A 58,158-nucleotide genomic window follows, 5' to 3' on the forward strand; every position below is an offset into this window, starting at 1 on the left:
GGCTACATGGTCGGCGGGACATGGCATCAGCATTGCCGTGGACACTTTCCTTGCGGTGCTCTATAGCGAAGTCATAACTTTGCAGTCTCTCAATCCACCGAGCTAGCTGTCCTTCTGGATTCTTAAACTGTAGTAGCCACTTCAGCGCTGCATGGTCCGTTCGAACTCGGAAACGTTGCCCATAGAGGTACTTGTGGAAATGTTTGACGCACTCCACCAACGCTAGTAGTTCTCTCCGAGTTACGCAGTAGTTCCTTTCTGGTTTTCCAATCGACCGGCTATAGTAGGCAACCACCTTCTCCTGACCATCAATTACCTGCGACAGTACGCCTCCTATGGCATAACCACTAGCATCCGTATCCAAAATAAACGTTGCACCTGGAACAGGATACGCTAGCATAGGTGCAGTACATAGTCGTTCCTTCAGAGTCTGGAAAGCCTCCTCCTGCTCCTTGTTCCACTCGAAGGTTCTACTTTTCCTAGTGAGCTCGTGGAGGCTATTAGCAACGCTGGCGAAATTCGGAACAAATCGGCGGTAGTTGGTGCATAGCCCAAGAAAACTCCGTAGTTCGTGCAGGTTCCTAGGTCTTGGCCAATCCTCTACTGCTTCTATCTTTTCCTTCGCAGTACAGACGCCCTCCGTTGTCACCTTGTGCCCTAAGTAGTTCACCTGCAGTCCTTTGAGCACATGGTCCATAAGTCGTTCAAAAGTGGCAGGAGCGTTGCATAATCCAAAGGGCATCACCGTGAATTGCCACAGACCGTCTCCAACGCTCAAAGCTGTCTTCTCCTTATCCTCGTCACTTACCTCCACTTGCCAATAGCCGCTCTTAAGGTCGAGTGTTGAGAGCCACTTTGTTCCAGTCAACGAGTCCAGAGTGTCATCGATCCTGGGAAGAGGATAGCTGTCCTTTTTCGTCACATCGTTTAGTTTCCGGTAGTCTACGCAGAACCGCATTTGACCATCCTTCTTCTTCACAAGTACTACCGGCGAACTCCATGGACTCGCTGATGGTTCAATCACACCACTCTCGCTCATTTCTTTTATTATTTGGCTAACAGTTTCACGTTTGGCAAGTGGAACACTCCGAGCAGCTTGACGGATTGGCCTTGCATCGCCAGAATCAATGCGATGTTTCACGACGTTAGTCCTGCCTGGTTTTTCGCCATCCTTGTCGAATATGTTGGAGTATCTTCGAAGAAGTTCCTTAGCCTTGTGCTGGTATTTTTCTTCCAACCCTTCCGTCCATGCATTAATGTCTTCCGCAATTTCATTCTCGCCAATGGACTCGCTTTCAGGTAATTTTTCGCAGTTGAAGATTGCCTCTACCTCTCGACATTGCCCCAGTACAGTTCCTCTTCGGAGTTTGACTGGTGATTTGAACTCATTGAGCACTCGAACTGGGATGCGTCCATCCTTTTGCGTCTTAGCCAGGGTTTTACCAATAAGTACGTCCGGTGTAGAATTTTGTGTTGCTTCAACAACCCACAATTTGTTTGTCCCACAATCTCCATCAATCTTTGCCAACACAACTGCTTCTGACTTCGGTGGAATCTGCTCGTTTTCCTCTAGGATCACTCGCTTGCTGCTGTAGGGACCATCATACCCAAACCTAAGGGGCACTTCCATGTTGTCGTACTTCATGATCCTGTTCTTCATGTCGATCTTCATACCTTGTCCAAATAAAAAGTCTAATCCAATGATGACTTCATCCATAATCGCCGCGACTATGAACTTGTGTAACACCGTCACATTCCCTATTGCGACTTTGCATGTTACCTCTCCTACAACTTGGGTGTCCTCACCAGTTGCTGTCCTCAACCTTGCTCCAGGTAATGGCCCTACCTCTTTAGTGACCAAATCAGATCGAATGATGGAATGTGATGCGCCCGTATCCACAGTTAGTACTCGCTCATGTCCGTCCACATATCCACCAACAGTAACGTTGCTCGCTTTTCTGCCAATTCTCGAGACGGAGATTATGGGGCATTCAATTGCGGGAGCCAGCGTGCGCCCCTTGCTGCTGGCTCGTTTTAGTTTAACGACTGATCGGAGTCGGGCTCGTCATCCTCAGTCCTGCTTTTACGTACTGCCGAACTGTTTGACCTGGTGGAACCCGTCTTACATTCGCGTGCGAAGTGGCCTGGTTTTCCGCATCTAAAGCATTTCCTAGCACCATCCTTTCTCTCGGTTGCACCAGGAGTATTCTTCTCTGCCATCGACTTGAGTGTTTTCAGGATCTCGTTCATCACGTCAGGTGTCTCCACTTCTACTCGATGGTCTATGTAGGATGGTCTACTTAGGAGCGCCGCCGTTTCACGTGTCTGAGCATACTAGACCGTTTCAGCAAATGTTGGCTTTGGATTTGCATACGTCTCGCGCTTGGTATACACGTCCCGCATTCCGTTGATGAACCTCTGGATTTTTACTCTTTCGAGGTGCTCACCAGATGCATCTCCAATTGCCAAATGAGCCAACCTTTCAACCTCGGAGGCGAATTCCTGTAGAGTCTCGTTGGATTTCTGGCAGCGATTCTCTAGCTCCATCTGGTAAATCTGTCTCCTGTGCTCGCTACCATAACGTCTTTCCACTGCACCCATTAATGCATCGTAATTGTTCCTTTCACAGTCAGGAATTGTCTGCAAGATTTCCGCTGCAGGTCCTTTTAATGCCACGAACAGAGCAGCGGATTTATCCTCCATGCTCCAACGATACAGCAGTAGCTGTCTTCTCACACTGGAGCTTAAAGACTTGGAAAGGAATCGTGCCGTCAAAGGATGGAGTCTTTACCTTAGGATCACTTGTCGAAGTAGCTGGACGATTCATCTGCAAATCTCGGAGGCGACCTTCCAACTCTTCTCCCTTTGCTTCGACTTTCTCCTGAATTAGCTCTTCGATTTTATCTGGTCGTTCCTCGATTTTATCCTGTCTCTCTCTGAGTTCCGCGTTATCTTTAAATAAATTCTCTTGTAGCTGAGTAATCTTTTCATCTAGCTGCGATGACATGTACGTGCTGTGCTTCCAGCTGCGACGACATGCGTGTTTCCTGCACTTGCAGCTGGGATGAAATCTGTGATGACATCTGTGACATGGCAGCCAATAACGTGTTCATGTCCATAGCTGGTGATGACGACGGAGCCTTTTGCTGTTCTTCAACCTGCCCGGATGTCTGCTGCATATCCTTCGACGAACAAGCGGCCTCATCCTTCTGTTCACCCTTTGCGGATGCATCGTCAAGTTTACCCCGGAAGTCGTATTTGTCCACGTCGATGCCTTCTGCTTCCATAGCAGCCGTGATAGTAACTCCACTTTTCTTCCGGAGGTTGCTAAATTTCGCTTCTCCAACTCCTGTTTGAGTTCCCCAATCTTTAAGTCCTGAATTTTTGGCATTTTCAAAAGTTTATCCTTCGGGATTTATTTAACAATCCCACTTCTGACTCCAATTGTTACGATTATCCTTGAACCCTCGTCCGGATTCCCCAAATCTTCCGGTTCGTATCGCTGGATTGTTAAATAAAGGCTTACGATGACCAAATGGTAGTACAATTAACTTTATTGTACAACAAACAATTTTACAATACTTGCTAATACAGTAAAAACACTACAATACTTGTTAAAGCAATTACAACGCTTTACTGAAAAAATTTGCTCACCCGTAGCTCTTGGCATCCATTCATACTAAAATATTGATACTTAAGGCCCGTCTATATACAGCTTAGGCGTTGCTTTGGCGTTTGCGTTGCTTCAACAGCCGACTATGATAATAAAAATGCTGCAGGTAATACAAATTATGTCAAATATTTTTCCTTTTTTTTTATCAAATTCGGGCAAGAAATGTCGTTTTAATTTAGTGGCCAAAGTTTTCGCTGCCAAGCGTTCATTGAAGCGTTACTTGCGCTGATGTAAAAGCGACGCCATCGCCAACGCAATGCCAACATTGTACATAGATGGGCCCTTAGACATAAGAAGAAAAGATAATTAGGGATAATAGATAGAACCGTTTTGAAATAAGACAAGTTTTACTTTCTCCTATAAAATTTGGGCAACCTCACATACGAGATTTTGCATTTAGGGCCGGTTACTCAATGTCTGGTTAACACTAATCTCTGGTTAAACATCTTTATCGACTCCCTGTTATATGAATGGAATCGAATACGTCGATAGCAATGTTTAACCGGACATTAGTGTTAACCAGACATTGAGTAACCGGCCCTTAATGTCTTGAAGCATAGGGAGGTGTCGCTTAAGCTGATACCAGATAAAACACTTGCTTCGCTTGCACAGCTAAAATGAATTGTATGAAAATGCACAAAGCATGCCACAGATCGTTGCAGCTGCAGCGCGAAGCAAAAAGATGGCTAACTCCCATCTTTTTGCGCGCGTTGACAATCAGCCGGTTTAATATTTATTTTGTCTTGTCCAAATTAGAGTTTTCATGCAGAAACATAAAATTTAATTACATTGCTGATATTTTTAAAGCTAAATATATAAAATCCACAGCAATTGTTTTCTTGGCGGTCATTGTGGCATACCTTTTTCGTCTGGCGCTTTGCTGGCAAACTGCCGTCCCTGAATTGGAGCGCTAAGCGTTGCGTTTTCTATTGTCAAGGAGTGTCAGCGCGCTCTATCCCCAAATCAACGCTGCGTAATTTTTGACGTTTTCTCATTTCCTCCCGTTTTTATTATTATTATTATTATTATTTATTAACAAACTAATTAATTAATTGGCTAATATAGAGGAAGGAGCATTAGCTGCCATGGCTATCGGCTCTATTTACATTTACTTTCGTGGTGCATTATATATATATATATATATATATAATTTGTCAGATGTTAGAAGTTAAATAAAATTACGAAAAATAGTTAGAATATATTTGAATAGATTTGGTGATTGTTGTTATATACGGGCTCTTATATGGCTGATGTAATTGTTGATGCTTTTTATGTTTTCTGTGGTAGGTGATTTGAGGATTTCAATCCAATTGTTTTTGAGGTGTTGATGTCTGGCTGCTCCGAGGGCAGGGCAGTGTTCGAAGATATGGCTTAAGGAGAGGTTGCCTCCACATAGTGGACATGTTGGAGGTGGTTGGCCTTTCAGAAGATGTTCATGGGTGTCTATTGTATGGCCTAAGCGTAGACGAGAGAAGTTTTGTATATGCCTTTTCGGTAATCCAGATGGATATTGTGGCGCTATGAAATTTCTATTGATAAGTGTATAGTGGTGGTGATTATACAATAGCCAGTCTTGTTTCGATTTTTCGAGGAGCTGTCGTTTTAATCTCGCTTGTAAGTCTTTCTTCTCTAGAGCGTATTCCATAGTAACCGGTGCGTGTGAAGCTGATTTTGCTGATTTGTCGGCCATTTCATTGCCATAAATCCCAGCGTGACCCGGTATCCAAAGCAGTCGTGTAGATGAAACGTTGTCGATGAGCAGGTCTCGTATTTGATTGATTATGTTGAAGTTAGAAGCAGGATTTTGAACAGCTTTTAGAACGGATCTGCTATCGGTGCATATGAGTGTTTTGTTATGATTATTTTGTGCCATGATTAAGGCAGTGCGAATTGCGACCGCTTCCGCTGTAAAGACAGATGCTAGATCGGGTAACGTTTGGACTCTCAGAGTTTTGCCCAATTTATTGACTACTGCGAAACTAGCTGGGCCGTAATCGGTTTTAGATCCATCCGTGAACCAAATGGTCCAATTGTCGGCTTCGTTCTGCGCTTTGCGTTCCTGAAAGATAGAAGCGTATACATCTCTTGGTGTGTTTCTTTTAGTATATCTGGTTAGCGAGAGGTCACACGAGACTTTTTTGATTTCCCAGGGGGGGGTTTTTTGTCTGGTAAGATTCAGATGAATATGGAAGTTCCATGTTCTGTGTAGGCTCAAAGATCGTATGCATAACCGAATGATGGCGTTTGTTTCTGTTGATGTTATTTATGTTACTTATGTTTTCGTTGATGGCCGAGTTGCACGAGAAGGCAAGTTTAGATACCAGTCTTGTTTTGATTTGATATGCCCTTTCTTCGATCGTCGGTAATCCGGTAAAAGATTATGGATGGGAGTTGTGTGAAACGCAAAGGTACTCGCTCTCGCTGCTTGGTGGTACAAAGCTTTTAAGATGTTTAGAGTTGACTTTGGGGAGCTTCCGAAAAGAAAGAGCCCGTAATCTATTTTGATTAACACTAAGGTTTTAGTTAAATATATTAATGTGTTGATATGTACATGACATGCTTTGCTTGCAAGGTAAGTAATTATATTTATTCTGGCAGCTAATGATTTCTTTAGATACAAGCAGTGTTCGTTCCATTTATAATTATGAGAGAATATAATGCCTAAAATCTTTAGTTTTTTTACATTTTCAATTTCGACATTATTTATATATATTATTTATATACGGTTGAAAAAGTCGCATGAACGTTTTCTACAAATGTGAAAATTTTTTGTTTTTTTAATGATATCCTGGCTCCGGACTGGTCAGACCATTCCAGTATATCTTTTACTATATTTTTGAAAATTAAATTGGTTTCTTCATTGTCGTTACTTTTACAGAGAATATAGACGTCGTCAGCATACAGGCAGTGATCGACTCGATTGTAGGATTTTATAATGTCGCTGATTTCGTTAAAGGCAATATTAAAGAGAATGACTGAAAGCGGAGAGCCCTGTGGGATTCCATTGCTTAAGGGATATATGTTGGAAAATACATTTTGGATCCTTACCCGGAATTTTCTATTGCTTAAAAAGGATTTTATGAACTTCAAGATTTTGGGCCAACTCCCCAAGAATGAAGCCGCCGAAGAATTATGTGTGACCCGATTCGGTCAAATGCTTTTTCGAAATCCAGTGACAGAATGGAGACGTGGTTGCTAGCTGAAAGAGCTTTTGTGACATAGAAGTCTACGTGGAGTAGTGCGTCAGTGCAGCCTCTATTTGCTCTGAAAGCAACCTGGTTGGGGTTTATTAGTTGCTGTGTCTCGATAAGCCACGCAATTCGGTTCGCGATTATCCGCTCAAGTGTTTTTGATAAACAAGAAAGTAGTGATATCGGACGGTATCCATCGGTAGTGAGGGGGTTTTTATTCGGCTTACGGATAGGTATTATGGTTGCTATTTTCCAATTCTGTGGAATAATGCCCGTTTCAAATATACTGTTATATAGGTGTAAAAGTCGAGATTTCCCTATTGCCGATAGCTCGTTAATCATCTTGTAGGAAATACGGTCGAAGCCGGGTGTTTTTCCTTTTGCTTTGGCAGTGCACATAGATAATTCGATTTCACAGATTTGTTTTTCGATAAGAGCTGCTGATGGATGTACTTCATTAAGTGGGGATATCTGATTTAAGACCATGTCTTTTTCTATTGTAAAATTATTAGGAAAATTGCTGTCAGATGAATAGGTGGACCATACTGATCCAAACTGGTTGGCAATCACAGTAGGGTCTGAGGAAGTGGTGTTGTTGGTTTTTATGGCGACGATGGGGTTGTGTGGGCTTCGGTGGCAGAGCCTATTTATTTTGTCCCATATTTCAGGGACGGATGAGGAGGGGGATATGGATTCTGTGAACTTTTGGAAGCTAGCTCTTTTTTGGGTTTTCATTTCTTTTCTGAACTTTGCGTTTAGCTTTTTGAAGTTTATAAGGTTTTCGGAAGTTTGGTTGTTTTTGAACTTGTACCAGGCTTTCATCTTTTCTGTCCTGAGGATAGAAAGGTCTTTATTCCACCATGGAACATGGGTTCTAGGAGAATTAGACGCTTGTGGAATATGAAGGTTGGCGGCGGAGCGGATTGCTTTGGATATGTTTGCAGCCTCTACGTTTTGCCCTTTGTTCAAGCTCAATGTCGACATGATTGGAATATTTTGGCCAGTCGGCGAAGTCCAATAGGAATTTTGGAGGAACCTTTGTTCGTTGAGGGGTGTTAGGATTATGTGTAAACTTCAAAATTATGGGAAAGTGGTCACTATGGTGGTCATCGAGAATTTGCCATGTTATTAAAGGAAATAAGGAAGGTGAGCATAGGGAGATGTCAACGTGGGAGAAGGTGGAATGGGTGGAAAAATGAGTCGGCCTACCATCATTCAAGACGCATAGGTCAGACAGTCTTAAAGCTCTTTCAATAGTGAGTCCGCGGTGGTTGGTGGTGCTTGATCCCCATAAATGGCTCCATCCATTGAAGTCGCCAAGTACTATTAGCGGAGTGTTTATTGCGCAGAAAATATCTGTAAGATCCCTACTACTAAATTGCTGACTAGGCGGTAGATATAGGGACGCTACCGTGAATTTAATGTTTAATTCAACTTCTATTATAACAATCTGAAGAGGAGAGTTGATGTTAATCCTTTTATGTGGAATGTGGTTTTTTATCATCATACCAACACCCTGCTTGGATGTTGTGTTAGTTGTAGTGTTTGTAAAGTAGTTAGTGTAATTGTTTGGAAAAGTTAGTGTAGAGTTGAAGCTACAGTGTGTTTCTTGTATTGAGATTATACTTGGGTTGTGTTGCTTGATCAGAATTTGTAATTCTGAGAAGTTATTGTAATAACCTTTCATATTCCATTGTAGAATATTCAGGTTCATGATGAAAAAAGAGAGATTCTCCACGCTTGAAAGGTGACTTTACAAGGAGAGAATATAAATATTAATGCTGAAGGTCGTCTGCAGAGAGATTTGTAGGATTGTCGAGATTTCCGACGCTTTTTATAAAATAATCATTGTTTTTTAGGAGGTTTTGGGTAAAAAGAGATATTGGTGACATTGTTGTTTGGTTGGTTTGACTAGTTGAGCTAGGTAGCGCAACTGGATTTGGATTTTCTGATGCCAGGCTAAAGTTGGCGTTGTTTGAGGTTGTTGGTTGTTGTTGTTTAAGTGGTTGTTCTTTAGGTGGTTGTTCTTTTTGTTGGTTTTGAGGTACAACTAATGCGGTTGCTTCTGTTATGATGGATGACTCTAGCTTATTGGAATTTTGGTTTTGTGGTGATGTTGTGGCGGTATCTTTCGATACTGCATTTGAAGAAGGGTTAGTTTCATTTTCCCTGACTATGTCTGAATAAGTGCCGCGAAGTGGGGGGAGGCGTACAGTGCTTTTGTATTTTCGTCGGGCTTCGCCCACACTGCATTTTTCCAAGGTTTGGATTTTCAGAATTTCTTTGGCCTCTTTAAACTTACTGCAGTTCTTATCAGAGGAAGGATGTTCTTCCTCACAGTTAGCGCATTGGATTCTAGTGCAACCTTCTGGGTCGTGTGGAGGAAGGTTGCAGATGAAGCACATCGGGTTGCGTTCACAACGTTTGATGGTATGCCCCAATTTTTGGCATCTTTTACATCTCATTGGGCTGGGGATGTAGGGTTGCACCTTAACCTTATACCAAGCAACGTCGACTGTCTCAGGGAGACGGTATAGATCGAAAGTAAGGACCATTTGGCCAGTAATTGTTCGTTCGCCTTTTATTATCTTAGAAAATTTGTAGACGCCTGTGACGTGTTGGTCTTTCATTTCATTGATTATTTCCTCTTCGTCCACGTGCTTTAAGCAAGGGGCATAAATAACACCTTTTACGGAGTTTAAGGTATCATGAAGTTTGACGTTTACTAGACATAGGTTAGAAAAGGTTTTTATTTTCAAGAATTTCTCTGCGACTTGCGGGTTGCGCGTTAGCACAAGAAGATTGCCGTCGCGGAGTTGGGATATGGAGTCGACTTCAGTTGAAACGGCTTCAATGCATTTTTTGATAGCAAATGGACTGAGTTTAGAAAGTGACACGTTGTTGTCTGGTGAAGAAATTAATATAAATTTAGGATTAGGTGTGGCATTACGCTTTAGAGTAAGTTTTGGGAAAATGTCGGTATTTGAGTTAGGTTTTCTTTTCTTTTTGGTTGGGATGTCTAGAAAATCTGCTAAAGCAGAGAATCTATTTGGCGACCTATCCGGGGGCCCCGAGGCCATGATAACAGAACTAAAATGTAGGTAGTTTGGTATCTATCACGTGGTTTGGCACAATATTAATTAGTCGAAGAAAAACAAATATGAGCACAAAGTAGATTACGCGATTAACGGAATGTTAACACACAAGTAAGCACAACCAATCACTGCGAGAGAAAAGACGTCTGTTCGCTTTGAATGATAGTCGGTGACTGTCCCGTTTTTATTCTCGTTTCGTCTTTCACCTTTTTTTCCTTTTTCTTTCTTTCCGTCTTCTGTATCCAAATTCAACACGTTACGCCCCGTCAAAAATGAAAATTTCATTTGCTCGGCGCTAGCGCCGCGTTATTGTGGGATGGTCCATACAAATTTTATGGGCATGATGATTTTTGACAATTGTTTTTATTTAGGGACGGCAGAAAATTATAAATGTCACGCAAGGCCACAAAGTTTTATTTGGCATCGGCTTTAAACTATGTTCCCATTGGCGTAATTTAGAGGTCAATCTTAATTTACGCATAAATTAAGTACAAACTAAGGGCCGGTTACTCAATGTCTGGTTAACACTAATCTCTGGTTAAACATCTTTATCGACGTTACCGACTCCCTGTTATATGAATGGAGTCGAATACGTCGATAACAATGTTTAACCGGACATTAGTGTTAACAAGACATTGAGTAACCGGCCCTAAGTAATTTCGCGTTGTAAAGTCTCTCAGGGCCGGTTACTCAATGTCTGGTTAACACTAATCTGCGGTTAAACATAGTTATCGACGGTACCGACTCCATCTTGTATGCATTGTGGCGAAGACGTCGGTAACGATGTTTAACCGCAGATTAGTGTTAACCAGACATTGAGTAACCGGCCCTCAGTAAATTAAGATGAAAGTACGTAGTTTATGTTAAACCAAGAACCAAATCACGAACACATCAGTGTCGGCTCTAATTTTATCGATAATAATCGAAAAAAGTATTGTCCCACAACTGATAAGTCATTGTGTTTGGACATTTTTGTTTTTAATAATCGCGCGTGGTAGTTTGTAAAATATTTCCAGCTTTCCAGAAGCTTTCTCTTTTGATCACTCATCTAAAATCTAAAAAATTACCACAATCAACTCAGAATATAAAAATATACGCAATTGCATATTCGCGATCTCTTTTCGTTAAATAAACAATAACACAGGGTTGCTACAAAGCTGTCAAGGCAAATAAAGAAACGCGTGTATGAACGCACTTATTTTAGTGAGGTATTTTAAACGAGACTAAGGGCCGGTTGTTCAATGTCTGATTTGCACAAATCAGAGGTAGAAGCTCCGGTTAAATACAACGACTGCTTTATAGATCACATGTTATAAGCATGGTGTCAAAAACGTCGATAATGATGTTTAACCGGCAAGTAGTGATAACCAGACATTGAACAACCGGCCCTAAGTAATGTAATGTAATGTGAACATTGTTTTAGTTTGTCAAGGCGCTTGTGTTGTGCACAACAATACATGTATTTCGCTCTTAACTGGTCGACCGTGCATTTTCCGATATCAAATTTAAACTAAATTAATCGATAACAGTTTTTTCCATCTCTTGTTTTGCAAAGTGTCGAGTTGTCTTATCTGTTTTAGTTCTGATTTTAATTCGTATTGCTAAATTATTGTCAGATCTGTTGCCTTTGTAGCGTTTGTTAAAAAATTCAAAGTGGAGCTGGAAAAGGAAGAACTCAAAATCATGGAGGAAATGATGGAGACGGTGGTAGCGCAGGAGGATTTTGATGTATGCCATGATAAGCAAATCAATTATTAGGAAATACAACTTTTAATATTTTGCAGCACAATGAGCAAAGATATCTTCGGGAACTCGAATTGGATGGGCGTGCAAGTATAGAAGCTAAGTTCGGATATGCATTTTGCCTGGTCAGATGCGCTCACAAGCAGGACATCGCTAAGGTATTTGTACTTGTATTCACCATGTCGAAAATGCAAAACATTTTGCGTCATGGCAGTACTAATGAATCATCAATTATTTATGCGTAGAATGTTATTGCATTTTTTGCAAATGTATGTATATACTCTGATCTGGTTTAGGGTATAGAATTACTGGAGGAATTAATGGAACAACATCACGACGGAAGACGAGATTACCTTTATTATTTGGCATTAGGGGAAGCACGCATGAAAAACTATTCTCTTGCCTTGAATTATTGTAAAGTTTTCTTGGAAATAGAAGATAATCCACAAGTACGGTCTTTAGAGGTATGTATTTCATGAAAAATTCAATATAAATTAGAGACTATAACGAATATTTTACTATAAATCTATTAAGTTATGAAATTATAAAAAAAAAACATTGCAAATCTTGGGAAAGATCTTGAATCCCAATTTACAAAACAAACTTAATTTTCTATTGTTTTTGCAGGAGTATATTCAAACGCGATATGACAAAGATTTAAAGAAGGGTCTGGCAGTGGCAGGCGGAGCTGTGCTTGTGTTGGGCGGTATTTTAGGCCTCGGCATGGCGCTTGCAAAAAAGTAATTTTGTAATCAAGTAAAACTAATATAGATATTAACGCAAAACGTACACATATAAGAAACTAATTTGTTAATCAGCCACATTGAACTCTTTTTAAATTTATAATTTTTCGGAAACACATTTCATCTGACTTTATTTTGTAGTCAATCATATACTTTATTTATTATTATTATTATATTTGTAGTAAAAACAGACGTGATAAATAAATAATTAACGAGCGAGGATAACGAATGACATCTTATAATAATGAAGCCAAAAACTTGTTGAAACTAACTACATATATGTGTAACATAATGGTTACACGGATTTATTCTGGATCTGATTTTTGAAATATCGTAGAGTAAATATTAGTGAGTTCTGCCCAACACTTTCTCAAGAGTACGTATGGCCAAAGGAAGACTTTATAAGACTTTTTCACAAAATTGCGTCAACACATCCATTCAGTCTTCGAACATATCGATTGTCTTCGTTGCATCACCGAACGCTTAAAAAAGTTTCGAGAAAATAACAACGATCTTTGTTAAGTGCATATCTATTTTTATTAATTCTCACTGATGAAAAAATAATACGTTAATAAAAATGTTTAGTCGAACTTTATAAATTATATCAGAATTTGGCAAATAGGAATATATTTAAAAGGAGCACTTCGACACAAATGAATAAATTACGGTCAGAATTTTACACAATCCAGGACCATAACGGTCAAGATATTTATAATACAAATTATTTGACCCTTAAAATTCTACTTCTATTTTTTCGACCGAGAATAATCGTTAATTTTAGATATTTGTTTTTATCGAACATATTTAATTATTTTCAGATTTTTTTAGATCATACAAGATTCAACGCGCTCATATGAAAGCAAAAATATGTATAAAATTTAATATCAATACTGATGGTCAAAAATGATGGAATAAATAAAAATCCAAAATAAGGTTTATTTTTTAACGAAAAATTTAAAATAAAAAAATAACGTTTAAATATGACCGAAAAAATCTAAATAACCAAAATAAATATGTTCGACCCTTGCCATAATTTACTTAAAGCTTTCTGAAGTACATATGGTTCAATAGAATCTTCAAAGCAAAGTAACATTTATGATTTATTTACTGAGGCAACGAAAATTCGAAGTTTTGAAGTTACGACTAAACATTGTCTGATGATGGGTCACGAGTTCTAAAAAGCAAAAACTTGCGCTTTTTATGTGCTAAAAGGCAGGGAACGTTTTTAAGGCGTATTTTTTTTTTTTTGTAAAAAAATTGGTTTGTGATTGCTTAATCTTTGTATTTAGCCCATTCTTAAGCTATGTATGTATGAATAAATTGCATGCAGGTGTTCTGATTAAAGTCCAATTGTTACGGATGGCAACCGAACTTCAGTTGGGTGGTCAGTGGCTGAAATGGTATTAAAAATGGCAACTGGCAACTGAGTTGCTATATTGGTAACTACATTTTTGTGGTTGCCATGGTAATTTTGATTGAGATAACTAATTTCTTTTTTAAACTGTTTCTTCAGCTTATTTAGACTCAAGTGTTAGTTGCTAGTTCTTCAAAATATTACTACCTTCAACTATATAGTACTTAACTATAGCTGCCATTCATAATAAAAATTTCCATTTCAGTGGCGTTGCCCAACTTAGGTTGCGTTGCCATCCATAATCAACCGATGTGATAGGTATGTAGTTGCAGTTGTTAATTGCCTTGTTTTTAATCTTAAACTAATATGTATAATAATTGCACATGTTTACAATAAAAAGTAGAAAATCCCATTCGTATAAATACAAAAATATACATAAGTAAATGCATCCGTTTCCAAAATTTAAGCATCTTTAATAAATATCGTTGAATTTACGGCTTCTGAGTTTTAATAATTCACCAATTCTTTTATGGCTGCTAGACATCGATATTTGTCAGGCAAGTAAAATGGTTCAAAAACATGCGGAAACGGTGTGTCCCAACCAGTAACGCGTTTTACTGGTGCTTCCAGGCGCAGAAAACAATTCTCTTGTATAGATGCAGCCAGCTCAGCTCCAAAACCTTGAGTAAGTGGTGCTTCATGCGCAACAATAACTCTACCTGTTTTTTTGACCGACTGAAGAGCGAAGTTCAATCATTTGGTGGACACAATATTTATAATTTTTTTCCATAAATCTGCTTACCTTATACACTGCGTCACGATCCCATGGCAATATAGAGACTAAATCAATGACTTCGCAGTCAATTTGAAATTCTTTGTTGGCTATTTCTGCTACCTTAAGAAACCATACAAGAAAATTAATTTAAATTAATTTTTAGGGAGTGTCTACTTACGCGCGCCACGGTAACTTTTACCGTAGATTCACGGTAAAAATTACGCCGAAAGAAGTTCTGTCCCACTTCTCCGGCAAAACGGAAAGGAGAATTCTGAGTGGTAAGGGTTATAATCCCTAAGTGCGGCCGAGGGCCGCCTACGCAGAAAGAAGTTCTGCCCCACTTCTCCGGCAACACATAATACACGTAAAAATTATATACGGTAAAATTTGCCATCGCACGTGTGTGTCGACACTGCCTAATTTTTAAGATAAAAATTACCGTGTATCCACGGTTAAAATCACAGTGTATCCACGGTAAACAATTACCGTATAACCACGGTAAAAACTTACTGTGGATCCTCGGCAATTTCTGAAGATGTTTGCTTGCCGAAGAAGATGTTTGATTTCCGAAGTGCGCGAAGAACCACCTTTTTAATTTAGATGTACGGTAAAAGATAGGCTGACTTCCAAATCGTATCAAATGTTGTAGCGGCTACAACAACCCCGCCCAGATCGGTTGATATCTCAGTCGTTGTCGTCAAGTTCCACTAACGGCAGCCCTAGGAAGCGTGCAGCCTCTATCGGGTCGGTCCACAAGGACAAAGCCGTTAGGGTTGTCGGGTTTTCCGGGCATGCGAAGAGATTTTTCGAGTCAGGTGGGGTCTCTCCGCATGCCGGGCACTCATTTGGCACATCCTCATTCAATCTACTTAGGTAGGAGTTTAACCCGCTGCAGTAGCCAGAGCGAAGTTGGGCTAACGTTGTTCGTGTCTCCCGAGGCAGATGAAGCTCCGTCTCGTCTCTGTCCGGTGGTGGTGTGCCTAGAACGGCATTCACAGGTCTAGAGTCTACATAACCCGAGACTGACCCCCTGTGCATGCCGTTCAGGGCATAGGATACTGTCATACTGCGGTATTCAAACTGTTGTGTTGCTGTGAAAAGTTGCGAAACATTGCAACCACATATATTCCATTTTTAAAACACCAATGGCAACCAAAAACAAAGGAAGCATCAACTTTGTTTCTGATGCGCTGATTTTTCTAGCGATGCGTTACGATATCTTTTCGGATGCGTTTTGCAAAGGTATACACTGTCACTGTTTTGTAGTTCGGCGTTATGGAACATTATACTTTGTACATCAAATAATTAACGAATTGATTTTTGACTGAATGGCAGTAATTTAGGTATGTACATTAGACTGCATCGCTCCCCATACAAAAAAAATCGGTACTATTTTATTTTTGGAATTATAAAATCTATTTTATTTTAAGACGACCACCAAAATATTTCGGAAAAATATTAAGATTTAAGTGAGCTGGACCGATTTGAAAATACCTCCAAAAATGGAGTTTTTTATTAATAAAAATAGTTTCTTAAAGATATTTTTTGAAAAAATCCCCTCAAATGACAAAACGGTTTAAGCTCAAAATATTTGCATAAAAATATTTAAAAAATTTAAAAAAATGTTGAACGGAATCGTAATGATGAGATTTTTGATGCTGATTTTTAACTTTTTCAAAGATTGGTATAAGAAAAACTTGAATAACTGAACCTAAACTCTTCGGATTTAGACTTGAGAGGTGTCATTGGAAAGGTATTTTCTCACCCTTTTTATTTCTTTGCTAATAAACTCATTCAAAGGATGGAAGAGAAAGGTAGGAGGAACGAACGTCATTCAAAGTTGAATTAAGAATTGTTGGTACTCGAAGAAAACAGATGGGACACGAATGACATTTTTTTGGCCAGAAATAAAAACAGTTGGGGTGTTCACAGTTCGTTCCAAATTGTGTCTGAAAATGTAGACGTCTACATTTTGAGACATCTTTAGCATCAAACTGTGAGCACCCCTTTCTACCAGTCGTCTCAAAACTTTGCTGGTGTTGCCAGACATTTCTTCTTTGCGTGCTTTTTTATATGTCGCCTTTCGATTTGTTTCTGAAAAAATGTAATTATTTAACTTTATTACCAATTCCTAATATTTGTTATTTCTTTTCCTTGATTTGTTTCTTTTCATCAGAAATTGCGCTCAAATTAAATGCAAATACAGAAAACGTGCCCAATAAAAAAAAAATGCGATTAGTATTGCCATAATGCAACCCTGCTGCGAGGTTGCAAAATGTAGACGCGTAAAAAACATACCTTTGAGTGTGACAAAATGTAGACGGCGTCGTTTTCCAATTTTGTATGGGAAACAACACCACAGATTTTACGGTTAGAAAACGTCTTAAAATGTAGACGTCTACATTTTGAGACACTATTTGGAACGAACTGTGAACACCCCAAGTGTGAAAATACCTTTCTACTGAGATCCCATAAGTCTAAATCAGAACATTTTTGGCCCAGTTATTCAAGTTTTTCGTAAAGCAATCTTTGAAAAAGTAAAAAAAAGAGCATCAAAAATCTCATTCTTACGATTCCGTTTAAAAGATTTTTAAATATTTTTATGCAGATTTTTTAAGCTTAATCTAGTTTGTCATCTGAGGGGGACTTTTTTCAAAAAGTTCTATAAGAAACTATTTTTATTCATAAAAAACTTCGTTTTTGGAGGTATTTTCAAATCGGCCCAGCTCACTTAAATCTTAATATTTATCCGAAATATTTTGGTGGACGTCTTAAAATATAACAAATTTTGTAATCCCGGCGGAACAACCGCAACTTTTTTTGGTGATGCAGTCTAATGTACATGCTTCTATTGTGAGCAAATCAAATACTACGCATGTTGAATACACTCGTGTACCACGAGAAATTAGGATTGTTCATTCACGTTGGAAAACTAGATAACCTCGGTCGACACTAATTTTTGTCGTAGATCTACTGTTAAAAAATACAGATTTCCGCACGCTTCGAAAACCACTGTGAATCCACGGTAATTTTTTTTTCGCGGATTCGCGGTAGATATACTTTCTCAGAAGTTATCGTGGATCTTCGGTAATTTTTAGCGAGGATCTACGGTAATTTTTACCTTGGATATACGGTAATTTTACCGTGGATCTACGGTAATTTTTCCCGCTGATCTACCGTAATTTTACCGCGGAACTACTGTAATTTTACCGTGGATCTACGGTAATCCACGTAATCGACGGTAAACCGTGGCGCGCGTAAATAGACACTCCCAATTTTTAATCGTGAATTTTACCTCAAGTAGTACATGCACTTGGGTTCCCCATGCTATTAAAGTTACATCTTTACCCTTGCGCAGCACTTCTGCTTTGCCTAATTCAGAGACGTAATCGCCTGTGGGCACTTCTTCCACGGCAGCTCGGTACAATGTTTTTGGTTCAAATATAATACATGGATCAGGTTCCCGTATGCAAGCTAATAGTAATCCTTTAGCCTTGATCGGCCCACGAGGAATAACTACCTTCAAACCGGGCGTATGTGCAAAGTATGCCTCCGGACTTTGAGAATGATAAAGAGCACCGTGACCAACCGCACCACATGGAACACGAAAGGTCAAAGAGCCACAATCAAATATACCGCCACTGCGGTAACGGTATTTAGCAGCTTCATTAACAATTTGGTCGAAAGCTGGGAAAATGTAGTCAGCGAATTGTATTTCGGCAATGGCTGTGGCGCCTACATTTGCAACACCAATGGCGAAACCAGCTATTCCTTGCTCGCAAAGTGGTGTATTAAAAACGCGCTCTTTACCATATTTATCGCGGAGATTCATTGAACATCGAAATACTCCACCAAAACCAACATCTTCACCGAATAGTAACGCTTTTGAATCTTGCGCAAGTGCTAAGTCCATAGCATTATTGATCGCTTGAAACATATTCATTTTTTCGGTGACATTGCCACTGGATGCAACCTCCTTGGAAGCCTTGTCAGGATAATATGTGAAATGAGATCGGCTCAATGGCACCACAGTCCGTGATTTCAAAGCGTTCATTAATGGCCAAAAAGATTTGTTCATTTTTTAAGTATTAAATAGTAATTCACTCTCCTAAAACCACTGAATTGTTTCGGTGATAACGTTGTTATCAATTTTAGGTTATGTAATCGAACGATCGTTTATTGTGATCAAATGTTTGTAACAGTTGCCAACATATTTTAATATCAATCAATCGAAAAGTTAACAGTACAGTGTTACGTAGCAGTGCAAGAACTTGCACGATATAATTGCAAGTGGCAAAATTAAGAAGTATTACACTATATAAAATATTTCGTGGAAACTTTTCAATAAGGGCGTTGGTTAAAGGGGCGGTTGGCGGAAGAGGAGGCTGCGTGGCACCTCCCATGAACCAAAAATACAAGATCACATAAGAACGCGACGTTGTATTTGTAACTGGTTTTGAGAAAAAAGTTTGCGAAAGCGGGTTCGTCAGCTGAGCGTTTGTTTACATCACAAGCACCACTATTTTACACTTTTATTCAAGTATAGAAGAGTTAATTCACCATGACAACACATTTTAAAGCATTTTGTTGCATCATTTTACCTAAATTGTGCGACAACAATTTTGGCTAATTTTGGTTTTCGTTGTTTTCTTTACTTTGTTTACTTTTCGCTCGTTTTCCAGTGAAACAAGATGGCGTAGAACCCGCTAAAAAAAATTTACTTTTTTCACTCTCTTGTTCTTACGTGATCTTGTGTCTTTCGTTCATGGGCACTTCCTACCCCTCTTTTTGGAAAGGGTATGAAACGCTATTAACAAAAATGCAACCCCGACTACCTAGACCCCCTGTAGATCCCTAGGGACCCATTAGAAAAATGACCAAAAATCACAATTTTCACTTGAGTTTTCGCTTGTTTTAAGTAAATGAAAGCACTTGGGGCAAACTTAACGGTAGCCTTCTATTTTTTAATATATATAATATTTAAAGTTTTTTTTTTTTTACTTAAGAAATCAACGACACCGTATTTTAGACAAAAGTTGTGTTTTTGTATTCTCCAGCAAAAAATATCCAGTAACTTGCCCAGTAACAAAATTTCGGAGAGTAAGCCAATATTTACTCCCAATTAGTGAAATATGCAAGAAAGTACGAAAACGCAAAACCAGCAAGAAGTTCCTAGTTTTATGAACAGCTGATTAATTTGTTATTTTCCGATGCAATTTTCTTAGAAAACTAGTATTTTCCATCTTATTATATATTTAAATAGGTTTATTTTGTCAATTGCAACTCTAAAAGCACCACAAAGAATTATTTTGTTAATGTGATTTACAGTAAAAATCCAGTAAAACTTGCAAGTTCAGCTGTCAATTTTGCTCTCTCAATTTCCCCTCTTTTGCAAGTTTCTTGCAAGTTTTTGCGTACGAAAACGACATCCAGTAAAAAACCAGTAAAATTAGTACTGGATTTACTGGATAGTGCATACGCGAACAGGGCGAAAGCAACACAAACTTCTTCTTCTTCTTCTTTTTTGGCGCTGTAACCGCCTAAGGCCGTGGTTACGCCATCAATTTCGATTGGCAATCACCGTGAAATTGTTGTTGTGCACAGCACGGAGTGAGAGAATTTTCGAAATCGAACAGCCAGCACGATTTGCTGGGTGAACCAAACAGCCAGCACGCCAATTTTTCAGGGTGGCAATACGCTATTTTCCGAAAAAGAATTAGGACCGGTTACTCAATGTCTGGTTAACACTAATCTGCGGTTAAACATCGTTATCGACGTCTACGACTCCATGCATATAGCACGGTTTCGATAACGTCGATAACGATGTTTAACCAGAGATTAGTGTCAACCAGACTTTGAGTAACCGGCCCTTAGTATTAAATACTAGAATAGTAAGAAATATTTTTTTATTATTTTTATAAAGTAGACATTAAAAAAATATTATTATAAAAACTAAGTATTAAAGAAAGAAAAAATATTAAGTTGTTCTACCAATTTTCATTTTCTGACTTCAATTTTGATGCATTTTTGGTTGCATTTTTACTTCAGTGCTGCCATTGTGTGCGAAATTGTATGAAATGGAAAAAGGCATTTCTTAAGAAGCAACCCTGTGCTCGCCAATCAGCAAACAGAGCGTAACCACTTCTCACCAATTACCAAAATTTTTTTCTTTTGATTGCCAATTAAAATTGGTGGCATAACCACGGCCTAAGCGATTTTGGCAGAGTTCAGCAAAGCACGCCAGTCGTTTCTCTTCTGTGCCAACTGACGCCAATTGGAAACGCCAAGTGAAGCCAAGTCCTTCTTCACTTGGTCCTTCCATCGCAGTTGGGGCCTTCATCTTCCATCATCGCGACCCGCGTTAAATACTCTCAGAGCTGAAGCGATTCCGTACATTCGTAGGACATGGCCAAGCTGGCGTAGCCGTTGTATTTTGGTTCGCTGCACTATATGCATGCCGTTGCAAAGCTCACGTTCCATCGTCTGCGGTACTTGCCGTCGCCAATGAGAAACGGCCCATAAATCTTTCGCAGAATCTTTCTCTCGAAAACTCCAAGAGCCGTATCATCAGATGTTTTCATTGTCATTGACGCTTATGCTCTGATTATTCGTGAGACGATATGAAATACGTCATTTTGTACACCATCAGACCCATACGCTTTGCTTCTCTTTCTAACTCCGAGAAGGCAGAACAGACGTGGCCCTTATTTCTAGGAATAATGTCGAAATCGTCGGCATACGCCAGCAATTGTACGCTCTTGTGAAGTATTGTGCGTGCGCGGTTCAGTTCTGCGACTCTTAGGGCCGGTTGCTCAAAGCCCGATTGACACTAATCACCGATTAAAATCGTTATCGACGTTTTCGGCTCCATGCAAATAACATGGTGTCGGTAACGTCGATAACGATGTTTAACCGGGGATTAGTGTCAACCAGGCTTTGAGCAACCGGCCCTTATTATCTTCTCCAACATCAGATTAAAGATATCACCAAAACCGAAATGAGAACAAAACTGTCGAGACTGTTATCAATAGGAATTATATAAGAACAAAACCCTGTGGAATTATATAAGAACAAAACGGGAAGAAAAGTCTAAGGAACTGTCTTTCGAAGAACAATTTGGTAACTTAAGTATTAAGAACTTTTTGACAGAGAACGAGCGAGAACAAATCTTCTATGGACTCTTCGCGAAGAATGGAAGCGATGACAAAATTTTACTCTTCTTCTTCTTCTTCTTTTTTGGCGCTGTAACCGCCTAAGCGATTTTGGCCGAGTTCAGCAAAGCACGCCAGTCGTTTCTCCTCTGTGCCAACTGACGCCAATTGGAAACGCCAAGTGAAGCCAAGTCCTTCTCCACCTGATCTTTCCATCGCAGTGGGGACCTCCCTCTTCCTCTGCTACCACCAGCGGGTTCCGAGTTGAATACTTTCAGAGCTGGAGCGTCGGCGTCCATTCGAACGACATGACCAAGCCAGCGGAGCCGCTGTATTTTAATTGGCTGCACTATGTCCATATCGTTGTAAAGCTCATACAGCTCATCGTTCCATCGTCTGCGGTACTCGCCGTCGCCAACGCGTAAAGGCCCGTAAATCTTCCGCAAAATCTTTCTCTCAAACACTCCAAGAGCCACCTCATCGGATGTTGTCATTGTCCATGCTTCTGCGCCATATACCAGCACAGGCATGATGAGTGACTTATAGAGCGTGGTTTTCGTACGTCGAGAGAGGACTTTACTCCTGAATTGCCTACTCAGTCCAAAGTAGCGCTTGCTGGCAAGAGTGATTCTGCGTTGGATTTCAATGCTGACATTATTATCGGTGTTAATGCTGGTTCCCAAGTAAACGAAATTCTCTACTTTCTCGAAATTGTAACTGTCAACAGTGACGTGGGTGCCAAGGCGTGAATGTGCTGACTGTTTGTTTGATGACAGGAGATACTTAGTCTTGTCCTCGTTTACCACCAGACCCATTCGCTTTGCTTCCCTAACCAATTTGGAAAAGGCAGAACAGACTTCGCGGTTTTTGTTACCGATGATGTCGATGTCATCGGCATAAGCCAGCAATTGCACGCTCTTGTAGTAAATTGTTCCTGAGCGGTTCAGTTCTGCAGCTTTTATTATCTTCTCCAACATCAGATTAAAGTAGTCACATGAAAGGGAGTCGCCCTGTCTGAAACCCTGTTTTGTGGCGAACGGCTCGGAGAGGTCTCTCCCAATTCTGACGGAGCTGGTGGTATTGCTCAACGTCATTTTACACAGCCGTATAAGTTTTGAGGGGATGCCAAATTCAGACATAGCGGCGTATAGGCAACTCCTTTTAGTGCTGTCAAAGGCGGCTTTAAAGTCGACAAATACGTGGTGAGTGTCGATCCTTTTCTCGCGGGTCTTTTCCAAGATTTGGCGTATTGTGAATACCTGGTCTATGGTGGCTTTTCCAGGTCTAAAGCCACACTGATAACGCCCAATCAGTTCATTGACGGTGGGCTTAAGTCTTTCACACAGTACGCTCGATAAGACCTTGTAGCCTATGCCTAGAAGGCTGATCCCGCGGTAGTTGGCGCGAATGGCGGGGTCACCTTTCTTGTGGATTGGGCACAGCACACTTAAATTCCAGTCGTCGGGCATGCGTTCATCTGACCATATTCTGCACAAGAGTTGATGCATGCACCTTATCAACTCCTCGCCGCCGTACTTGAATAGCTCAGCTGGCAGGCTGTCAGCTCCAGCAGCTTTGTTGTTTTTCAGCCGCGTTATTGCTATACGTACCTCGTCATAGCCAGGCGGTTGAACGTCGACTCCGTCATCATCGACTGCGGGCTCGGGTTCTTCTTCTCCACGACTTTCCGTGCTGCTTCCATTTAGTAGGGCGGAAAAGTGTTCCCTCCATAATTTAAGTACGCTCTGGACATCAGTTACTAGGTCGCCATTATTGTTCTTACAGGAGTACTCCCCGGTCTTTAAACCTTCCGTAAGTCGCCTAACTCTCTGGTAAAATTTTCGGGCATTCTTCCTGTTGGCGAGCATTTCAAGCTCTTCGCACTCACGTATTTCGGCCTCTCTCTTCTTATTGCGGCAAATACGTCTCGCTTCCCTCTTCAGATCCCTATAGCGGTCCCACATAGCGCGCGTTGCGCCCGATCGCAGCGTGGTCCTGTAGGCGGCATCTTTTTTTATGCCGCTTCCTGACACTCCTCATCGTACCAGTTGTTCTTTCGGGCTCGCTGAAATCCGACTACTTTTTCGGCGTCGGTACTTAATGAGCGGGAAATGTGGTTCCACTGCTCGCATCTGTCGGTTTGTTGAAGAGTGCTCTCTGAGAGCAGGTGTGAAAGTCGAGTAGCGAAAGCGCTGGCTGTCTGTTGTGATTGCAGCTTTTCGACGTTAAGCTTTCCTTGCATATTTGGGCGCACATTTTTTGCTGCACAGAGGCGGGTGCGTATCTTGGCTGCAAGAAGATAGTGGTCCGAGTCGATGTTTGGGCCTCGGAGTGTGCGTACGTCTAAAACACTGGAAGCGTGCCTTCCGTCTATCACAACATGAACGATTTGGTTTCTCGTTTTTCGATCCGGAGACAGCCACGTAGCTTGATGGATCTTTTTATGCTTGAACCTAGTACTGCATACTACCATGTTTCGGGCCCCGGCGAAGTCGATCAGCCTCAATCCGTTGTCGGACGTTTCGTCGTGGAGGCTGAATTTTCCGACGGTGGTTCCAAAGATCCCTTCCTTGCCCACCCTGGCATTGAAGTCGCCAAGCACGATTTTGATATCATGACGGGGGCAGCGCTCGTATGTGCGCTCCAAGCGCTCATAGAAGAGATCCTTGGATGCCTCATCCTTCTCTTCCGTCGGGGCATGGGCGCAGATGAGCGAGATGTTGAAGAATCTCGCTTTGACGCGGATTGTGGCTAGACGCTCTTCCACCGGGGTGAACGACAGTACTCGGCGACGGAGTCTCTCTCCCACCACAAATCCAACACCGAATTTGCGCTCCTTTACATGGCAGCTGTAGTAGACGTCGCAAGGCCCCAGACATTGCTTGCCTTGCCCCGTCCAACGCATTTCTTGGATGGCGGTGATGTCAGCTTTTATCCTTACGAGGACATCAACCAGCCGGGCAGAGGCACTTTCCCCATTAAGGGTCCGGACATTCCAGGTGCATGCCCTCAAATCGTAGTCCTTTAAACGTTTGCCGTGGTCGTCATCATAACGGGGGTCTCATCCGAGGCTTTGCCTTGCTTCTTCACTGGAAGTGGTTTTTGCGTGGCGGGTCCCAAGCCCAGCGCACAACCCATTGCTGGGAAGGGGGTGGTTTCGCAACCAAATACGAGTTTATATAGCGAGCCGCTTGCTCCAAGCAGACACCCGCTTGCAGCCGCACCTACTGGTGAACAGACGCTGCAGACTTCAGAGAGCCCTTAAACCGAATAAGTCGGAGTGGCCCCACCGAAGCTTCCTCTCTTTCTGCCGTGACCCAAGGCTCCACTCGGATTGGTTTCCGCATCTCGCACATGGGTTGCTCACGTTGCCCAGAGTGCGCGAACGAGGACGCAAAAGTCGGGATTGAGTATAGCCATGCAACTGTAACTGCATACCCAGCGCAACGACTATACCCCATTGCACTCCATTTTACCATTAGCGTTTCAAAGAAGAACAAATTACTTAGGCTCGCAAATTAATTCAACGAAAGACTTAAGACACAAACTTTTCTTGCACAGGAAATGGAAATTTTTCCATAAATGGACAGTTCACCCAAATTATAAACGATCTGGAGGCTAAAATGATCCAGCTTTCTTCTGGCTTAGAATTAATAATCGTGGTTCTCGCTGAAATGACTTTTGATCCCAGCACCCAGACGCCCCTCTCACTCTTAACGTTAAGTTCTCAAAACTTTGTTCTCGTTTTGTTTTCTAGCAGAATGTTTCCTAGACTTTTATTCTTATTTAATCCTCCTTGAAAACGTCCTCGATACTTTCGTTCTTATTTTGTTGGTTCTCAAACCGATTGTTCTCATTTTGTTCCCGTTCAAACTGCCCTCAGTACTTTTGTTCCAGTGGCTCTTTTGTGGGAACGATCATGACATTACATTTAGTCTGTTCCTTTGAACTTCGGACTAAAACCTGTGGAACTATCAAACTACAATTTTAGGCTCTCAAATGAGAGTAAAAGGAGAACAGATGCAGAAGTGCATAGGAACGCAAAAAGCACTATTTCCTGTAAAAACGTCAGACGGTTTGTTTACATGTCATTGGCACTACACTGATTTGGCTGAAATATCACTAAATAATTAATAAAATCTATACATATTTAAATATTTCGTTGTTTACTTCCATTTTATAACAAATATAAGGTTCTTTGCTTTCACCGCTTTCTGTTTTTGTTTGCACATGTAAATCAGCTGATCGTTTGACACTTTTCATGAACTTACAGGAAAAAAATCTCCGGACTAAATTCTGTAACTTCTGACTAGGAACAGTTGCTCAGTTACTCTCTCAAATGTGTTCCCACTTACAGGTTTTATGTCAATAGGAACGACTTCCTGTAAGTTCTGACTAAATCCTGTAAACCGGACTGCTATTGGAACAGACTAATTTTGTTCTCGCGCAGAACTAAACAAAATTGAAAGGCGTTATCGGTCTCTAGTTTGAAATCAACTTTCATCCAGGCTCTTCGACCGCTGCATTATTTCTTAGATATAGCAAAAGATAGCAGCTGCAGCAAAAGCAAAAGAGTCGGCGACTGAATTCACCACCCCCAACGCTCGTATGAAAGTATTCATTGACAGTCGGTTAAAATTAAAGTTATGATGAACAACTCGGTCTGTATATGACAGTGAAGCACACAAATAGTTGAACTTTGTACCAATAGAAGTGTGGCTATTTGCTGTGTACCAGGCCGCAACGGAACAGATGGGAACGAGAAGGCGAATACGCAAGCGAAAATCGGCGAAAGTCTGACATCGGTCAACGGGGCAACCTTCCTCGCTTCCATCTCCTCATTGAGCAAAAAATTAACAAATTAGACTCGCAAAACAGTACATCAGGAGCAATGATCGGACTTCTACCACATTGTGGTAGATCTGTCACTTTCTGGAGCATCTACCACATCTACCACACAAGGTCTGAAATCTACCACATATTCGCGTTTTTGAGTAGTTTTATTTTTGCTCGACATATTTTGCTTACTTTAAGCACAAAAATTGTCCAACACTAAACACTAATAACAGGCAGAATGGGATGATAAAATAAATTGTAAAATAGTAAATTTTTAAATAAATATTCAATTTTTCCACAGGAAACGTGGTTTTATTGTTTTAAATTGCAAAATATATGATTTATAAAAAGAATTAATAGCGAAAATGTTAAAAAACGGCGGTTTTTGTGAAAGTATTAGCAAATTTCAGTGCATCTAAAGTTTCTTAAGCGTTGTTTACTTTTTTTTTCAAAATAAGACTCGCAAAAAAGTACATCAGGAGCAGCGTTGCCAGTTTAGCCGTTTTCCGGCTAGATTTAGCCGGTTATGATAGCAACTAGCCGGAGAAAATTCGATCTAGCCGGCAGCCGATTTGTTAGCCGGTTTGTAAAAAAAAGTTAGCCGTTTTTAGCCGATTTTACTATTTGCCTAATTTTCAGGTGCAAAAAGTAAACAAGTTGTTCGAAAGCAATAATGCAGACCCAATGAAGATTTTTAATGAACTCAATGGCCCGTAGTCATAGTCAAAATAAAGTCGACTTTAAAGTTAGTTGCAGCTTTTTGACATAATTTTCAATGGGATATCTGTCAAAAAAGCTGCAACTAACTTTAAAGTCCAATGTTTTACTTTCGCATCTATGATCCCTAGTGGTTATTAGCGCGGACACATTTGATCCTATATGCTCCCCGTTGGAACCATACCTTGCTCCATTTCCTCAGTTTTATCACAGTTTTGAAGAGTATTTAAAAACAAAAGTAAGCACAAACGCTTTTGACCACGAAGCCGAGAAAATAATTCGAGAAAATGGTCGCTATTTTATTATCACTTTAATAAAGGAATTACGCCAACGCCTCCCTACAAATATTGCCACACTAAAAAAATTGACTTTTTTCGGTTGGAAATGCATTAAGAGTAATTAAACCAAAAGTATTTGTCCAACTACAGCAACAAAAACACAAATATAATGCCGACGAAATAACATCCATAGAGATGCAATGGCAACGGTTAACGTTACATACCTGGAGTAATTTAGACTCAACTGTAAAATTTTGGGCCGAAGTTTATCAATTTCGAAATGCCTTAGGAGAAAACCCTTTTGCTGACCTTTGCAACCTAGTTTTTAGTTTTCTTGTTTTGCCTATAAGTAATGCAGAAGTAGAGCGAATATTTAGTTCAATGAATATAATAAAAACTAAGCAAAGAAATCCAATGTGCGTTAAAACGTTAAACGCTATTTTATATATAAGATACGGTTTAAAACGTAAAGAAAAATGCTGCCATAATTTTACTGTAGATGACGATCTCTTAAAATTAATGAATTCAGGTGATATATACAATAGTGATTTATTTGATGATGAGGAATATACACTCGATATAAATTAATGGTGTTAACTAGTCTTTCGTTTCTTGCGATTTATTTAAATAAAGTATGTGGATTTTCACTAAAACATTTTAGCCGTTTTTAGCCGCTTTTTTTGCCAATCTAGCCGGTCGGCCCAAAAAGGTCTGGTAACACTGATCAGGAGCAGTGAACGGACTTCTACCACATCTACCAAAAAAGGTTTGAAATCTACCCCATATTCACGTTTTTGTGTAGTTTTATTTTTGCTCGACATAATTATCCTAATTTTAGGATTAACAATTCTCTTCTTCTCCTCTTCTTTTTTGGCGCTGTAACCGCCTAAGCGATTTTGGCCGAGTTCAGCAAAGCACGCCAGTCGTTTCTCCTCTGTGCCAACTGACGCCAATTGGAAACGCCAAGTGAAGCCAAGTCCTTCTCCACCTGATCTTTCCATCGCAGTGGGGGCCTCCCTCTTCCTCTGCTACCACCAGCGGGTTCCGAGATGAATACTTTCAGAGCTGGAGCGTCGGTGTCCATTCGAACGACATGGCCAAGCCAGCGGAGCCGCTGTATTTTAATTCGCTGCACTATGTCCGTGTCGGTGTAAAGCTCATACAGTTCATCGTTCCTTTGTCGGCGGTACTCGCAGTCGCAAAATCTTTCCCTCTAATACTCCAAGAGCCGCCTCATCGGATGTTGTCATTGCCCATGCTTCTGCGCCATATACCAGCACGGGCATGATGAGTGACTTATAGAGCGTGGTTTTCGTACGTTGAGACGACTTTACTCCTGAATTGCCTACTCAGTCCAAAGTAGCACTTGTTGGCAAGAGTGATTCTGCGTTGGATTTCAATGCTGGCATTATTATCGGTGTTAAGGCTGGTTCCCAAGCAAACGAAATTCTCTACTTTCTCGAAATTGTAACTGTCAAAAGTGACGTGGGTGCCAAGGCGCGAATGTGCTGACTGTTTGTTTGATGACAGGAGATACTTCGTATTGTCATCGTTTACCACCACACCCATTCGCTTTGCTACCTTATCCAACTAGGAAAATGTAGAACAGACTTCGCGCGGTTTTAATACCGATGATATCGATCTCATCGGCATAAGCCAGCAATTTCACGCTCTTGTAGTAAATTGTTCCTGAGCGGTTGAGTTCTGCAGCTTTTATTATCTTCTCCAACATCAGATTAAAGAAGTCACAGAACGGCTCGAACAGAACTTTCCCAATTCTGACGAAGCTAGTGGTGTTGCTCAACGCCATTTTACACAGCCGTATGAGTTTTGAGGGGATGCCAAATTCAGACACAGCGGCGTATAGGCAACTCCTTTTAGTGCTGTCAAAAGCGGCTTTAAAGTCGACAAATAGGTGGTCAGTGTTGATCCTTTTCTTGCGGGTCTTTTCCAAGATTTTGCGTATTGTGAATACCTGGTCTATGGTGGATTTGTCAGGTCTAAAGCCACACTGATAAGGCCCAACCAGTTCATTGATGGTGGGCTTCAGTCTTTCACACAATACGCTCGATAAGACCTTGTAACCTATGCTTAGAAGGCTGATCCCGCGGGAGTTAGCGCGAATGGCGGGGTCATCTTTCTTATGGATTGGGCAGAGCCCACTTAAATTCCAGTCGTTGGGCATGCGTTCATCTGACCATATTCTGCAAAGAGTTGATGCATGCACCTTATCAACTCCTCGCCGCCGTACTTGAATAGCTCAGCAACACAAACATATACGTCAAAAACTCTTCACAAGAGTTAAAATTGATTCAGCTTGCATTAGTATGTACTTTTACTTGAATATCACTTTGGTATGAAGTAATATCGTTTAAAAATTTCGTGCGAAAAGCCATTTGTACCTCAGCGTAAATGCTACAATATAAACAATGAAAGGAATATGTTGCCACATGGGTCAAGCAATATAAAAAATATAAATATAACTAGCTGTACCCTGCCACGCTTTGCTGTGGCATATTTCTGTTATATGGACGATAAATTATTAACGAAACAAAGCATACGTTTCATATGTGTTTGGTTATGTAACAAGTACTCGTGTGCACACAATATTTGTTATTTCTGATATCTGGTTTGCCGACACAGGAACACGCAACATCTGAGAAGCAATCCGCATCTAAATCTAAACCATACTTTTCCAAAGTTCGACCTGGAGCATTATTGATTGTGATTCCGAGTGTCAATCGAATTGGGAATTCAAATCTTTTAAATTGAATCATCATCATTAAATGGAATCACGTTAAAATCTTTTCTTACATTACGTTCTTCATCAATTTCTTAACTGCGAGTCGCATTCCGTTGCAGAGTTTTCGCTGATTAATATTCGGCAACATAATAACTGTCAAACCTATTTTTAATTTCAGTATGTGAGGTCTCCCTGGAAGATTAATCGAGTTCAAAAATTTCGTTGGATGGTCTTTTTCCACAACGGTGTTTATCGACGTATATGCTATTTCCTCACGTTGAATGCTGCATTGAATAACATTAGTGGTACTCACCACAGTGAGCAAGTGGTCTGGCAGTCTAGTAAAAGAGCTGATCAGCTCAAGCAACGACTGTTGTCAATACCACTATTATTTAGTTGATAGGCCTCCTTATTCTTCGCAGCAAGAATAGCCCGTTCACTGAGCCAATTGTGATTCCTAAAATTAATTTTCTTAATAAAGAAACATTCTTTCGATCGAAAGGAGAACTTCCTTTCGATGTTTCTAATTTACAAAAATTATCAGGCCATAAAATTCGTCTTAATCCCTCATTGACTGGCAGCTTTGCGTTCCCAATGTCCAGTTATTGTCGCGCGAATACTTCAGCTGCAGTGTATGTATATTCGTCTTGTCGCAATGTTGACTATTTCAGGCAAGCATTTATCTCTCGTGTTAATCGAGAAACTACAGACAATGTTTTCGTAAAATCTCCTGCGAGCAATATCCCGAATGGTTGAACGTTTCCACGCAAATCCCGCAACAATGGATCAAAAGCCTCAAACGATTTTTTATGTGCCATGGGGCACTCATCCCAAACAATGAATTTAATTTTTTGGTAAACTTTTTTCATACCGGATGCTCTGGAAATATTGCACGTGGGAGTTTCGATGATTTATATGTTCAATGGCAGCTAAAGAGCTGAATTGGCAATGTTTGCACCTGGTAATAATGTCGCAGCAATTCCAGACGAAGCGATGGCTAAGGTAATGTAATTTTTTGATCGAACCGTTGCCAGAATCCTTCTGATAAGGAAAATTTTGCTGGTTCCTCCTGGCGCATCCAAGAAAATCATTTGCATATTCTTCTTCTACTTTGGCTTTGTAACCGCCTAGCCCATTTTGGCCGAGCTCCACAAAGAACGCCAGTCATTTCTCTCTGTGCCAACTTGGTCTCTCCATTGCCATGGGTGCTTCCTATTCGTCTGCTACCACCATAGGCTTGCGAGTTGAATTCTTTTACGCCTGAAACTTCGGTTCCTATTGAACGACATGTCTAAGCAAGCGGAGCCGCTCTATATACATTCGCTGCACTATGTACATTTGGTTGTAAAGCTCATACAACTCATCGTTCCATCGTCTACGGTAACATCGTCGCCCATGCGTAGAAGCCTGTATATCTTCCGTAAGATCTTTCTCTCGGATACTCCAAGAGCCGCCTCATAAAATGTTATCATTGTCTAAGCTTCTGCGGCATATAACAGCTCGGGCATGATGAGTGACTTATAGAGTGCGGTTTTTGTACGTCGAGAAAGGACTTTACTCCACAATTGCCTACTCAGTCCAAAGCAGCACCTGTTGGCAAGAGTAATTCTGCGTGGGTTTCCATGCTGATATTTTTATCGGTGATAGTGCTAGTTCCCTAGTAAATGAAATTCTCCACTTTCCCGAAATTATAACTGTCAACAGTGACGTAGGTTCCAAGGCGCGAACGCGGTGACTGGAAATACTTCGTCTTGTCCTCGTTTACCACCAAGCGCATTCGCTTTGCTTCCTTATCCAGCTTGGAAAAGGCAGAAGAGACTTCGCTATTTTCGTTACCGTTGATTTCGATGTCATCGGCACACGCCAGAAACTACACGCCCTTGTAAAAAGAATGTTCCTTCATGGTTCAGTTCTGCAGCTCTTATTATCTTAACATTTGCATCATGCGATCGTAAATGCTCTTCTGCTTTCGCTTTAATTTGGGAATCCTTGATTGGGAATAGGAGTTCACAATATTAATGATAATCATAATCATAATAATATTATCTCATGTTATTGAAAGTTTCTTTACTCGCAATATACGTAGTAGGCTTTGGCGACCCCAAACGAAATTGCTTACGATTAAAAATTGACTGATTTATAATGCTAGGGAATGGTGTCAACAATTTTATGTTTTCATTAAGTATTTTTTAAACAGCTTTCATGATAGTTTTTTGTTTTCGGTACTCTTTTATCATTTTGTTATTTGTTTCAGTAGTTTTTAGCCGACTTCAAAAAAAAGGAGAAGGTTATCAATTCGGCGGATTTTTTTTTATGCATGTTACCGCATAACTTTGGACCACGTCAATCGATTTCCAGGTAATCCCATACTAATTTGGTTTAGATCCGATCATTGGATCATGAAAAAATTAACGGTACTATTACACTTTTATATGAGAATTGGAGTCGGTGTGTTGTTCGCTTAAAAATTACTTGTTTATGAATTTTTTACATTAAGTAATTTGTGTACCAGCTCTTCGTTGATAATATGATCACTTCGTTTGATAAGATGTTGTAAATTCTATATTTATTTACAATGTTCGGATTTTGGATAAGTGGAAAGATTTAAAAAAATTCCCTAGTAAAGCTTTCCCAAATACTTTTCGTTTGGAACCAGTTATGTAATATTTCATTTCATTTCAATATTTTCAGTCTTTACTTTTAGATAGATGATAATCCTATAAAAAATATTTCCAAATCCAGATTTTTCAAATACCTTTCGTTTGGCACCCATATTGCTCCTCAAACATATTTTCGATTGTAAGTCTTCTTAAAACTCTTTAGTTTGATACCGACATTGCAATATTTCATTTATTTAATCAATCCAAAACGGTCCACCCTAATGCTTAATAATATAGGTACATATGTACGCTTACATGTACACTAAAGTTGTCCAAAAATGTATGTAAAAAAATAAGGTCGGATTTTTAATGCCGCCACCCCCTAGGATTGTTATATACCGAAAAAAATATACCCATATTTATTATTTTGAAATAAAAAATAATTTAGGTAGTGCTCAAAGCGCTAAAAGTTTTCCATGTATTTTATATGGAAAAAAAAACATCTTTTCGTAGAAATAGTGTAGAATTCTTGAAAATTCGATCGGAAAACTTTACTTATCTTCAGGAGATTCCCGGTAATAATACTCAATTGTTTCTTTAACAATTTTTTCATGGTAACTATATTTTATAGGTCCTCCAAAGCCCTTAGAAAATGCAATGGGAGGACCAATAAAAAATCTTTAATCATAAAAAGTGGTAAAATAAATAATTGGATATTAGTCTCCTGAAGAGAACCATAGTTTTCCGGTCGAAAAATATTGATTTTCAAGAGTTTTATACCATTTCTACGAAAAATTGTTTTTTCTCCATATAAAATACATGGAAAACATTGAACGCTCTGAGCACTCCCTAAATATTTTTTGATTTCAAAATAAAAAAATAGGGGTATATTTTTTTCGATATGGATCAATCCTAGGGTGTGCCGGCATTAAAACTCCGACTTTATTTTTTTGGATCACTCTAATGTACATACATATGTATTTATTAGAAACTGTCATAAATTTTTCCCGCCAAATTAACTATTTTTTAACTTCCCCTCCAAACAGTTTTACTGCTTTGAGGTTGAACTCAATTCTATTGAAAAGAGCGCGGGTACTTATTTTCCAGTATTCAACCAGGAACTGCCGTCAGCCACCACACATCGTCCGTACCCGCTCTACATTTGTACATATCCATAAAAAAATAATAATAAATCAAACGTATTTGACAAGGGACTAATTTTTCGTTGGTTTATTTATTTTATCGCTTTATATTGAAAATACATTGGTGCAACATACTAAGCTTTCGAGTTAAAATTTTCAAAAAGGTGGCAACTCTCCTCAAAAATATTTCCAACAGTCATCTATCTTAACCTTCCTTAATTGAATACCTATCTTTTAATAAGTCATTTATTTTATCAATTATGTAAATTTAGTTCAATTTTCAAACAGGTGGCAGCCCTCCTCAAATATATTTTCGGCCGTAAACCTTAATATTGAAATACTTCATTTATTTATTTTTGTAATATAAATGATCCTGCTATGATACCGAACAATACAAAAAAAATTATTCAACTCAGTTCAGCGGTTCTCGAGTTTCGATGACCGTGACAAAGGAACACAACATTTTTTTATATATAAATATAGATTTCTAAATCAAGATTTTTAAATGCCTTTAGTTTGGTACCGATATTGTAACATTTAATTTATTTTACCAATTTAATTGAGATAAATTTTCAAACAGGTGGCAACCCTCTTCCAAGAAACTTTCTACTGTAGGACTTTTAAAAACTCTTTAGTTCGCTACCTACATTGCAATATTTCATTTGTTTAATCAATATAACTGAGTTAAAATTTTCAAATAGGTGGCAATCCTGCACAAAAGTATTTCCTAAAGTTTTCTTTCCTCAACCTCTTTATTTGATACCAATTATATTGAGTTAAATTTTCAAACAGGTGGCAACCCTCCTCAGGCATATTTTCGGCTATAAGCCTTCTTAAAAATCTAAAGATTGATACCCAAATTACCGTATTTCATTTATTTTATCAAAATAACTGAGTTTAAATTTTCAAAGATGTGGCAACTTTACTCAAAAATATTTCCAGCAGCTATCTTTCTTAAAACTCTTGAATTTAATATCTATATTGTAATATATCATTTAGTTTATCAATAAAATTGCGCTTAATTTTTTAACAGGTGGCAACCCTCCTTTAAAATATTTTCGACTGTAACCCTTCTTAAAATTCTTTAGTTTGATATCCACATAGCAATATTTAATTTACTTTATCAATTTAACTGAGTTAAAATTTAAAAATTGGTGGCAACCCTTCTCCAAAATATTTCCAACAGATATCTTTCTTAAACCTCTTTAATTTGATACCCATAATGTAATATTTCATTTATTTTATCGATGTACTTTAGTTAAATTTTCAAACAGGTGGCAACACTCTTCAAACATATTTTCGGCTGTACCCCTTCTTAAAACTCTATAGTTTTACACCCACATGGCAATAATTCATTTATTTTATCAATTTGTTTGAGTTAAAATTTTCAAATAGGTGGCAACCCTCGTCAAAAATATTTCCAGCAGTTATCTTTCTAAAAACTCTTTAATTTGATACCCATATTGTAACAATTTATTTATTTTATCAATATAATTGGGTTTAAAATTTTTTAAATAGGTGGCAACCCTCCAATTTTCTGCGATATCATTGGTTCTGGTATTATACCGAACAATACAAAAAAAATTATTCAAATCGGTTCAGCCGTTCTCGAGTTTTGAGGACCGTGACATACGAACACAGCATTTTTATTAATATAGATGCCGCTGAACACCTTTTTGCCTAGGCGGGATATAGGGATTATAACCCTCACTACGTATAATTCTCCTTTCTGTGTTGCCAAAGAAAAGGGGCTGAACACCTTTTGCATAGAACACCTTTCTGTGTAGGGGGCCTTCCGCCGCGCTTAGGGATTATAACCCTCACTACGTAGAATTCTCCTTTCTGTCTTGCCAAAGAAAAGGGTATGAACACCTTTTGCCGAGAACACCCTTCTGCGTAGGCGGTCTTCGGCCGTGCTTCGTGATTATAACCCTCACTACGTAGAATTCTCCTTTCCGTGTTGCCAAAGAAAAGGGGAGGAACACCTTTGCAGATACCACCTTTCTGCGTAGGTGGCCTGCGGGCGCGCTTATGGATTATAACCCTCACTACATAGAATTCTCCTCTCTGTATTGGTAAAGAAAAGGGTCTGAACACCTTTTGCAGAGAACACCTTTCTGCGTAGGCGCCCTTCAGCCACGCTTAGGGATTATAACCCTCACTACGTAGAATTCTCCTTTCTGTGTTGCCAAAGGAAAGGCGCTAAACACCGTTTGCATAGAACACCTTCCTACGTAGGCGGCCTTAGCCACGCTTAGGGATTATAACCCTCACTACGTAGAATTCTTCATTCCGTGTTGCCAAAGAAAAGGGGCTGAACACCATTTGCATAGAACACCTTTCAGCGTAGGCGGCCTTCAGCCACGCTTAGGGATTATAACCCTCACTACGTAGAATTCTCCTTTCTGTGTTGCCAAAGAAAAGGGGGTGAACACCTTTTGCAGAGAACAGCTTTCCGCGTAGGAGGCCTTCGGCCGCGCTTAGTGATTATAACCCGCACTACGTTGAATTCTCCTTTCTGTGTTACCAGAGAAAAGAGGCGCAACATCTTTCTGCAAGGTCCCTCTCCTCTTTTCAAAAAAAAAAGGCTCTTTCCCTAACAATCCGGACCGGATCCGGTAATTAGAGAATAAGCGAATAGTTTGCTCTCAAAAATGGAACATAATCCAGAAGTATGGGTAGACAAAAAACCACATTTCTAGCCCAAAATTTGAGAAACAGTTGATTCGCGTTGTTTTTGTTTTTGTCACTTAAATGCAAACTCTTGGAAATTGAATTTTTGTTTCACAAATTTGGTTTTGAGTATATAAAAATTGAAAACACATTCACTATTCCTTAAAAGCCCAAGTAAATGCAGGCAACATGTAAACACAACATTTTGTTGAGTACGGGAATGATTTCTGGGCTATTTCGGGCACCCGCGGGATCCCGCGTTGCGTATGGGAAAGAACCTAATATATAACATTTATTGTGCAGATAAATATTCAAGGTGGAGGATCATAACCAATAATCAGCAGAGCCCTTCTTTTAGAATATGAAATATATATATCTTTATATATATGCAAAACATTTGCTTTGAGGAGGCATAAAACCTCAACCCGTCATAAGTGTAAAACTCACGGCGAATAGAGCAAAAGAAATAAAAGCAAACTTCACAAACGTTCTTCTCTTTCATTTATTTTATTTTTCATTTTGACAATCTGGTAACACATTCGTTTTATGCCAATACGCAAGCCACCATCTACGCTAGTTGTGAAATCAAGAAACAAATATTTAATAAATAAAATATAACTGTTTTTCTAAGGGAAACAGTAAAAAATTAATAATAACTAAAGAATTTAAATTGATTTGAAGTGTACTTAATGCAGCGTTTTTTGCTGTATTTAAAATGCAACATTTAGCACTTTCGAACATATGTTTTCGAAGAGCGTTCATGCTATCGCATTTAGTAAATGTACATTTAGGGCTCTGTCACACCGTCAGTAATTATCACGATATTTGGATCGCGATCCATATTGATGGATTGATGGATCGCGCACGAATGCTACATGTTCAACATTTATCGCGTCAGTATTTGCATAATTTTTGTGCTGAGAGCTTATTTTGACGCAAGAAAATATTTTTATTTTGTACGTATAATTTACAGATAATGCATTCCACAATTATTTTAAAATTTCCAATGTTAATTAAAATTTTTTTTGCAAGATTTTAAGCCCCGACAGCGAAGGCAGAGCCGATGTTCGCGTTATGAGAGTAAAATATGTACTGACGAAATGTATGGATCGCGTTTTGAAAGTGCTGCACGTTCAATATTTATTGATGGTATTGCGATCCGCGATCCAGATTTCAAAATTTTTAGAAATTTTGCGATATGGATCACGATCCATCAACACTGCATGCTACACCGTCAATAAATGTCGCGATACTTGGATCAAGTCAATAAATACTGACCGTGTGACAGTGCCCTTACGCGAGTTCGAAACCGTTGGGGTGTTCACAGTTCGTTCCAAATTGTGTCTGAAAATGTAGACGTCTACATTTTGAGACAGTTTTAGCATCAAACTGAGAGCACCCCTTTCTAGCAGTCGTCGCAAAATCGTCTCAAAACTTTGCTGGTGTTGCCAGACATTTCTTCCTTGCGTGTATTTCTTATATGTCGCCTTTCGGTTTTGTTTCTGAAAAATTGTAATTATTTAACTTAATTACCAATTCGTAATATTTGTTATTTCTTTTCCTTGATTTGTTTCTTTTCATCAGAAATTGCGCTCCAATTAAATGCAAATACAGAAAACGTGCCCAATAAATAAAAAAAATGTGATTAGTATTGCCATAATGCAACCCTGCTGCGAGGTTGCAAAATGTAGACGCTTAAAAAACATACCTTTGAGTGTGACAAAATGTAGACGGCGTCGTTTTCCAATTTTGTATGGGAAACAACAACTCCACAGATTTTACGGTTAGAAAACGTCTTAAAATGTAGACGTCTACATTTTGAGACACTATTTGGAACGAACTGTGAACACCCCACGTATGCTTTTCATGAACGAAAGACAAAGTATTTTTCGTTCATGGTATGCTTTTGACAAACAGCCGTGTTCCAGTCGCTTATTCAGATCCGTATCTATTGCGATCAATTCTCACGCAGAAGATTATGTGCAAAAAACCCTACTGAAAAGGAAAAAATAAATTTTAAGCCAAAAATTCAATACAATAACTTGAATTGTTTTAACCATAACCGAACATTTGTTTGTGTATATATTCACCTGTCGGTGCTGTCAATTAAAATTTCCTCACTTAATTAGGAAACAAAAAAAACAGAGTTGATCACAAATTGATCCAGATTTCTATCAGCATCACATCGATGTTGAATTTGCGTAACTTTTCTTTATCCAAATAATGTAAAATAATAAATGAAATCTCGATCGGCGATCACTTAAACGCAGCCAGCCACTGTATACGCGAAAAAGCAATGTTGCCACTTTATCTCATTAAACCATGTTAGAATTGTGGAAATTTTGGAAGATCAAAGGGTTGCTTTTGCATTTAGATTCTTAATGCAAAAATGGAGTTGCATTTAGGTGACGAATTTTGTATGGATAAATGTACATTTAGAGTAGCATTTAGAGCTAAATGCGCTAAATATGCTTTTACGCTAAGAAAAAAGAGTCTATATGGTGTATGTTCGTGTTGATTTGTCTAATACGTAGTGTTGCTTACTAAGCAAGTAAAAAATTTAATACTAAATATTTCAAAAACTTGAAGGCACCCGCACCTAAAAGTGGGTATATCTGAAAAGTGGAGGACTCCAGCTCTCCAATGATACCATTTTTAATCCCCGAATCGGGGGTCTCCATTTCAAAGTTGCTTGTATCAAAACGCAGGAAACACTTGGAATTGTACTAAAATTTATAATTTAGTTATTAAAGTTCATATCAGCGATAACAAAAACAATATTTCAACAATATGTAACAAAGGCTTTGTTTCTTTTCTAGCAGATAATTATCAGGAAGAAGAAGAATGGGATAATTGAGAGAATTACGCTCACAGAGAACGAAATAAAGAAATAGTAAAGAAACGCAAAACTAGCAAGTAAACAGCTGATCGGTGTATTTGACTATTGAAAATATTTTGCGCGAATTTTCGTTTATCCATTTTGACAGCTGCTAGTTTCTGCTAGAAAAAATTTTACTAAAAGAAATTAGCAGGAGCCAAAAAAATAAGAGCGTAAGAACGAGAGAGAGCTGCGAGTTGCTGCTATTTTTTTGGGTTAAGAAATACGAATACGAAGAGATACGAATTTGCAGCTATGTATTAGTTACTTACGTTGAACTGTCAAATGAAGAAGTGGCCGGTGGTTACCGCAACGAGCAATTATCCACAGTAGTTTTGGGAAAAAGTTTCTGCGTAGGCGGCCTTCTGGCGCTCTTAGGGATTACAACCCTTACTAAGTAGAATTCTCCTTTCTGTGTCGCAAAATAAAGGAGCCGAAACCCCTTACGCCATCCACGGTATTTTTGTACATTACTACTTTCTGCGAAGGCGGCCTTCGGCCGCGCTTAGGCATTATAACCCTTACTTAGTAGAATTCTCCTTTCTGTGTTGCGAAAGAAAGGGGGCCAAAACACCTTACGCCATCGACGGTATGTTTGCAGATAACTACTTTATGTGCAGGCGGCCTTCGGCCGCGCTTTGGGACTATAACGCTTGCCGAAACCTCTTACATCATCCACAGTATTTTTGCAAATAACTCGTAGTAGTTATTCGCAAAAATATTGTGGATAATTGCTCGTTGGGTTATACATCCGCCAACGTAAATAACTATTACCTGCAAATTCGTATCGGTTTGTGAATTTGTTACATATTGGGCCAATTTGACAGTGCGTAGTTAACTCAGAAACGGCAGTTAACCAGAACAAAAATCTGTAGTTAACTGCCGATTCTGAGTTAACTACGCACTGTGAAATTGACCCATTGTTGAAATATTGTTTTTTTTATCGCTAATATAAACTTTAACAATTAAATTATACATTTTAGTACAATTCCAAGTTTCTCCTGCGTTTTTATTTTTATTTATTTTATTTATTTATTTTATTATTTCGCTAATACAAAAGAAAAATAGATTCTTATGATGTATTAGGTTCGATTAAGCAAACAAATTATAGTTGATAAAATGAAATAAAAACGAATTAAATAAAACGAGTACTTAAAACTAAACAGTAATATTAATCGCGTAACATTGTAGATTAAGAAATTAAAGTTTGAAAACAAATTGATAATAGTTGTTAAAAATGTGGAATAGCGTAGAATAGTTATAGAGAGTAAAGAAAAAAAATTTAATTTATACATTTCGTGAATAGATTAGATTCATATAATTATAGTTTAAGCGAATTTAAAGCCAGTCTGCATTATGTTTGGAAGTGCTTGAACAGGGTAGCCTTGAACCTCATCGCGCTACGCAAATCCTGCAAAGTATGTGGCAGTGAGTTCCACAGGCGGGTAGTGTGCACGAAAAAAAGGCGTTCAGATAGCGAACAATTATAAACAGGTTGTTTTAGTTTGTTTCCACGATTTGAACGCAAAAAGGATATTCTGTTATATAGATAATTCGGATTTTTAGTATAAATGATTTTGTGCAATAAGAGCAGACTTCTAGTTTTGAGTAAGTCATTGAAATTGATACCGAAGATTTTCTTGGCATGCTCAGATATGTGATCACTACGTTTAAGAGTGAAAATATACCTGGCTATGTTGTTAAATAGAACATTCAATTTCCTTTTACTTACTGAGTCGCAATTTGCAAATAGTTCGCAGCCATAAAGGAGAGATGGAATCAGATACAATTTAGCCAAAAGCATTCTGGTTTTTAGTGGCGTAAAATGTTGTGTAACCCAAAGGGTACGAAGCATTGTGTACACTTAACCGCAGCATGTATTAATATGATCCGACCAAGTTAAGTTTCTGTTGAAAGTTATACCGAGATTTCCTACACAAGTGACATAATCAATGGGAATATCATTAATGTATAGTTTGGGTAGCGTAGTGTATTCAATAATTCTTCTCCCTAAAACTAAACATTTGGACTTGGACGGGTTAAGAAACAAACAGTTTTCAACAGCCCACGAGTTAATTTTATTTAAACTTACATTCAACAACGAAATACAGATATTGACATTAGTAATATCGCAGTTTGCATAAATTTAGACGTCATCAGCGTACATATGTATATTGCACTTTCCTATCACAGTTGGTAACTCATTGATGTACAATGAAAACAACAAAGGGCCCAGAATGGAGCCTTGTGGGACGCCACGGTTCAAGGGCATAAAGTCTGAAACGCCGTTGTTTGCGAATACAGCTTGGCAGCGTCCAGCTAGGTAAGAGCTAATAATTTTACAGAGTGGTAGGAGAAATTGAAATTATTGAAAAGTTTTCTACATAATATCCTGTGATTTACGGTGTCAAAAGCTTTAGAATGATCTAGGAGAATCAAAAATTCAAATTTTCCTGAATCGAGGTCAGCGCGCATATCTTCAACCACATCGGTTAAAGCGGTAATGCATCCACGATTTTTCCTAAATCCAGACTGTTTATGTGATAATAGATTTTTGGATGTTTAAAATTCATTCATTTGTTTATAAAGAATGTGTTCAAAAACTTTAGATAAAAAAGGAAGGATAGCGATGGGTCTATATTCATTATGACTCTTTGGTATTGGGATAATTTTTGCCTTCTTTCAGCTGGGTGGATATGCGGAAGTTGTGAGTATCGTATTAAAGACATGTGTGAAAAATGGCAGCATAACAGGGAGCAAAGATTTTATAAATGTTGGATGAAGTTTATCTAGACCGACGGCATTGGGCTTTATTGATAAAAATGATTCCAAAACATCTAACTGACTTACACATACAAACTTAAACGAGGAGTTACATTCATTATCACGGATTTGGTAATCACCGTCTATTTCGTTATCAGAGGCATATGAGTTTGAAGCAAAATCAGCATTAAGCTTAGTGATATCATCTATGTTTATGTCACGTACATGTTTGCTGACTAGATTTATCTTCTTTATTTCCTTCCAATTACCTTTACTTCCCACGATTTGGGAGAATTTTTTTTCATAATATAGCCTTTTTGCATTTTTAATCTTTTTCGCGACCTCATTTCGGATCGAACAAAAACTTTCAAACAAGAAGGAAAGTCTGAAACGTTTCCATCGCTTATAAGCGTTGTTTCGTTTAACAATGAGGTCTTTTATTTCGATACTAAACCATGGATGTTGAGGTTTTTGTGTAATAATTTTTTTATAAGGAACAAACTCATCGAATAACAAAGTAAGATTATTTTCTAGATAGGTTATTTGATCCTCTGCGGATTCCATACAATATACGCAAGACCAATCTATTGTGTTTATCTTCGTACCAAGCTGTTCATAATTAATGTTTTTGAAATCTCTATAGGTGATCGTTAGGGTAGAGGTTATAGACTGAAAGTCATAAACGAGGAATATTAGGTCATGTTTTGAGAAGACAGGCACGGACAATTGGTCAAACATTAACGTTTTTGAAACATCACTAACAAAGAAAAGATCTAACAGCGTATTGTTTGTTGCAGTATAATGTGTAGGAAGGGTGAAGTTCACAAGGTTAAGACCCAATGTCCGCAGTTCACTAGGCAAAGAGTCGTCGCATAGAACATTACAGTTAAAGTCACCAGTTAGAATTATATTTGAATACGGCAACGTGATTGTGTGAAGAAGCTCAGTAAATTGACTATTGTTTACATTGCGATTAGGTCTGTAAATGCACCCAACCAATAATTTATCGACGCCTTGTACAACTTCAATAAAAAGGTACTCAATTTCATCGTCGGTCCTTGAATTGCTAATGAATCTGCTCTTAGGGCCGGTTGCTCAAAGCTTGGTTGACACTAATCCCCGGTTAGACATCGTTATCGACGTTACCGACACTGTGTTATATGCATGGAGTCGAAAACGTCGATAACGATGTTAACCAATGATTAGTGTCAACCAGGCTTTGAGCAACCGGCCCTTAATGCTATTCTTTATATAAATAGCAACGCCGCCTCCATGACTGGGCCGATCGCAGCGAAACAAATTGTAACCATTCATCTCAAATAGATTACCTGTGTAGCATTGTTTAAACCAACTTTCAGATATGCATATTATGTCTACAGAGGAGGATTCAATAATATATCTGAACTCATCAATTTTATTATTCAGACTTTGAGAGTCTATATGACAAATTTTTAAGCCACTTCTCTGTTTGCGAAGAACTTTAATTGTGGCATGAGTATTGCCCACGGAACTCACATGATCTTTATGACGATAAATCATAGTTCTTAGAATTGACTGAGCAGCGCAATGAAATAAAAAGCACATTCGTAAAAGCACGTAAACGAACATAAGGCAGCTTGGCATTGTTTAGGTCTAAACAGTACATAAAGGGTGAAAAAATTAACTTAAAAAAGTAAAGGAAAAAGGCAAAAAAATTCAGCTCAAACAGAGTTTTAAGATTTACGCCATTACTTCTACTCGCAGTTGTTGATGCAAATTTGTTGCAGGTTCTCTCTGTTGTCCAAATTACATTGTTTATGATCCTGGGAAGCACGAAAACAACAATTGTTCCCTGCTTTTTTTTTGAACACTCTTTAAAAGATATTCCAGGTTTTCCATGTCGTCGATAGGTAGTGGCTCGCTGTCATACTCTCTTTTAACATATATTATACCACGCTTTGAGAACGCTGAGTGCAGGTACAAGCCAGTGCCTTCATTTGCCTTAAATTGGCGAAAACGCAGGTGATTGTGATTTTTGCCCATTTGGCTAAGGGGTCCCTAGGGACCTATAGGGGGCCTAGGTGGTCAGCGGTTGCATATTTGGGAATGGCGGTTCATGCCCTCCATAAAATGGGCGCGGGAGGGGGGGTTTGGTTTTCGCCACGCCCACAAGCAAAAAAAAAATAGCAAGCTTCCAAATTATGAATGCCACACACTTTTTTCTCAATTGCTATTACAAATGGCTGCTTCTCAACCGGTCAGATCTGTTCTAATTGGTTCATGCAAATGAATGCTATAGCTATACTAAAATATGTGTGTACACATGATTAAAGTAGAATTTCAGCTTGCATATGTAGCCCATGCTTAATGCTGCCTCGCATTGATTGCACCAATTGATTGTGAAGAATGTAACTGGCTGTCAATCACAAGCAAATATTCAAATGTTTTTTATTTTAGCTGGGCGCGTATTTCCACAATATTTTATATTTGTGCCAAAATATTAGTTTAAAATTTTATTTTATATACTTTTGATATGAGTAGAAATTCTGAGGGAAGTTTACATATGGACAGTACCTTAGAAGATGGTGCCTGGTTAGATTCATTTGACAAGCTATTGGAGCCAAGACCGTTTGTATTTGTTTATATTTATTTATTTTTACTGTGTGGAGCTGCTTTTTATGTATTTCTTCGATCCTAGAGTATTGCGTGAATTGAATATTTTGAAAAAGGAAGTACATGCATCATTTAATCGAGATTCAAGTGTTGAAAACAGCATAAATAGTAAAGCCAATGAATCTGATCTTTTGAAAACGACCCAAATTTCTTTAAACCTTGAAGATAAAGCTCGCAAAACCAGCTCAATTTCAACGCCTGAGGTGCATCGTGGCTTCAAAGTTGATCCGTTTAAATGCTCTTTATCGCCAATAGGTGCTTGGCGACTGCTATATTTTGATAAAGGGAAGAACGCTGTTAATGATCGGGAATTGTGTGTTGTGAATGAAGACAAAAGCTATGTAAAATGCACACCAGTGAAACCCACAATTACTGTAGTGGGTATGTAACTATAAGAGACAAATACTAATATAAAAGTTAAATTTATAAACATCCTACGATTATCGTAGACTACGATGAACCGGATGATCCTACAGCACCTAAAGACCATGATGTTGCTTCCACATTAGGTAAAAAGTTAAAACGGACAAGAGTTGGCATACGCGCAACCAATTCAAGGCATGTATGCTTTGAGCCGGTTGTTGAAAACTCATTAGGGAAAACGTTAACTAAGCCGTCGTTAGATCATACAAACCAAAAGCACAAAGAAATTACGGAGCAACGCATTCCAAGTCTTACACTGCAACCAGGAAAATGGCGAAAATCGTTCAGCGTGTGGCGACGAAAACAAGGTAATTTAAACTTTAAAATTTCTTGAATTGGTAATGATCAATATAAAATTCAGTTGAAAAACGGTCAAGTTCCTTGATCAACCGGCAATCGGGAAATCGCAACACTTCTGTAGAGTATATCGGCTTTGTTGGCACTGCTGCGGGTAATAGAAAATCCATATATTTAAAAAAGGAATTCGAAAGTCGTGTAGTTGATGCCACACCCGTAACCGATGATGTGTGGGAAGAGAAAGTTTTGGAGCGTTGTAACCAACAGACTCCTCTGCCATTTGAAGAATTGTATTCTGCTAATAAAATGCCTTATTGTGTGAAAATTGGTGAAGGAGCTTATGGAGAGGTATTTTTAAATGCAACAAGTAAACGTAAGATGACAGACGCAAGTAGCACTGTAATGAAAGTTATACCGATTGAGGGCAAAATTGAAGTTAATGGCGAGAAACAAAAAACCTATGAGCAAGTATTGACGGAGGTAGTCATATCGATGGAGTTAGCCAACTTACGTAAAGATATAGTAAACATGACAAATGGTTTTGTGAATGTTAAAAAGGTAGAATGAATAGGTTGATAAACGTGATACACATGTTTTACTTTGTCTATTTCTAGGTTGCCTGTGTTAAAGGAGAATATCCGCAGCATTTAAAAAAATTGTGGGAATCGTTTGATGAGGAAAAAGGTTCGGAAAATGATCATCCAGATATCTTTGATGCAACACAAATTTATATAGTACTAGAGTTGGAATTTTGCGGCAGAGACTTAGAGAGTTTTCAATTTCAAAATGCTGAACAAGCATACTTTGCTCTTCTGCAGGTATTAAAAAAAAAATATGCATATATTTTTAAGATTGTAAAATTATACTGATAACTTTTGTTTCGTAATAACTCTGCAAATCATTTTTTCAGAGTATTCTGAATTTTCTAAAATGATTCGATTCTTTTACGAAATTTCGGAAGGAAATCGGTAAATCAATGAAAGTAATGCTGCTGTTTGAAGGATTTTCAGCAGAATTTTCTTTATTTTTCGTACAGAAATTTCTTTACGAGTTCGTGTCAACCACTTCATATAATTTTCTTTGAAGATTCGTAAAAAAATCGTTACAGAAATAAGATACTACTAAATATTTCGGGAACTTTTGTTTGCAGGAAGCTCGAAGTCTACTGTTTTCAATTGAATTTGTTTTTCTCAATATCCCTCTCCAGGTCATACTCACACTAGCTGTAGCTGAACAAGCATATCAGTTTGAGCATCGAGATTTACATTGGGGAAATATTTTAATACTAAATACAAATATGAAGGAGTTAAAATTTACATTAGACAATCAGGCATACATTGTGCCTACAAAGGGGGTTAGAGCTACGTTAATCGACTATACACTTTCACGTATGACCTTTGACAATTGTTGCCATTACAATGATATCTCGTGTGATGAAGAGCTTTTCACTGCCACAGGTGATTATCAATTTGACATCTACCGTATGATGCGTGACATATTAAGGTATTTTTTAATTGCTAATTGCTGGTTGAGTTAATAATTAATATGCGGATATTTAATTACAGCAATAACTGGGAAACTTTTGAGCCGCGCACTAATATATTCTGGATATCATATGTCATTACAAAAATGGTTGATGGCGTTCAATATAAAAATAAGCGCACTAAAATACATACCACATACTATTCAAAACTAGAAAACCTCTTCGAAATTGTGTTGAATTTCAAAGGCGCCATTGAATGTGCAAAATATTTAATGAATTCAGATTAGAAAATTTATTGCACAATTCTTTATTTTTATATGTGGCTATTAAAATGTTTCTAATCTATTTCAATAATCCACTAAGCAAGGTGCATGGCAACATGAATTACACATGTTCTACGCACACATAATTATTACTTCTGAACGAATTTCTTAAGTTACCTGACAGAAGTAAAATATATTCTTAATAATTTTTCTGAAATTTTTTTCACTTAAAATCCAGTATTTTTTTATATCCATTTTAGATATCCTCTTATATTTTTTTAAATTTAATATATGTATGTATGATTATAAGAAAGTTCATACAACTAAAACCCCGTTTTTTAGTCACAGGTATTCAAATTATTTTTGCCCTAGACTAAAAAATCGTTCGTAACTATAAGTTGAGTAGTTCACTTTGTGGTGATAATATGTTACATATGCACAGACTTACTTTTATGTGAATATTGATATTGTTGAATAATGCCTTGCTTAGTGGACTTAAGGTTTGAAATTTTGATATTATTTTAAATGACCTTTGTGTATATTTAATGCATGTGAAGTTCTTTTATTTTACTGACCATTTTATTGCAATAATATACTGCTGTTTACTGGTGTTTAACCTCACATCGTTGTCATCATTACAAAAAATTGCAAAAGATATATAAATTTTTTTTACAGTATAAGCGAATTGCTCAGGCCTCTTTTGGCCAGCATCGTATACATCCAGGGCCGTCGAGAGAAAACTCGGGGCCCGGGACTAAAAAATCACGGACCCCTATATATAAATTATATTAATTTAAAAGCATATGACCCAAATCGCCGAAAACGAAGACGAGGGGAACAATTTTTTTCCCAGGTTTCGCAGATTTTTGATTATATGGAGATCATGCATAGATAGATAGATAGATTAAGTAGAGGTATGCACTGCGACCAAATGATCTATTGTGCCCTCGACTGTTTAGAGTACCTCATCTAATCCCAGAGAACCCAAAAATTTAAGGAGATTTCCGGGGGCTAGCGATTGTAAGACTTCCTCACTTGGCCAGAGTCCGTCAGAAAGCCTGTCAATATCCTTACCCTTTCTTTGGGAAGGTTTATTATTGCTCTATACCTTGTATGGTTGTAACCTCCCAGTAGGCTTTTAGCCTGGCGTTGGCCTGCCGTGTTACGCCAGTGCTGATTCCTTACTGTGTTCCTCTCCTTCCTGAGCTCTTCCTTGATTGTACTAGGACCAATCGCTATGAAGGGCTCAGGCCCTGTAGGCAACGAGGCGGCTGCCTTCCTAGCTAGTCGGTCCGCTTCCTCATTGCCGACAACTCCTACGTGACCTGGCACCCAAGTTAATTGGATGTCGTTGTACTCCGCCAGGGCGTTGAGCTTATCAATACACTCCAGAACCAGAGAGGACTTGACCTCAAATGATAATAGGGCCTTGAGTGCTGCCTGGCTGTCGCTCATGATCAAAATATTTTCATTACGATAGTTCCTACGCAGTTAATCTCTGCACACAGACTTATGGCATAGACTTCCGCTTGAAAGATGCTTGGGTATACGCCCATGGGTACCGAAAGCTTTAGCCTTGGCCCGTGAACGCCTGCCCCAATACCTTCGGGAGTTTTGGAGCCGTCTGTGTACCATTGCATTGAGCTCGCTTGTATCTGCCTCTCCATAAAAGAGGTGCTCCAAGTCGACTTGGTGCAAAGCGCTATTTTGAATTTTCTGTCAAAGCTAACTAGTTTGGGCCTGTCGTCTCTGGGGAACAGAGCTAATGGAATTTGGGAGCCTAGCTTATCCCTGTACCTCGATGGTAGGATTTTACCTCTACCAAAGCCTTCTCTTGCGAAGCTCAATAGAGTTCGCTTTGCTGCCTGTTCAATGGTAAGGTGCAGTGGCTCGAGCTCCAGAATCACCTCTAGCGCCGCCGTCGGGCATGTGCGCATTGCCCCCGTAATGCATACACACGCCAGACGTTGAAGCTTAGCGAGGGATTGTCTCACCGTTGCAAGGGTGGTCCTCGATACCCACGCCACTGCCCCATAAGTAACTATTGGTCTAACTATCATGGTATGCATCCATCTTAGGATGTTGGGACTACAGCCCCAAGACTTCCCAGCCAGACGTTTGCAAACCATTAGTGCCCTCGTGGCTTTGGATGTGATCACGTCAACATGCGCCTTCCACAGAAGCCTGGAATCTAGTGTTAGTCCTAGGTACTTGACTTCGGTGGCGACGTTGACGGCGACCCCATTCAAAGTGATGTTCCTCATACCTGGGAGTGTTCTTCTTCTAGAAAAGGGGACGATAACGGATTTGGAGGGGTTGATGCTCAGGCCCATACTCAAGCACCAGCCTGTTGCAAGGTTTAGTCCCCTTTGAACTATATCGCATAGAGTGCTCACGAACTTCCCCCTGGCAATAATCACAATGTCATCCGCATAGCCTTGACAGCGGATGCCATTGTCAGTGAAGATCTGTAGAAGTTCGTCCACAACTAAGCTCCACAGAAGAGGGGATAAAACTCCTCCTTGTGGGCAACCTCCTGTAGTTTGTAGCTGTACTACGCCGTCCCCGATGTCGGTTTCAGCTATCCTTGTGTTGAGTAACCTGACTATCCACCTACGGATGGTTGCCTGTACGTTACGTTTTTCAAGCGCCCGGTCGACACTACCGTGTGAGGTGTTGTCAAACGCCCCCTCAATGTCGATGAAGGCACAGAGTACCGTCTCCCCTCACTCAAGAGCACCTTGTATTTGCGTGGACAGGGCGTATAGTGCAGTGTCCGTGGACCTTCCCACTCTGTAGGCATGTTGGTCGGGGTGCAAAGGCGCTACATTAAGGGTGTTGTTCCTAATTTCATGGTCGATGACCTTCTCAATTGCTTTTAGCAGAAAGGAGGTAAGACTTATCGGCCTGAAGGACTTAGCGAGAGAGTAGTCTCTCTTACCTATCTTCGGGATAAATATAACCCGAGCTCTTTGCCACGCCTCGGGGATATGGGCTCGCCCGCATGATGTTGACGAGGTGTGGCAGTAGGAACTCCTTACCTTGCTTCAGCAACACTGGACAGATGCCATCCACCCCAGGGGATTTGTACCGATCAAAGGAGTCCAAAGCCCAGCAGACTGATCGGTGGGTGATTAGTCTTCTAGCCAGCTTCCAGTCTGCAGGGGATGGCCTACTTCTTTGGCATGGGACCTCCCTCGTGGTCGGAGTGGCATCCGGGAAGTGGGCCGAGAGCAGGGCAAGCGCCCTCTCTTTTTCGTTCCCTGAGTAGGTACCATTAGCTAGCCGGATTGCTAGTTTGGTGTCAGTATGATCCCTCGCCAGGGCCTTATGTAGTCTAGCGGCTGCAGGAGTCGATGTGATGTCCTCACAGAACTTCCTGAAGCTGCCCCGTTTGGCCTTCCTGATCTCTTTACTGTAATTAGTTAAACTGGCTGAATACTCCGCCCAAAGCCCTGTACGCTTTGCCCTGTTAAAAAGTTTTCGTACCTGCTTTCTGAGCACCGATAGCTCCCGAGACCACCAGCTGGGCTGAGCCTTCCCTTTTGGTTTCGCCTCAGGGCAGCTGGAGTGAAAGGCATCCATTATGGCGCCATTCAGTTCGTTAACGGTGTTCTCTAACCTCATATGATCGACGTGCCTGTTCTTGGACTGTATTTCAGTCAAGTTTGATTTTAAATTTTCGCTGTATCGCTCCCAGTCAGTTTTCCTGGGGTTTCTAGTTGCTTGGTTTGTTCTCGCCTCCGCTCCCAACACAAATTGGATACTCCTGTGGTCCGATAATGAAGGTTCCGACGAGACCCTCCATTGGGTGACCAGAGGACTAGCCAATCTGTTGCTGAGCGTAACGTCCAGTACTTCTTTCCTAGCCCTCGTGACAAATGTCGGTGTTTGGCCAACATTGTGGATGCTAAGTTCCTCGCTTAAAATGTACTCTAAGAGACACTCACCTCTGCGATTTGTAACCGTGCTGCCCCATTCAACATTATGGGCGTTCGCATCGCACCCCACTATAAGATGGAGCCGTCTCCTCCTGCAGTACTCCACTAACCTCTGTACCTCTTGTGGTGGGGCACAGCTGCTGTCCCCCGGAAAGTAGGCCGCAGCGAACACCACCTCTACGTTGCTATCGCAAGTGGTCAGCGACGTCTGCACTGCGACTAGGTCCTGTGTTAAAAATTCTGTAATGCAAAAGTAATCAATATTTTCTTTAAGCACTACACACGCTCTGGGCCTCTCACAGGAGAGGTCCCAAATTACCTTGTTCCTTTTATGGTTGAGGCCCCTCACATGGCCTCTGTAGGTCCACGGCTCTTGGATCAGTAGGATGCCCAGGCCATCCGTGGCAAACCTGCTGGTGATGACCGCCGAAGCAGCCACCGCGTGATGCAGGTTGACCTGGGCTACTGCCAAGTGTGGGGTATTCATAGGTGGAGCTCGTCAAGGTCGGAGAGCTGTAGTTCGCTCTCGTTCCGCTTATCAAGCTCTAGTCGCCTCAAGTCCATACCTGATAGCAGCTCCTGCGTTGAGGGCACGTGTTCCGCTGAGGTGGTGGTAGCGGTATGCCCGAGCGTGTTTGCAGGAGCTGGTGTTTCTGCAAGGAGTGGCTGCTCCGCCGGTAAGCCCGAGGTCGACTCGGCCGTCTGGGCAGCACAGGAACCGGCGACCGCGTCGATTTGAGTCTCCTGCGTCTCCGACTCCTTGCTGCCTGTCGCCTTTTGTCTCCACGGTCTCACCGTGACGAAGCTGAACCTTTAGTTCAGGTTGAAGCCAGCCCTCTTTATACTGACGTAGGACTCCTCATCAATGCCTAGGAATAGCCTGAGCCCGTTATCCTCAGTGGTGCTGGACACTACTTTCCACGCAGAAGTGTGGATACCCTCGTTCTGCGCTTTTAGTAGCCCCAACGCAAACTCGGCAGATTTGTCGGCGCTCCTTGGGAGGAACACCGTGATGTTGTGCACCGGAGGGATATCGTCCCCTCTCTTCGTGCACATCCCGGGTCCCTTCCAGCCCTCAAGTGCGGGTGCCTTCTCAGCCAGCCAGGTTGCTGTTTTCTCGTCCCTGCAATCAACGAGAAGCATACCGGACCTGAAGTACACCCCGCAGAATACCAGCGGGTGCGACCAACCTTTGAATACCTCTTCCATGATGGCATCTTGGAGCCTGGTTAGGTCCTCTGGGCTCAAGGCAGCAGCAGGGTACTCACACGGTAGCACCGCTACCCGGATGCCTTTCCGAGTAGCTGGGCTGCTGAGTGGCGCTCTCCTGCACCTGTCCCTGCCCGGCCGGTCCAGCCAGGCTCTTAGGCCATGAAGTCGGAGTAGGTGGCTGATCCCGCTGCCGTTTGGTGCTAGGTGTCTCAGGCGTAGTGATTTGGTTGCTCCCTCTCTTGACTGCGTCCCCTTTGTTATAGCCAGGGGGTTCCCCGCTTCTCCGCCATCCGGCGGGCGCGGGTCTGTGCTGCTGTTGTAGCTGTGGCCCGCTTCTCTGCTTTGCAGCAGGCACGGGTAAGTGTGCCTGTTTATTGGGCCCGCTCTTCCACCTATCGGCAGGTGCGGGTTTGTTGCCTTTGCTGCTACGCTCATTCTCGACCTCCATTCTGACGCAGGCCATGGCCCTGGCCTCAACTGGGGGCTCGCCCTGTTCCAGGTACCGGAGATACCACTTGACCCCGGAGCCGCTCAAACCTTCGCGGTGTCGGTCGTCCAGAGCCCCTGGCTGACCTGGCAGAGGCATCGGAGGAGGTTTGGCCCTGCGGTTTTTCTTCCTCCTCTGCTTCTGCCATCCAGACTCGTCAGATGTAGCGGAGGCGTTGCTGCTGCGGGACCTGTGTCTACCTTTCCCCTTCCGGTGACCGCTGTCAGAGCGACGCCGACTCTTTGAGCGCTCCCGGCTTTTTGAGCGGTGACGACTCTTTGAGCGCTCCCGGCTCTTTGAGCGGTGACGACTCTTAGAGCGGCGCCGACTGCTTGAGCGATGCCGACTATTGGAGCGGTGACTGCCCTCGGTACGGTGGCTGCTTTCTGATCTCGCTGTTCCTGTGTGCCTGTAAAGAGAACTGCCTGACCGGTGTTGCGGCCGATCTAATTCGGCAGATGAATCATACAAATCTAACACATCTTGATTTGCGAAAGTACCTTTTTTGCCCCGTGCCTTGCCACAGGACGCCTCTGCACTGGTGCCTGGACGTTCGTCATCCCTCGCATGCTCAATGAACAGCGATGCTTCCTCTGCTGTCAGCTTGTCCAAGAAGCTGCTCTTGCGCTTGGCGCTCTTAGAGCCTTCTAGCGTGCTGCTGCTTGGCGTTGCTGGTGTACCTGTAGCTTTTGCTATTATTACAGCTGATGCCGTTATGCCCACCGCCGCTGTGGTAGATGTTGTTGTTGTTGTAGCTGTAGTTGCTGTTGTTGTTTTGTTTTTCTGGTTTTTTTTGTTGTTTTTTGTTTGTTGTTGTGATCATCTTTTTCGTACGACCGCCTGCTGGAGGCTGCCGCATCCGCGTTACCTCAGACCAGAAGAAGACCGGTTGGAGATTCAGCTAAGCCCCCGCACCAACGGCAAGGTGCCTGCCCTCGCGAGGGGAGATCATACATATTCTGAGGTATCACACAATATAAATATTAACACGAATCTTCTCTCAAACATGAAAATTCACTTAATCCTGAGACACTTTTAAATTAATGAAAATTAAAAAAGCACAACATGAAACTTAAGGTTAGTTTATCTTTAAGGACCACCAATTTTGCGATATATTTGATTCTATTCGCTTGCTTTGTATTACTTCGCAGTTAATAAAAAAGTACTCGACAAAAAAAAAAACAGCGATTAGCTTTCTATATGAAAATGAATTCGGCAGTATTTTTTTTTTTTAATGCAATGTAACAGTCCAAAATATCAAAAAGTTTCTTGGCGCGGAATCCAAGACTAAAAGCCATTTAAAAACCTAATCATAGTCTACACGCATGTATATCGCACAGGTAACGTAACAGTATTGACCTCAAAATTAATTTTATCAGTTCAATAAATACGTAGTTCTTGAATTATATAAGGGACTTTTTCGATAATATAAAGCAGCTTTAAAAAGTAGTTCCAAAAATTGTAATGTAACAGTCCGCTGTTGACACATTTATTATTATTCATTATATTTTAGGTATATCATCATCATCATTGTATATAAATAGGCAATCATGTTTCCTTTACACCCCTTTTGCGGCTAAACTATACCTCTAAGGTATAAACAATTATGTATAATTAGAAAGGTATTTTGATGCTGATGTCCAGGCAATTTTTCAAATTTCAAATTAGTTTAATATAAAGCGAAAAAATCAATTCAAAAGTGACACCAATACTAATCCGTACATGTACATGGTTGGGGCGGAAATGCCTCCTAAATGTATGCTTTAATATTGATACTGAATTACAGAAACGTGCTAAGCAGCAGTTTAGGAATAAGATGTATGTATGTATGTACATGAACAGATTAGACCCAAACAAGGAAGAAGGTAAAGTTGAGTATGGAGAAGAAGAAATGGATAAATACAGAAATTAAAATAAAAGTACAGAAACCTAAATATAAAGACAAAGAGGGAGGAAAATTTAAATACCTAACCTAATAACAATGGTGGGGGTGAATATGTAAATGAAGAAAAGAATGGACATATTTAGATCAGGATAAAGGAAAAGATAAAGATGAAGAAGAAGATGAAGACCAAGACGAGGAAGAAGATGAAGATGAAGAAGAAGGTGAAGACCAAGACGAGGAAGAAGATGAAGATGATGAAGATGATGAAGATGATGAAGATGAAGATGAAGATGAAGATGAAGATGAAGATGAAGATGAAGATGAAGATGAAGATGAAGATGAAGATGAAGAAGATGAAGATGAAGATGAAGATGAAGATGAAGATGAAGATGAAGATGAAGATGAAGATGAAGATGAAGATAAGGATAAAGATTATAACCCTTAACTTAACTTAACTCACCTCAACTCATCCCACCTCCACTTAAAAACGTACTCCACCTGAGATCACCACACCTTAACCCCACACCTAAATCCACCACTACTTCCCTCCCTACACCAAAATTCACCACACATCAACTCACCACACCTAACCTTCCTCACCTAAATCCACCACACCTCTTAAGCGTACCACACCTGAATTCACAACACTGTAACTCCCACACCCACCGCACCGTAACTCCACCAAACCGCAACTCACCACACCCAATTTCACCACATGACATGATATCACTTGATGTGGCATCAATGATATCATTTGGCACAAAGTGAACCAAAATAAACAAGATTTTTAATCTTATATAACGAAATATAAGATAATAGCGGCGTTCATATAAATTGATAAACTTCGGATAAACGAGATAAAATGATAATTAAATCAGTTTATCACTTTTGATGAAGACCCCGAATATATTGCAATATAATGATGTTTCCATATGTTTTTTGGTTTTTGGTATCTTATCTTATATACATATGGGCAAACATGTTTTCTTTACACCCCTTTTACGGCTAAACTATACCTTAAACGTATAAACAATTATGTATCATTAGAAAGGTATTTTGATGCTGATGTGCAGACAATTTTTAAAATTTCAAATTGGTTTAACATAAACCGAAAAAAAACTATTGAAAAGTGACACCAATACTATTGCCGCACATGTACATGCTTGGGGCGGAAATGCCCCCTAAATGTATGCTGTAATATTGATACTGAATTAAAGAAATCTGTCAAGCAGCAGTTTCGGAATCAGATTTATGAAGATTAAGATTCATGCAAGGAAGAAGGTAAAGTTGAATATGTAGAAGAAGAAAGGGATAAAAGCAAAGATTAGAATAACAGTAAAGAAACCCAAATATAAACGAAGGTGAATATGAAGATGAAGATGAACATGAACATGAACTTGAACATGAACATGAAGGTGAAGATAAACATAAACATTAAAAGCGATAGAGATAGAGAGGAAGAAAGTGATAGGGATAAAAAGGAAATACAACTGAAGAATGTGCTAGGTTATATTGTGGTGTGTTATGCTACATATGTTATTTAATCTTATGTTATGCGAATTGCTAAGCTAAACTCCCCTCCACTTAACCCATTCCAACTAATGTTATTTCAGCTCAACTCAACTCATATAATCAAATCAGCTCTCATTGCGTGTGATGTTAATAGCAATAGTGAAATTTATCTAGTTGATAGCTTTTTAAGTTAGATCTCATGCAAATTAATTGTTTTCCCAATAAACTTGGTCGCACTTTAGACTTGATATTTTTAAGTACAACTGTAAATTTTTCTTTACAGGAGTGTAATTTTCACATAACTAAAACAGACATGCACCATGTACGTCTAGTTGTTGATTTTGAATTTTATAAATTTTCTAAACTTAGCAATGCTAATTCTAGCTTATCATTTAACTTTAAGCAATGCGATTTTTTGAAATTGAATGGTCTTTTGTTGGATGTCAACTGGGATAACTTGTTTCACCACTGTAATGTCTCGGAGTGTTTCGAGGAGTACTGTTGTAGAAATTTGCAAATGTACTCTTCCAGAATTAACAAAAAAGCATTACAAGGTACCATGGCACAATGCGGCTTTAATGAGACTACGAAATAAGAAAAACAAGTTTCTTCGTAAGTTCAAAAAAAGTCATAATAATGTTTACTTCGGCCTGTATAAAAAATACTCCAATGAATTCGTATGTTTGGATACATTTTTGCATAGAAACTATGTCCTTAGTTTTGAAACCAACTTAAAATCAAATCCAAAAACATTTTTTGTTCCAGCATTCCGTCGGCACTTTTTATGGGTGACAATGCTGCTAATACTCCTACAGAAGCCGCTAATTTATTCGCTGAATTTTTTAAGTCCAATTTCAGAACAGATTCCAATAGCGTTTCTTTCGATATTCAACAGTCTCTTGAATTTGGCAAATTAACACTTACTTCTGAGGATGTGCTCAGTGGCATTGCTCGGCTTAAACCCTCCTCACAAACTGACGATGATGGTTTGTCTGCACTTTTGTTTAAACAGTGTGAATCTTTAGTGTATCCATTATTAGACATTTTTCCAATCAGCGATTCAGGTTGACACGGTCTATACTGATTTTTCTAAGGCTTTCGATAGGGTAATCCATAGTATCCTGTTAAAAAAAAATTAGCCTGCATCGGTTTCCACTCAGTTTTCCTGAGCTGGATTTCATCGTACTTACACAATCGTCGTTGCATGGTTGTTTTCGACAATGTTAAGTCTCTGCCTTTTGTTGCACGCTCAGGAGTCCCGCAAGGTAGCATCCTGGGTCCATTGCTTTTTGCCTTGTTTATTAACGATATCTGTACATGTTTCTCCTCGTCAAAGTTTCTGCTTTACGCGGATGATCTTTATTCTACGATCAGTAACTCTCTCGATTGTCAATTTATGCAAAACGATATCGATAATGTTAGCAATTGGTGCATAAAAAATAGTCTTTCGTTGAATACAAATAAATGCTTTTACGTTACCTATGCTAAACGTTGTAATATTATTCAGAGCTCTTATCATATTTCCATGTCACCACTACAGCGTTTAAATGAAATTAAGGACCTTGGAGTAATTTTTGACTCAAAGTTTACATTCGCTAATCACAGTGGCGGATTTAAATATTTGCCGCCCCTAGGCAATTCATAACTT

The 58,158-nt window shown here is 39.8% G+C and overlaps 3 protein-coding genes across 3 annotated transcripts; 2 read left to right on the top strand and 1 right to left on the bottom strand.

Moving 5' to 3' along the window:
* Window positions 1–11,497: 11,497 nt before the first annotated feature.
* Window positions 11,498–14,293, top strand: LOC118735409 (mitochondrial fission 1 protein). Its single transcript, XM_036465133.1, has 5 exons — window positions 11,498–11,687; window positions 11,744–11,860; window positions 11,999–12,166; window positions 12,330–12,442; window positions 12,628–14,293. Exons 1-5 carry the CDS (start codon window positions 11,643–11,645, stop codon window positions 12,647–12,649), a joined length of 465 nt encoding a protein of 154 aa, XP_036321026.1. The 5' UTR covers window positions 11,498–11,642; the 3' UTR covers window positions 12,650–14,293.
* LOC118735408 (2-oxoisovalerate dehydrogenase subunit beta, mitochondrial) lies at window positions 14,126–18,704 on the bottom strand. Its single transcript, XM_036465132.1, has 3 exons — window positions 17,870–18,704; window positions 14,602–14,694; window positions 14,126–14,534 (listed from the first exon to the last, which is right to left on the bottom strand). Exons 1-3 carry the CDS (start codon window positions 18,650–18,652, stop codon window positions 14,307–14,309), a joined length of 1,104 nt encoding a protein of 367 aa, XP_036321025.1. The 5' UTR covers window positions 18,653–18,704; the 3' UTR covers window positions 14,126–14,306.
* Window positions 18,705–44,654: 25,950 nt separating this feature from the next.
* LOC118735411 (putative serine/threonine-protein kinase haspin homolog) lies at window positions 44,655–48,094 on the top strand. The gene is made up of 7 exons (XM_036465134.1): window positions 44,655–44,962; window positions 45,033–45,388; window positions 45,457–45,738; window positions 45,792–46,285; window positions 46,342–46,545; window positions 46,935–47,230; window positions 47,293–48,094. The coding sequence occupies exons 1-7, from the start codon at window positions 44,868–44,870 to the stop codon at window positions 47,495–47,497; spliced, it is 1,932 nt and encodes a 643-aa protein (XP_036321027.1). The 5' UTR covers window positions 44,655–44,867; the 3' UTR covers window positions 47,498–48,094.
* Window positions 48,095–58,158: the final 10,064 nt, after the last annotated feature.

The sequence above is a fragment of the Rhagoletis pomonella genome, unplaced genomic scaffold (genome assembly GCF_013731165.1).
Source record: "Rhagoletis pomonella isolate Grant_MI unplaced genomic scaffold, Rhpom_1.0 Rhpom_scaffold_00003, whole genome shotgun sequence".
NCBI lineage: Eukaryota > Metazoa > Arthropoda > Insecta > Diptera > Tephritidae > Rhagoletis > Rhagoletis pomonella.

Bases quoted from the DNA above. Each gene is read 5' to 3' on its own strand.
- LOC118735408 (XM_036465132.1), bottom strand. From the start codon at position 18,652: ATGAACAAATCTTTTTGGCCATTAATGAACGCTTTGAAATCACGGACT. The intron at 14,695-17,869 runs GTAAAATTCACG...TGGTTTCTTAAG, and splicing joins AAGTGCATGTACTACTTGAG to GTAGCAGAAATAGCCAACAA. The intron at 14,535-14,601 runs GTAAGCAGATTT...TTCGCTCTTCAG, and splicing joins ATCGTGACGCAGTGTATAAG to TCGGTCAAAAAAACAGGTAG.
- LOC118735409 (XM_036465133.1), top strand. From the start codon at position 11,643: ATGGAGGAAATGATGGAGACGGTGGTAGCGCAGGAGGATTTTGAT. The intron at 11,861-11,998 runs GTATTTGTACTT...GATCTGGTTTAG, and splicing joins ACAAGCAGGACATCGCTAAG to GGTATAGAATTACTGGAGGA. The intron at 12,443-12,627 runs GTAATTTTGTAA...TTATATTTGTAG, and splicing joins GGCATGGCGCTTGCAAAAAA to TAAAAACAGACGTGATAAAT.
- LOC118735411 (XM_036465134.1), top strand. From the start codon at position 44,868: ATGAGTAGAAATTCTGAGGGAAGTTTACATATGGACAGTACCTTAGAA. The intron at 45,739-45,791 runs GTAATTTAAACT...TATAAAATTCAG, and splicing joins CGTGTGGCGACGAAAACAAG to TTGAAAAACGGTCAAGTTCC. The intron at 47,231-47,292 runs GTATTTTTTAAT...ATTTAATTACAG, and splicing joins ATGATGCGTGACATATTAAG to CAATAACTGGGAAACTTTTG.